Here is a 70,768-nt window from a genome sequence, read left to right as displayed (position 1 = left end):
CTGAGTGATCATCACACACTAAACTAACTTGTAGCGTTAGCATTAGCATTTAGCGCGTTGACTCTTTTTAAACTCTTGTAAAACATTTTACATACAGTTCGTGGCATCCAGGGGAGTTTAATTAATTGCAAATAAAGTGCTGTTTTCCTGCTGAGTGTGTATTATTATCATGAAAATGGTGATATCCTTGTAGACTCTACAGTTACAGTGAGGAGAACAAGTATTTGATACACTGCCCATTTTGCTGGTTTTCCCACTTGCAAGCCATATAGAGGTCTGTAATTTGTATCATAAGTTGTCTTCAACTGTGAGGGACGGAATCTAATACAAAAATCCAGAAAATCACATTGTATAATTTTTAAATAATAAATTTGTATTTAACAGCATGAAATAAGTATTTGATACATTACCAACTGGGAAATATTTCGGCTCTTAGTTCGTTTTTAAAAACCCCTCCTGTTCTCCACTCATTACCGGAAGTAACTGTACCGGTTTCAACTTGTTACCTGTATAAAAGACACCTGTTCACATGCTCAAACAAACAAACTCCAACCTCTCCACAGTGGCCAAGACCAAAGAGCTGTGTAAGGACATCAGGGTAAAATAATAGACCTGCACAAGGCTGAGATGGGCTACAGGAAAATAAGCAAGTAGCTTGGTGAGAAGGCAACAACTGTTGGAGCGATTATTAGAAAATGGAAGAAGTTCAAGCTGACGGTCAATCTGCCTTGTTCTGGGGCTCCATGCAAGAGCTCACCTCGTGGGGCATCACTGATCATGAGGAAAGTGAGGGATCAGCCCAGAACTACACGGCAGGACCTGGTCAATGACCTGAAGAGAGCTGGAACCACAGTCTCGAGAAAACCATAGGAAACACATTACGCCGTCATGGATTAAAATCCCACAGCGCACGCAAGGTCCCGCTGCTGAAGCCAGTGCATGTCCAGACACGTCTGAAGTTTGTCACTGACCATCTGGATGATCCAGAGGAGCAATGGGAGAAGGCCATGTGGTCGGATGAGACCAAAATTGAACTTTTTGGTCTAAACTGGGCTCGTCGTGTTTGGCGGAAAAAGAAGGATGAGTACAAACCCAAGAACACCATCCCAACCGTGAAACATGGAGGAGGAAACATCATTTTTTGGGGCTGCTTCTCTGCTAAGGGTACAGGACGACTGCACCGTATTGAGGGGAGGATGGATGGGGCTATGTATCGCCAGATCTTGGCTGACAACCTCCTTCCTTCAGTGAGAGCCCTGAAGATGGGTCGTGGCTGGGTCTTCCAGCATGACAACGACCCAAAGCACACAGCCAAGGCAACTAAAGAGTGGCTCCGTAAGAAGCATCTTAAGGTCCTGGAGTGGCCTAGCCAGTCACCAGATCTGAACCCTATAGAAAATCTATGGAAGGAGCTGAAAGTCCGTGTTGCCCGGCAGCAGCTCCGAAACCTGAAGGCTCTGGAGAAGATCTGCATGGAGGAGTGGGCCAAAATCCCTGCTGCAGTGTGTGCAAACCTTGTCAAGGACTACAGGAAACGTTTGGTATCTGTAATAGCAAACAAAGGTTTCTGTACCAAATATTAATTTCGATTTGTGTGATGTATCAAATACTTATTTCATGCAATTAAATGCAAATTTATTATTTAAAAATCATCTAATGTGATCTTCTGTTTTTTTTGTATTAGATTCCGTCCCTCACAGTTGAAGAGAACTTTTGATACAAATTACAGACCTCTACGTGCTTTGCAAGTGGAAAAACCAGCAAAATCGGCAGTGTATCAAATACTTGTTCTCCCCACTGTATGTGCTCGTCTGTCATGTTCATTCGAAATTGTTGGAAACCTTTTATTTATTTATTCATGGACTAAAACTTTTGAAGTTTATAGACGAAAACATTTTGAGAATTGCCGACTAAAACTAGACGGAATTTGTCTTGAGTTTTCGTTGACTAAAACTAGAAGAAGACAAACACATTTTAAAATGACTAAAATATCACAAAGTATTTTTGTCCGAAAGACGAACACGGAAAAATTAAAATGGCAGTCAAAAACAACACTGATATGCACAGTGGGGAGAACAAGTATTTGATACACTGCCAATGGGAAAACCCATTGGCAGTGTATCAAATACTTGTTCTCCCCACTGTATATGTGTGTATATATATATATATGTGTGTGTGTTAAAAGAAAATTTATATTGAAAACGATTCCAGTTGACTGATGGCACATGCTGTTCATATCTGCATTTTTGTGATGTGTGAAATAAAGTATTTGCAATAAATAAATAAATAAATGAAACTACAGGCCAAAATTAAAAATGATAAAATGACTAAAAACTCAATTTTCACATCTATCACTGTCAATAGCGGCAATGAGTGAACTGTTGTTATTTATGCACCACCAGTTTGTGTTTTGTGGTGATTTATCAATCCATGGTAAAATTGACGATAGAAGGAATTTATGGCGATGCCTAATTTACATTTTTGGTTATGTCTACCATCATATTGAAATCACCTCAACTTAGCGTCTTGGTTCTTTCAGATCGAAGAGGAAATGCTCTCCCTGCAGAACGAGCGCTCGGAGCGTATCCGGACGTTGTTGGAGAGGCAGGCTCACGAGATCGAGGCCTTCGACTCGGAAAGCATGCGTCTGGGCTTCAGCAACATGGCGCTAAGCGGCATTCCTGCCGAAGCATACAACCAGGGGTACCCCGCCCCCAACCCCTCCTCGGGCTCGGGAGCGTGGCCCTCGCGCCCTGTCCCGCGCTCGGGCAGCCACTGGAGCCACAGCGTGCAGAACTCTGTGTCCACACCGTCATGGCGCGGCCAGAACCATGGCGGCGGAGGCTTCGTCAGAACCGACTCAGTGGTGTCGGCGCATGGCTTCGGCAGGGACGGTGACACAGTGAAGGGCGGTAGGGCGTCCTCTTCATCCTCCGCGTCATCCTCGTCCTCGCACCACCATCAACGCAGCCATCACCAACAACAACCGCCACAGACGCAGTCTCACTACCTCCCCCAGCACTACCAGCACCACCAGAGTACGCCTCACCTCTACCGTGACGAGAGGGAACGCGCCAGGGAGTGGGCAGGTGGCGGCAGCCACTATTCCCATCACTCCCAGGGCGGCGGCCAATACCACCACCTATCTTCCCACGCCTCCGCCCAGTCTCTGGCCCTGCTGCCGCCCCCTCCCGTGCCTCCACCTGCCTCCCGCTCCTCTTCGCCCCCGTCCTCAGCTTCGTCCTCCTCCTCGTCCCAAGGGGGCTACGGCGGCGGCCTCGGAGTGCGGGGCCCCGGCCTGATGGCACTCAGGAACAGCCCCCAGCCTCTGCGCAGGACGGCCTCGGGTGGTCCAGGGGGCGGTGGAGGCAGCGATGGCGGCCTCAGTCGCAGCACGTCTGTCACCTCTCACATTTCCAATGGCTCGCATCTGTCCTACTCATGAAAATTCCACAAAGGCTATGTTGAGACTGCAAGACTTAATGGACAAATCTAGATCTTTTTAATCATATCCCATCTTTTTATGTGGCTATTCAGACCGCCGTCATCCATAGCGGACCTAAAAATCACGTGTGTGTAGAAGTTTGCCATGCACTGAAGCATAAAATTAACCATGCCGTCGGATTGGAAAATATCCATGCGACTTAGCCCTTTCAGACCCTTTCGTGAAAGTATCCCACTTGAGTCCGATTTGGGTCTCTACAAGCTGCAGTCTCAACGTAGCCAAAGATGGTCGAATTGAAACGTCCAGTGGCGGCTCGTTTGCTCTTTTTGTTGCACAAGACCAGGTGTGAGATTTTTTCTTTCGGATGTTGCGTATCGCTTCCTCTCAGCTCGCGGTGCTTTTTAAACCACTCCCACCCTGTAAATAGGCTCCTTCCCCTGTTATTTTTTGTGTGTGTTTGATACTGTTGAGTAGAAATTGCATAGATAATGAAACATAAACCGCTCCACGTGCCAGTCTTCCGTTTGCTGCCACAATGTCGGCAAGCTATGCCATCCCTGTTTTGGGGAACTGGGTTCGCTTGGGGAGGGCTTGGTGCCCCATTTGCTCCAATTTGTAATTAGCTTAATTTAGCTTTCCGTCTCTGCTCCGTCCAATATGAACTCAGATGTGGATTTTTGTTTTCCCGTTTTTTCATTTTAACAAGTTATTTTGATCTGAGACTTTTAACAAAGGGGAGTCAAAAGATGCTTGTTTGTCACGTTTTACGTTGCGTCACGCTACGAATTGTTTTGTGTTACCACACATTACATCACTGCAGGGCCAGAGGTCATGAGATGTTATCCTATGAACTGTTTTCTTCCGCCGCGTTACAATACATCTAGCTTTGGCACTTTACAACAATTCACGCAGTTGCAGGTTTTATCGCGACACGCAGCAGTGTATCAGTGGATGACAGCTACACGTGTTACATTGTGAACTGTAACTGTTAATTGTTAGTGTAACCGGTTTTGCATAGAGTCGCGCGACGCGGTCCGTCCCTCTCGTCCAGGTCAGGACTCGCACCCACGCCGCACGACACATCCAGCACGGCTGGCGAGTGCGCTGACCACTAAGCCAAAAGCCCGGGCTAGTGGCTTTAGCTGCACAGCTCACAACGGACACGCGTGCACCTGTTACATTAGCACGTTACATTACAATGCCTGGCACACGTAGGCTTGCCACCCGTCTTTGAAATAAGGAATTGTTCCTAATTGGGAATTAAAAGTTGCGTTCCGTATTGAACCAATACGGAATATAAATAAATTGATATTTTTCTATGCATTTTAGGAGTTTTTGGGATGTCACTTTTTTTCCCAACACGTTACAACGTAAGTGTTGGGAAATGCTCAAACACATTCCATAAGACGTTACGATCATTAGCCGAGTTAATAAAAACTTGTAGTGAGTTATCGAACATTACGTCATGGAGTGTTATGACGCAGTACTTTACGACATGCTACGTCGCCAAATATTACTCTTATGTCGAGTGACTCGTTACCTCAAAGCTACGAGTTCCGTAACAGCGTGCAACATTATGAAACGTTTAGTTCCAACCTGTTACCTATTACTATTTTGGCGTTTACAATGCTGGCCGTTACAGCACGGCAATCCCCGATGAAAGCTCGCTGCTCAGGGGTTGTGGTTACTTTTGAAACGAGAGTTACTGTTAAACTTTTTTTTTTTTTTTTAAACTAAAGAATCTCAATGTGAACGTCAGGCCCTTGCTGACACGCCATGTACATAGCTGCGCAAACTCAAAAGCGTCTTAGTAACCATAAGGATCATTTTATCATGTGACCTACTTGACCCATAGATGCTACTGCTGTCATATTTATGTCGAATGCCATTTTTTAATGCAAATTTTTATTTGTTTTTAAAATGTGACTGCCAACGTTAACCACTCTGTGGCTAAGAATCAGCGCAGTGCAACGTTACTGTGATACGTACGAGTTCATATTAAGTCAATTTCCCAGCATTCCATGTTTTCGTGTCAGTATTAGCATGTGGAGCGTTCCCACAATCCTTTGGTGCCATGTTCAACTTGATTTGTTTTTCGGTCTGTGTGTGTGCGTGTGTCTGCATGGGTAGAAGTGTTGAAGGATGGGGCCGCTTCCTTCCGCCGTGGCAAAGACCAGCATCGCCGTCTTTGGTTGTCACGTCTACCTCATTTGCACTGATGGTCAAAGAATGTTTGGCTCTTGACAAGCGAGCGACATTTCACTTTTTGACTTGTTTTGTTGATGAAACCTTTTGATTTGACGAGAAGGTATAAAGTGGCACAAAGAGTTTAGGAAACAGGAAGCACACTTTTGTCTTCTTGGATCTCCAGTTGAAGGAGGAAAGTTTTGGCGAGAAAGACGTGAAGATTATTTTTCTAGAAGTCAGGAAGAGCGAGTTCACACCATTACAAACATATTTCTGGAAGCTTATTTTCTTCCCAAACATCAGGCTTTCTTCACACACAAACACAAGTGAAAAAATATGAAACATTGGAGGAGGGGGGGCAGTTGTACAGGAACTTAACAAATACTTTTGGAAAAATAAACATCAGTACGTTGCATTGTTTTTTTGTCTTTCTTGTCTAGCCTTTTATAACGGAAACAAATCTTTAATTTTCAAGCCATTGATTCATATAGGACAGTGGTTCTTAACCTGGGTTCGATCTAACCCCAGGGGTTCGGTGAAGGTTAAGACCCGCAGGGCCATATTTTTGGACGCTTACTAAATCTAGCCAAAGTGGCATTTTAGACCAGGTTCTGGACTGGTTAGTGCCCAATATACAGACTTTATTCCAATTCTTCAACTGCTAGTCCTAGAGAAACTGGTTTGCACAGTGGAAGGTTGACTCGGTATGCGGAAGTGAAACCAGACCTATGGGTATGCACAGAGTTTACATTAAAACATTTGCGTCACATTTTATGCCATGAAAATAGTATGTGAGGCAAGGATGTGAATGAGAATGTCGACATGAAAACAAAAATAGAAAATTTGAAATGAATCAACTTTAGTATCGTTTTCCAATGTGGAAAATTAAAAGACAAAATTATTTGTTGTAAATATATACTGTGTATTGGATTTGTGAGTATTCATGTTTTGTTTTTGTAACATAATGACTGTCTACAAATTTGGCGATCATTTTGTGCAGGGTTATTCATTAAATTTGATGTCCTGTGAGATGTAACTACACAGTCAAGGCACAGTCAAGGTTAAAGCAACCAAGCAGGTTTAATGCTGTACAATATAAGCTATATTGATTATATTCCTCCAAATTTTAATGAAAATTCTCAGATATGCGCATTGGGTCAGTCTTGGTTTAGTGGTCTGATGATGCTGCAGGCATAAAGATAAAAATATACATTTTGGCCTATTTAAGAACATGCTGTCTAAATGAGAAGAAATTTAAATGGAAATTTACTTGGACTTTAGCTTGCTAGCTTAGATATTTCGATTTAGAATTCGAAAAAAAAGAAAGAAAAGATTTTTCTAATTCCAAAGGGTTCAGTTAATGCACGTGTGAAACTCATGGGGTTCTTAACCTAAGAACCACTGATGTAGGATAACTGGTGGTAGATCTTTCTTGTCCGGTTGAAACTGGTGAAAACGAGAAAAGCTAAAAATAGAACGAGTTAATAGGTGAGTTGCTGAGTTGACGTCACATCAAGTTTCCATGGTATTCCGATAGAGTGGGACCGGAAGTGCGGCATTTACCCCAAATTAAAGTGGGTAATATCTCCTTGAAATGAAGCAGCTATCAACTCTACCGTCTCTCCAAGTTATTGTCTCTTACTATTGTCAGGTAGATTCAATATTAGTCGTTAAAAAATTAGTGTGCGTTAAAATCCGTCTTAGTGACTATTATGAAGACCTCCAAATACAGGAAGTAGCTGTCCTGTTTTGAGGTCATGAGCGGGAACTTGATGAGAAGCGTCTACTTGTGGAAACATTCCGCAAGCAAGCTCATTTCGAATATTTAGCCATAAATTTACTACCTTTACTTATATTTATGTAAAGAAAATATTTACTACCTGACAACCTTGAAACGCAAAGATGACTCAAGAAAACATCTTCCTCTTCGTTCCTAATCTGATCGGTGAGTTTTTGGCTCGGCTAGCTGCCATGCTAACTGCTACTAAACGGAATGTCAAAGAAAACTACACAGAGTTAACAATTTCTTGTGGACTGCTTGGGAGTGACCTTGCATACCTGTCAAGTTGTACGGTTTCGGCGTAATTTGTAGAAGTGAGCACTGATTTTTAAATGTGTACGCCGTACGTTCAAAATATGTACGTTTTTCGTGCATTACGTTTTTTTTTCTCCTTTCGGATTTTCATAACTGTCAAGTTCATACCTGTCAACCCGAAGCCGTTGGCAATCTTACAAATAGTGACGAATGCCCCTACAAATTGGTGACTAATCTTACAACGTTTTGTATAGCGTGCAATATGAAACAAAAATGAAACTCAATTATTTTTTTTAATAATATGAATTTATTGGTAATATTGTCACATATAACCTGGTGCAATCCAAGAACAATATCTTCAGCGACATCATGATTACTCATATTTAACAGTGACTTTTGTTATAATTGTATGTAGCACTTTTGGCAATTTCTATCACATCTTTTGATGGCTGCACTTCATGGCAACTCAGCTCGCAATTTAGTTTGACTGGAAGGTAGTTCGTTAGCGTGTCAAATGATAAATTAAAAAGGTAGTTTGAGAAAATTATCTTACCGATGCCATCTTTGAATCAGGGAACATTTGCTAATTCTGAGAAGTGATCAATAGTTGCAGGCAAATTGTGTTCGGCAACAAATTGGAAGAATAAAATCTCCGCTTTCGTCAATTTTCATTCTGCAGACTTCATCATTATGACCAATGTTGCTAATCTTACTTTTAAAAAATGTAATTAATTGGTTACAAATTACTTCTCCCAAAAAGTAATTGAGTTAGTAACTCAGTTACCTGAATGTAAGAGGTAATTAGTTACTTAGCAATGTAACTGGTGTTACCTTTCATTCAAAAACATTTCAAAAACATAGTAACCTTTGCTACGTTTGGATGGCATTTAATGTTTTGAATCAACTGTTAAAGTTGTTAAAATGGCTCCAGTTTTTGCATTAGTTCCCTTCCGTCTACTTTCCATATGTCTAAGTTTTTAAACTGTTTTCACATTTAAAGATAGATTAAAGTCAAGATTTTGCCGATATAGGAGTATTTTAGATAAAAAGTTAGGTTCGCTAAGAAGGTTCACTACAACAGAACCTTTCTGAGATTCTTATTTAGTGTTATATGCATGTGATATCTAGTGTAGCATCAAGTGGGCGTAGATTGTAGGATGTCGGCTACAGTCAGGAAATATTGGAGCCGCCTAGCCTCGCGTTTGCAACAGCGTCAGAAAACTCTTCTCACTCCCGGTCTTCTTTCTCCGTGTCTGTGACTTTTCTCGCGACATTCAACCAACGTAGTAACGCGTAGTTACGCACATTGTCTCGTTGCCGAAACGGTGACAAAATCCGAGCGAAGACAAAATAACGTAATGCACTAAAAATGCACAGATTTTGAACGTACAGCGTACACGTTTAAAAATCAGTGGTCACGTGTACAAATTACGCTGAAACCGTACAACTTGACAAGTATGATAAATACGAACGGAGAAAAAAAACCCCACGAAAAACGTACAGATTTTGAACGTACGACGTACACATTTAAAAATCAGTGCTCATGCTGAAACCGTACAACAGTGGTCTCAAACCGGTCCTCAAAGGGCCGCAGGGGGTACTGGATTTCATTCCAACCAAACGAGACAAATACCTTTTCACCAATCTGGTTTCTTACAAGTGTAATCAGTTGATTGCAATCAGGTGCTGCTTATGTTAGTAGAAACCTCATTGGTTGAACTGTTTGTGCTGGATCTGTTGGAACAAAAACCAGGACCCACTGCGGCCCTTTGTGGAGTCGGTTTGAGACCGCTGCCGTACAACTTGCATACCTGTCAATTTTATCAATTGACCTTTTTAATTTATAATTGGACATGCTAATGAACTACCTTCAAGTCAAACTGAATTGCGAGCTGAAGTGCAGCCATCAAAGACGTGATAGAAATTGCCAAAAGTGCTACATACAATTATAACAAAAGTCCCTGTTAAATTTTATTAATCATGATGTAGCTGAAGATATTGTTCTTTGATTGCATCAGGTTATATGTGACAATATTACCAATAAATTCATATTATTTTATAAATTGAGTTTTATTTTTGTTTCATATTGCACGCTATTCAAAACGTTGTAAGATTAGTCACCAATTTGTAAAGGCATTTGTCACTATTTGTAAGCTTGCCAACGACCTCAGGTTGACAGGTATGCTATATGCACTTAAAAAAACATTAGAAGAACTGCACTATTTATTTAATTTTTAATAATCCAACAGGATTGGTCTGAATTTGCATTTGTTTTGGGTTAAATATAGTTATGCATTTACACCTTGAAACAATGGCAGTCAAGTCATAGTATTCATAAATGAGTATTCTACGACAGTAAATTATTTTTTAAAAATAAATTTAACGTTTAAATAGATTCACCGTGAGTCTATATTTGCATTTTCTTTTTGATAAATCCTGTTTGCAGACTGGAAATTGACAAATAGAAGTCACTGAGGGTCTAGAATAGGCATGTTGGGTGCATCACAAATTGTGCCATAATGTTCAATTTTAAAAGGGGGTTGATAAAATACTGGCAGTATCTTGAATAATAGTTAAAACAATAAGCAATTTTGGTGTTTTAGCAATAAACATAAACTCAATGCATATAGTACTTTCGAAGGCCACACAAAGAGATGTGGTGGGCTGGATATACCTCCAGTTTAACACCTGGGGTCGAATATCATGCAGAAAAACCAAATGCTTTGAAATGAGAAGGAAACGTGACTTTATTAGCGTAGTGAAAGATGTGAACATTAAGTCTTTTAGTGTTTATAGAAACAAGTAGTGTAACGGTACACAAAAATCTCGGTTCGTTACATACCTCGGTTTTGAGATCACGGTTCGGATCATTTACGCTACAGTAAGAAAAAAAAAATTGCAAAATATAAATGTGCTTGTTGTTTATTACACACCTTTGTGCTTTCAACAATAGGAACATTAGACTATACAAAGCTAGAATTCTGCTCAAAAAGTAGAGGGTATTTAAAGATAATCTAACGACAATTTGCCTTTCAGACCCCGCGTATTGGTCAGCTTTCTTTCTGAAAGAAAGAGGAAAAAAGAAGTCCTGTGCTAAAGAGAAAAGCAATCCCAATGACAAAGATTTTAACATGTATTTTACAAATGAAATGCCTCAATGAATCTTTTTTTCCCTTATGAACGGTTTTCAAAAGCTTTATTGGTGGATTTTCTCAAGTTAAAGCCCCAGACAGAAATTCATAAATTTAATTGTGTAAGCAGGACCTGTGTATTATTCTTATTATTTAATACAGGTGTTTTTAGCTCATTTCAATTTATTTTATTTAAGTAGGCTATTATTTTATTATGTGTTTATATTTTACAAATGTGATGTAGTATTCATTTATATTGTATATTTTATGTTATATAACTTTAGTTCCTATGTGAATATTAGTTCCTACTTGTTTTGTTGTGGTAGGAGGGTTTTGTATTGAACACAGGGCCTTGTTGGTTATTATTATAGCAGAGAAGACAGCAGTAAATCAACAAAGACAAGTCAACTGTGCCCCGATCTACCACTCAAGAGATCTGATGGACTCAAAAAGGGGGTTACGATTGCATATTAGTTTGAAAATTGACCGGATCCACCGTATTCTAACACGAGTGACTTCCGGTCTGCCCTAGCTACCGGTAGTAGTATTGATGCAGGAGGGTCGCGTCTCACGTCACATAATAAACTCTGCCGTTCTTTTCGCATGCGTCGTATTGAGCCGCTTCTAGGACGCGTCTAACATGCGGCCGCACTGCAACTGGTGTGCATTGGCTGATTTACTTTAACGCCCGCATTTCACTGCGTTCTTGCGGCGGCCACGTTGTCACACCGTTGACGTTTCTGGGTTATACTGTCCTGCCGTGTTGGTCCTCATTATAGTAGAGAAGACGGAGTAAATATAATCCACACAAAGAAACTGTAACCCGATCGACTCACAGCCTCGAAAAGTAAGGCTTACATTACGTCAGAAACTCGTTCGGTACACCTCAGTTCCGAACCGAGCACCATGTACCGAAACGGTTGAATACAAATACATGTACCGCTACACCCTTAGAAACTACCGGGATAGAAAAAATTTGTAAGTTTTTTGGAGTTTGACAGAATGCAGAAATGACACAATCATGATCATGTTTTTGTGAGCACGGAATATGCAGATTCATATACAACCTTGTACAACTGCCACGTTTAAAACAGAATAGTTCAAATGTTTTTTGTTTTTTTTAAAGGACAGGTTACATTGTCTATGTTATATTCTTTTCCATGTATGAACACAGTGGAAAAACAACACTAATGTGAATTTTTGTTTATTTGCATACAGGTTACGCCCGTATCGTTCTGGCGCTGGTGTCCTTTTTCCTGATGCCATGCTGCCCGTTTCCCGCCTTTTTCTGCTACATGCTTAGCGCTCTCCTGGATGCCTTCGACGGCCATGCCGCACGTGCGCTCAACCAGTGTATGGATTCGAGACCAAATCCTCTTTTTTTTCCTTTTCTAAAAGATCAATGTAGCTTGTCAAAATGCAGTATTCTGATTGACATTACGGTTTTGGAATGCAGCCGTTCCATTTGAACTAGAAGGGCTTGCAGCAACTTCCAGTTCAAATGGATCTGACGTCCATTGCCGTCAATGAGTCTTTTGTCATTTGTAATGATGTAGCGACGCAGTTCGGAGCCATGCTGGACATGCTAACAGACCGCTGCGCAACCATGTGCCTGCTGGTCAACCTGGCGCTTATCTACCCATCGTACTTGTTCCTCTTCCAGCTCAGCATGTGTTTGGACATCGCCAGTCACTGGCTGCACCTGCACAGGTCGGCCCGCCCCTTCCTGTCTGACAGTCCCAGACCTTTCTGGGTTGTTACTTACGAGTCCATGTGTACGTGTGCGCAGCTCCACAGTCAAAGGCTCGGCCAGCCACAAGAGCATCGACCTCTCCGGGAATTGGCTTTTACGACTCTACTACACCAATAAGGTCACATGCACATTCACACACTTTGGCTAACTTTTTTTTTTTTCTTTCCCATTAAACATGAAGCACTGCATGGTTCTAATTGAAATGTCTGTTTGCACAGGTGTTTCTGTTCGTGATGTGTATGGGAAATGAGCTCTTCTTCTGCCTGCTCTACATCCTTCACCACTTAGAAGAACCAAGCGGTAACTTTCATGCACTTGTCTTAATGTGTGCTAAGGTTGCTAAAAATTATTATTCTGATTGTCAATGACTCACCAATTATTTAGGGCTGCTATACATCCTACTTGTGGCGAGCGGAGTGGTGTGTGCACTCAAGTCTTCCATCAGTTTGGTCCACCTGGTAACGGCGTCTCAGAATATGGCTGCTATAGACGTGGCAGCCCGGCGTGCCGCCGCCGGGAAGTCACAGTGAGAACGTGACGTCTCTCCGAAGCTGTGACCTCATTTGACCAAAATTGGTGCTGCTGCCATGGTTGGGCCCTGATATTTCTTTGAATTTTATTTCTAGCGTTAATGTTCTGTAATGGGATCACTTGCGTTGCTTTTAAATGTGAAATGGGACACAATAACTATCATGTAAAAACATGGAAACGTACTCTGGGTGAAGACTGCAAATATTTCCTTTTTATTCAATGGCACTTCGGTTTCTATCGAGTGACTAATGCTGCTAACTTGATGGCAAACAAAACTCATGAGTACGAGCTACAAGCTGTATAAAAAGGTGACGGTTGCAAAACACTAAACTTTGATGTGGACGAGGAGCCGCAAAATATTGCTGTACGGGCCCGAATTGATCCCCGGGCAACAAGAATTAAAGTGAACACAAGTGACAGCTGATCATGTAAAAAATGCCTCTAAAGAATGCTATATTTTAAAAATATTTTTAGTTTATAGCTGTTTCTGTGGCACCAGGCATCATTTGTGTTTTTTTTTTTCCACTTGTGTTGCTTTTTTTTTGGGTGGCAAAATACAAATAATGTGCTGAATGTATTAGTAGAGAAGACACGTGTTTACTGCTGTAAGTGTATTATAAAGGACTTGTATTTCTGCTTCATTTTGCTCCCGGGTGGTTGAATACAGAGCAAAAATAAAAACAGAAGCTTTCATTGTAACTGTGTCGAGTTATGTAAAAACCACAACTTGATGATTTCTAATGGAAGGCCTAAACAGTAAAGTTAAACTGTTAATATAGATGGGACGTCTTCTGCTGTCAATGGGTGTTTTTAATCTAAATTCCAATTTGACTCAGTACAACACACTGAATACAATATCTATTTTAAATGTATTGGACGTATATTGCAGTCAATTTGTTTTTAAATCTAAATTTTCATTTTACTAACTACCAAAGCAAATACTCATTAAATATTTCGTCGACATAATTCAAATAAATTGGACGTCTATTGTCGGCAACTCGGGAGTTATCACTAATGTATCCAAAGTATTTGCCAACATGACAAAGCATTTATTTGTTTGGGGTTAGCTACCCGTAGCTAAATTCGGACCCCACCGATTCGCAATGAGAAATGCGGAAATTTGCGTTTTGCGGACGGACTGTGGCGGGAGCGCAGCTTCGGTGGTCCAGCTGTTGTCGCATAGTCGGAACTCGAAAACATTTGACCCGTTTTACCACCAGAGCGTTGTATAATTTGAAGCGTGCATGCTTAAGAACCACCCGATGCCGTTCGTCTATTTGTTATCGACGCAAACAAAACAGCGGCAAGGGCGGAGTGCGGCAGAGCGGAGTTCTTCGTGGGGTTTCGCGCCCCAAATTTCGGCGTTTTACTCGTCGCTTTAGGAGAAGGCAACCGTGAGAGAATACGTTCCCTTTAAAGCCCCAACGACGCCGCGGGACAAGACGAGATAGAAAAAAAGGCGGGGGGTGAGAGAAGGACGGCGAGGGAGGGAGGGCGAGAGGGACGCACTGTGGGGAGGGGGAAAAAAGATGTCATCCCGGCCATTCAAACACCGATGCGGAAACGGGAACCGTGGCCGACCTGGAGCTTCCTAGGCGGGGAAGGAGCGCTACGCGAGCCCGAGGCTTGTATCCCGCGGGAAGGCCTCTTCCGGAGCTTTCGCTACAAAATGTCTGCTGGCCATCATTAGCACGTTTACATCACACATCATCATCTCCATCAAATTATTGATATTTTGCATGCAGCATTTTTGACAGCAGACATTTTGTTTAAAATTGTTTAAAAGGCACAATTGGAGCAGGAATGCACGTTTTTCTTTTGGGCGCATATACATTCATCTCGTCTGCGGCAAAGTAGTCAAGAAGAAGCAGAACGTGCCGATAGAAGCAAACGTATTATTAGGATTAATCATTTTGTAGTGATTTAGCAGCGAGCGTTCGTTTGTTCCGGGGCCGGCCGAGGAAGCCTCCAGGCGGCCTGCCGGCTGCTCGCTGGCCGCTAGCAGCATGGATACTTCGTGGAGCAATTTCCTCTTTCAGGTGAGGCAAAGTGCTTTGTTTCACTTTCGGTTTGGGGTGGGGGTGAGCGGATGGGAAAGGAAAGGGATGGGGGGGGGGGGGGGGGGTCACACTGGGGTCAGGAAGGTTTGCACCCACCACCCCTCCTGCGTCCAGGTGTATCTTTTTGACAAGGGGCAGAGCCAGGATTTTATACGATACTATCGTCATTCAATTGATACATTCCATGTTTTTTTAATTAATATGCGCTGAAATTATGGTGAAGTTCCTATAAATTATTGTTCTTACAGAATTATTACGGTGCATCTTGGCTATTTCTGCAAGTCATTTTATTCGGATCATCATCCACAGCTGTTACACAAAAAAGCGAATACAGTATTTAGTCCCGTTTTTTTTCCTATTTAGCCCTATGAGGGACTGTGGTCATTAAGATGAACGTTTATTCAAAAGTTAATGGTAGCTTAACTCATTCACTGCCAGCACAGGTCAGAATATGTGGTATGGTAGTTAGTAAAATGGGAAATTGATATTGAAAACCTAATGATGGGACTAGACGTCCAGTCCACTTCAACTGGAAATGGGAGGGTGCTGGAAGCGATCGTCCGATCGTTTCCGGCACCTCCCTTTTAAAATGGATTGGATGTCTATTGCCGTCCATGGCAGTCAAATAGTTAAGTTCTGTGAGGTCAAAAAAACAAAAATGAATAAAAACCCTGAGCAAAGTGTCTTTATTCTTCTTACTTCAGTTGATTACAATTTGTTTTCATTTATTGATAGACATTTTAATTAGTTTTTAATTTATTGTATTTACAATTATCTATATAGTACTTTGTATAACTTGCAGATTTTTTAATTGCATTTTTTAAATTAATATATAACCCCCCCAAAAATCTATCCATCAACTAATTCATCTTGTTTAAAACCTGTATATTTACACAAATACTACATTTGATTGTCCAATGCGGGCTGCAAAATATGGTCCCTCAGGCTTTAGAGGTACAAGTTTGAGACCCCTGCCCTATATGAATACAATAAAAACTTTTGCGAAAATAAATTATAATTTCTGCATCAAAGGGTTAAATAATGAATAACCTCCTAACCAAAATAAAAAAGGAATATTTACTTACTCAATAATAGATACTTAATTAAAATTTAATCGTGATACATTGATCAGACACTGATTGGTTTAGCAGCATTATATGAAAATTGAATAACAAAGTGCCATTTTTAGGTCAATAATGTCTCTAAATGACTAATCTACAATCAAACAATTGTACATTAATTTGATCACCGATTAATTGCCAGTTTGTCGAATAATCAGCCACTCTACATTGTTGGTCTTCATGATTCTGTTCTTTTGTGGCCAGTCACCATCAACTCCAGGCCAGCAGGAGGCGCCCCTGCAAGCGGAGCTTCTGCCCGATCTGAGCGCCGATCACCTGGTCACGCCCCCTTCCACTGTGGATACGGCTGCCCTCAGCGAGGAACCGCTTCCTGGTGAGGCTCTGCCCCTAAACACACATAAAAAAGTAGTGCTACATTGGCTTACGAGTGCCTGAATGAGGTTAAAGCTAGATACAACCAAATATGACAACTGAATTTAAGATGCCCCGCCTCCCCCGCAGTGAAAGTTTCGCCACCCAAACCGTCACGCCCCGCCCACATTTGCGCGACATGCAACAAGGAGTTCAAGAACAGCTACAACCTGCGGCGCCACCAGTCGGTCCACACGGGCGTCAAGATGAAGGATCGAGCCACCCGCGATGAGGGCAAGCCCCCTCCTAAACAGAGCATCCCCCTCTCCCTCCTCCAGCTCACCCTGCCCCCACAGGCCCCGGAGCCGGACGCCCTCCCCAATACCGGACAACAGGTCACCGTTGCCCCGGTGACTGTCACCCCAGTGACGGTTGTACCAGTGAGCGTTGCGCCGGTGACCGTTGCTGTGGCCGCACCGCTCCCACTGCCCACCCCGGCAGCGACGGTGAGCGCCGTGGAGCAGGTGAGTGCCAGGTCTTAGCTTTACACGAATCTAGGGATATAAATTTTGGGTCATTTTCCGTTAATTTTTGGGCAATTTGAGGATTTTTTTTTCTCGTCAAAAAGAATGATTACCAATGGTGAAGCAGGAAGAGTTAACGTTTGATGTTAGCCTTTTCATTTATGAAGTATCGAATATTTTTTGGAGTGTCAATATCGAGTTAAAAATGTTAGTATGGTAACAATACTATAAGAATCACAATGAAGATGCGGGAACAAGTAGTGACAAAATTGAGTATTTCCGTGCAACAACATGATTTCATGCCCACAGGACGCCATCCCCCCCGTCGCCACGCCGCCTGCCAACCAGGTTCGCAAGAACCACGCGTGCGAGGCTTGCGGAAAAGCCTTCCGTGACGTCTACCACCTGAACCGCCACCGGCTGTCGCACTCGGACGAGAAGCCGTACTCGTGCCCTGTGTGCCAGCAGCGCTTCAAGAGGAAAGACCGCATGAGCTACCACGTGCGATCGCACCAGGGCGGCGTCGAGAAGCCCTACGTGTGCCCGCACTGCGCCAAGGCCTTCTCGCGGTAAACATGAATTCAGTCGCATGCAATAGATAATTGGGCAACTGGAGAAAACTCTTTGTTATTTTAAAACATTGCGAGAGACACTTTTTTTCCCCAAGTACAGAGATTAGGGCTACCACAAATGATTATATTGATAGTTGACTAATCACTGATTATGTTCAGTGAATAGGCTTGTTTATGAAACGCATGTTCTTTACTGTTACAATACTCTGGGCATAATATTTTAGCTGGAAATAAGAACTGGAGACATAAACAATGCACAAAAAGTCATTGAGTATGACTAAAAATACAGTGTTATCGGAACTATAAAAACCCAATTTTCTCAAATATCACATTTTGATCATTTACGAATATTAATAAGATTAACATCTTTCATTTTTCATAAGGGTAATAAGACTGTCTAATAGCATTGTTACAGTACATGGATTTGGATCGATACATGAATTGGTTAAGCAATGATCCAATGAAATGGGTTGAAACAAAAAAACATGGTCATCTTTTCGATAAACCGTTGTGTTCAAATGAATGCTTTTCATTGAAATATCTGAAATGTTACATATTGCATTGTATTTTTTTATTGGTTTAGGTGAAATGGAACTAATTGTCTTCAATGTGTACATAATATTCTAATGAGTTGATTCAAGGTTCGTGACCTGAATCCTGGCAGACTTTGTAGTATCGGCAAATATCGTATCATTGTCCTAAGTACCAGTACTGGATGGTGTCGTCCTGAAATTGGCCATTCTGACTTGAGTGTTTGTCTTTGTTCAGGCCGGATCACCTCAACAGTCACGTGCGTCAGGTTCACTCCACAGAGAGACCCTTCAAGTGCACGGTAGGTCCGCCCACACTGTCGGAATTCCGCCTGACGGTGCGCTCACCGCTGGCGATGCTTTTTCTGCAGACGTGCACGTCGGCATTCGCCACGCGTGACCGCCTGCGCGCGCACCTGATTCGCCACGAGGAGAAGGTACCTTGTCACATCTGTGGGAAACTCCTGTCGGCCGCCTACATCACCGACCACATGAGGGTCCACAACCAGTCGCAGCACCACGCCTGCCACCTCTGCAACCGAAGTGAGATGCGTGCTAGTCCTAATCAAAAACTATTTTGATAGTCGATTAATGGTTTGGAGGTATTATTGGCATAAAAATGATCGAAATCCTGTTTTTGAGGCTCTTAAAAAATAACAGTTAGCTTAATTGCATAATTAGTGTTGTTAGCTAGCATAATTGATCATGCAGCAGTGGTACGAGTGTAACATTATGCATAAATCTCAATTTGGCAAAAATATGGCTTCTGCAATTATGCTGTTAGGCTAAAGAAAAAAATCTTCTCTATGAAAGCAGACTGATTACGCTGGTCAACAAAGAAAATGTTTCCTGGATAAAAGTAGTGAAACTTTGCTAAATTTGGGTCACTGAAAAGGAAAATCAGGTCAAATGTGTTAATTGTCTTTAGTTTTTTAGATGCAGTATCTGTCCGAAGTGAAAATCCAAGAAATTTAGGTGAATTGTAATGAATAAAAATGCTGTTTTGGAAGTGAATAAAACACACTAATGTAGACACATTTCATAAGCGGTGGCAAACACAGCAAATAGTAAAACTGATATTATTAAAACTAACCAACATTAAATATCTTCAATCCTTCCGGCAACCAGCAATAAAATGTTTTATTTTCCAATCCATCCAACAGCAAGTACGATTTAGTCTTTTTTATGTCTGAAGCAGATATTTTCCAAGCTTTTGTAGACCAGTGATATTGTAATGAATAAAAAGTTACTAACTTTTCTCAGCATATAATTTTTGGTTCTAATGCGTGTTTCTCGCTAAAATGTTCAGGTATTAGAACAGTATAGAACGTGTGATTTATATGTAACTGACCATATTAGTCCACACTTCATTGCAAAGATAATTGGTGATCACCGTAATTGTTGGACTATAAGCAACTACTTTTTTGCCTCATTTTAAATCATACGTCTTATAGTTCAGTGTGGGCTTATTTGTTGATTTAATTAGGTTAATAGGTTGCACTTTATTTGACAACGGTGTCATAAGACTGCCATAAGACAGTCATAACTATGACACCATAATGGGCATTAATGAATGCTTATAACAGATGTCAGTAAGTATCGTCAGGCAAATTATGTCACTAACTCCATTTATGTCCAGCTCGGATCTTTTACATTCATTCAAAAGTGAGATAATTTTCCTGATAACACAAAATGACATGTGTCATAAGTATTCATTAATGCCCATGGCAGTGTCATGTCGTAATTACGATGGTCTTAGGATAGTCTTATAGCGCCACTGTCAAATAAAGTGTTACCAAATACCATAACTTGCAATTAATGAAAAAACTGGAACAGTAACTGAAGAAGTTAGCACAGAACATGAATTTTGATTGTTATTTACACCTGTAGCACTGCAATGCAAGCTAGGAGGCATGTTGGACAACAAGTGTTGACAGCAGGTGGCAACAAAGGTTTAATGTCTCCTCCAAGGGAGCAGTGATGGTCAAATGAAGCTTCTTGAAGCAATGAAGCTTTGTAGCCAATTGGTTCAAAGCTTCATGGTGGTTCATTTGGTCTCATGAAAGTCTTAAGATGCCACTGTCAAATAAAGTGTTACTAGTTAATCTTCTTTTGGTGTAAATATCCAATAATACAGGACATCTGCAGCTTCTCGTCCAGTACGGCTTATCTATGAACAAATTCCTTTATTGTGTCAAATTTGGTGGGTGGTGGCTTATAGTCAAGTGTGCCTTATAGTCCGAAAATTACGATAGTCAACTCTGAAAATAATCATACGTTGCACGTTTATATCAAATAATAATGTCAAATTTACAACTTTCTATTTACATGATACTGTTTGCAATTGGCAGGCTTCACCACGCTGACGTACTTGCGGGTCCACGCCCAGAAGCACCATGGCCAGGAGTGGAAGGAGAGCGGCGGCGCCCGGGGCAGCTTCGGCGGCGCCGGGCCGGGCGGAGTACTCCTGTGCCAGCTGTGCGGCGTGCAGTGCAAGACCACCACCCAGCTACAGGGTCACATGGGCACGCACGCCAACCAGGCGGAGAGCGACCCAGGCGGGGCCGGCCCCGTGGGCGACGCCCCTTCCAGTGGTGCTGGCGGCGGGATGCTGATGACTGACTGCTCTGGCATTAGCGCACAGACGCACAGCTAGCACGTGTTGGGCAGGCAGGGCAAACCAATGATTACGTCATGATAACGCTTCTTTGTGAAAACTTGGATAGTGAAAAAGACTCAACAGACTTTGTATAAATTCCTGTTTTTAATCTGTCAACATTCCGTGGATTTCAAGGTATGTGTGTTGCGCTGATGATGAGATTTTCAGCCTGTGTGTTTGCGTGTGTGTGCACTTTTTGTACATCAACATTGAATGCGCCCAATGATGAATTTCATCTGTACTTTATAGCTCCCTCAGTGGTCAAATAATATGGAAGTACATCAACGCCATCTTAGTTGCAATTTTGTTAAAATTTATTTACCGGCAATATTTACACATTTGAAATTTTTTGATCGGAAAAAAACGCTCCAAACATTTAGTGCAACATAATTTAACAGCTGAAAAAGTTCATTCAAAATCTACAAAATTTATGAGTAAACTTTTCTCCCAAAACTCTGAGATGAATTCAACTTCTCCCCAAAATAGAGTATAAAATGGTATGCAAAAAAATTATGTTGAATTTAAAAAAAAAAGAAGAAATTCAATGTGAATGTAGATGTTTTTCCACTGACCAGAAAAAAATGATATCAAAAAAAATATTGACAAGTCAACAATTCTGGATAAAAATCTTTCATGCAGTTATGTAAATTCAGATAAAAACATGAACCTCTAATTTATTATGATGTTGATTATTTTTTTATAGTGACCAGAGAAAACATTTTTTTAAAAATTGGTGGAAAAAAACAAATTATAAATGGAATTTTGATGGCCAGATCTCCTTCCATCTAATACTGTAATCTTTATTCCGTGCTCGTGCATATTGATGATCGTTCAGTGTATTAAATGCGGAAAAATTAACTTTCTTTGTTGTCAAAGTTTCTTAGCTAATATTATTGTCTTCAGCAGAACCAACCAGGGCCAAAAAGACTCAAGTGTGAACAGTGTCAGGAGAAGTCGCCATATTGTCACCCATTTTGACATAACATCACAATCTGATGCTACACAATTGACTACAGTAAACACTCGATATAGCCTGCTTCGAGTTTGTTTTTAAAGTTTTTTTTTTTTTTTTTACACTTTGTATGATATTTTTTTTAATTATTAATTGCTCTTGCACTCTCAATATGTGTTTAAGTGTGAATGTGTTGTTTTAAAATATTTAATGACCTTGAAAAAAATGAAGTCCAGTAAATGTTATGAGGATGTATTCGTACTTGGCGGATTTTCACTTGGGGTTGTTAATGTAATGTGACAGAGGGAGTTTTACTGTATTTCCAAATTTGACCATATGTTAACAAAAGTCTCACAACATGTAAATTGTGAGCCGGTTAATCTGCGTATATCCTCCTGACAAGGTAGTGCATTTTAACAGAAATAGGCTCTTATCATAAGGTTTCTACATTTTTTATAACTTCCGCTAGGATCACTTTTCATGAAAATAAATCAATTTGACAGAAAATAAATGGATTATTCATCTTATAAATCACAATGTTAGGTTTTATCGAACTAAAGCAACACTAGGTAACTTTTCAGTTTTGGTTGATTTCAGCGACGCCGGTGGATAAAAGTGGTAGTATTTTGCCGCACAGTATAGTGAAATCATGCTCTCCCGGTTGCCTGCAGATGGATTAAACGACATTTATCTTTCCAGCGGCTTTGTGAAAGTTGTATAGTAATAAGGTAATTAATCCAGTTACAGCTAAACAATAGCATATGAAGGTTAGCAACCATGTGGCTTAGTGTGGCCAACCACCTGCCTCGTCAAAGCTGTTGAGTTCGGCTGATGTTGCGCCAGTGAGTGAAAGCTGGGCAACTGTTTTTGAGTGTCCTTCGATCTTGTTGGCCTTTTTTTTTTCCTCCTCGGACAAAACGTTTGGTTTCTTTTGTTGCTCTGCCATCTTTGCAGAATTCTAGTGAAAGCTTTCGCATCAACTTCCGTCTTTATAATGAATGGGGAAAGGGGGAAGTGACGTATTCTGCAAAGCAGTCAGCACATTTGTAGTTTTTTGTGTGGCAAGGTTCCTGCCACCCTCCTCAAAGTTAATTAGTGCTGGTGAAAACGATACAGACCCCCACAAAATATAAAAAGAGGTGTCATTCAACTAGTTGTTAGACGACGTATTATTACAAATGTTATGAAATTATTTTCTAAAGGTTGAAAATAGAGGTAAGATCTTAAGCCCGAACCCGACCCAGCCCGAAATTCAGGTTGGGTCAACCCCCAAAAAGTTAATTATTTACGTTCGGGTCGGGCCGTACTTCCCTCTGGCTAACTTTTTAAAAAATAAATATATATTTATAAATGTATACCAAAACGATGTATGGATGTTAAACTAAGGGATACTGGTTATTATAATACTTACCCCGCCCACATATAGAAACCTGTGTGGGCTTCGCTGAATGTAAACAAATTTGGCGCTTTGCTCTCATACGATAAATATATTTTACAAACTTCTCCGGCGTTATTTTGTTGTGTAAACCCCCGCAGAGACTCAAAAAAATCCATCTTTATGAGACAGGCAATGATGAGGGAAAAGTTTACCCGGCTGACGCGGCGACAACAGCGTCATCTCGGCGACAACAGCGTCATCTCTGTTAGTCAAGTGTGAATAAATTGTTACTCTGCTATCAAAAGCTCTATTTGTCTTGTTCTTTATGATATTTTGTGAAAGGAAAACATTATTCAGATGTTTGGGATGTAACTAAAGCAAAAAATAGCTGTGTTAAAGTCAAAGTTATGTTTGAAATGTATGCGTTTACAAAAAGCTAATTTTCTCCGTTTTTTTAATCAGAAATTGGAAAATCGCTCAAACTAAACTATTTTCTAATGCTGATTTCTAAAGAATGGAAAAAGATATTAACTTACTTTTTTCTGCTGAAAGAAGAGAGTCTAATCTTTCTTTTGGTGGGTTCCATGTGTATATAGCAATAGAACAAAATTTTCTGTGGGCCTTGCAAAATCAGTCAAAATCCAGTAAAACAGCCAGGAGCGAAGGGCCTTGCTCTGGTGAAAATGGCTGGGAGTGAATGAGTTAATCGGGCTCGGCCCGGGTCGGGCTTTAATACCCGCTGGCTGGGTCGGGCTGGATTTTTTAGGCCCGATCTTACCTCTAGTTGAAAAGTTACCTAGTGTTGCTTTAAAATGAAATCATTATAGTGCATTTTTTGGGGCGGGTGGGGGGTTGGTTCATCCACATTGCATGCTGAGGATAAGTGGAACAGCGACAAATTTAACGATTTTTGCCAAAACTCTCCTTAAGTAATTGGATGTCAATGACAGCGGCAGATGACCAAGTCCAATCCATTTTGACTGGGAGGGCTCAGTGCAGCCCCTAACAGTCAAAATAAATTGGACGTCAATGTCACTGAAACATGGTCACTCAATGCCAGCCATCCCAATTAAAATGGATTTGACGTCTCTCCCTGTCAATAGCAGTGAATGAGTTAAACGGTCCAAAAATGACGGACGCAAACGTAGTGCACAGAAACAACATGGCTTCCGTAAAGCACGTGAAATGAAGTCAACCAATGAGGAACAAGTGCGCTATGTGGATAGCGTGTCGCCACTTCGCTTTGCTGCCTGGAAGTGCAGTGGGATTGATGACAAGGAGGCCTTTGCTCTCCTCGCTCCCCCACTTGCGCTTCTCCATCGTCGGCTCCTCCTCCTCCTGCTGCCCTGGTCGCGAGCCAGCTAGCAACGGACTGGAGCGACGTCTTCGTCGGGCACCGGCCTACCGGGGCTAGCGCAGCCGTTTCCACTTGAGCTTTCTCTCGCCTTCGCAGAGCTTTCCTGCCATTTTTCTCCCGCAAACTGAAGGTGCAACATCGCGGAGGGTTCTTCCGAACCGACAGGCGAGTCGCGAGTTAGCTGTGCGCTTGGTTATCATCGTCGAGAAACTCCGTTTTTTTCTTCTTCTTCATTTTCTTTTTCCCCTCTGTTCCCATAAATTTCTTGACGTCTACTGTCGTGTTTGTGCTGAGCGGCCTGTCGTGTGCGCGTTTTGTTTACAGCAACTTGTGCGGAATTGCGTTGTTTTTAACGAGAATGTAGGTCAGTGTCGCGTAGCAACACGACGTAGTTGAATTTGTATGGTCAAGGGTTTTGTCAGTTCCGAGTAACCTAGAGAACTTGGCTTTTTAGCAATACAGCTCAATGTTAGCTCATTTTCCTTTTTATTTACTATTGTTTTTATTTTTAGCTCTTTAGCAAAACAGCTAATTGCTAATTAACACAGCAAACCCTTGTTTTTTTACATAATTGCTTCTAGTTTAGAGTAACCGAGATAACTGTTGGCTTCTTTGCATCACAGCTCAGTATTGGCTCATAGTTTCTTAAAATAAAAGATTTTTTCCTATCTTTTTTAAATCCTGATCAAGCTAAGTGTTAGCTTCTTAGCAACAGGGCTAACTGTTAGCTACTTACCTACTCATCTAACTGCTTCTTAGCAAAATAATAACTCAATGTTAGCACATAACTTTCCTAAATTATTTATTCTTAGCTATCCTTTATTATTTTTTGTTAGCTAAGCCTGACCCTGCTAAGTTAGTTTCTCAGCAGCAGTACTAATAGCTCTTTACCTACACAGCTAACTGCTACCTCATAGTTACAGCTGTAATTGTTAGCTCAACATATTTTTATAATATTTATAATTTGTAAGTTTTTTTTTTGCTAATAATGACCCAAGAAAATGTTAGTTCCATTGCATCAGTGGTGTTAGCTCCTCGCAGTTTCGTTAAGTTATATGTTTAAGTGTTAGCGCCTAGCATGACATCATATTTATTTTCTTTTAATTAACAGTTTCTTTGAGTTAATAATTATTGAAAAGATTTGCGTGTCCAAATTGTGACGTTTTGTATGATCAGAGTGGTGATTTGATTTGTCGTTAAATGCCCTTGACACTTTTTGGGCGGGATTAAATGCACGCCCTCCCCAGGGTGACACCCGGGCGGGGGTCGCGGGTCACGTGCGGCTCGCGGCCGCAACTCCTCCCCGTCTAGAAAGGGCCTGACAATGGCCTTCCACGGCACGGGCCGGCAGACGCTTTGCGGCGACTTGTTTTCCGGTTCCGATTTGGCCCGCAAATACTTTTATGTCAATTCGTCGTGCGGCGCCCCTTCAACCGCCCTCGGTGCCACCCCGTGCGTCGGCGGGCCCCCCGCTGCCCCGGCCGGGACCCCCAGGCACCCTGGTGGAGGCGGAGGTGGGGCCGCAGTGCCACAGCCCTACGGCGACCCGGCCGGGGAGGTGCCAGGCCCGGCCGAGATGGAGCCTGACAGGCCCATCGGCTACGGCGCCTTTGGTGTTGTCTGGTAAGATTTGCCTTTTTATTTTTTCTATTTTTTGAATTTCCGTCACATCATTATACCCATTGGCGGCATAGACGTACAATCCATGGCACTGAAACGCAATTTCGTTGTGGCAGGTCCGTGACGGACCCGCGAGACGGCCGCAAGGTGGCACTGAAGAAGATGCCTAACGTCTTCCAGAACCTGGTTTCGTGCAAACGCGTCTTCAGGGAGCTGCGCATGCTGTGCTTCTTCAAACACGACAACGTAAGGCCTCTTCGTCACCTGTGCCACCACCGGAATGACATCGCCAATGACCTCATCACCTTGTCTTTCAGGTGTTATCAGCGTTGGACATCTTGCAGCCACCACAAATCGACTGTTTCGAGGAGATGTATCCTTCTCGTAGAAATGCCACTTCAAATAGTTTACCGTACTATCATTCTGTGACAAAGCACAGAAGTTGAAGTTTTGAAAGAAATACTGGAGTGGCATTGGATGACATGTTTGAATATTTATTGAATAATGCCATTTATTTAATATAGGCACTCCTCTGTCTCGAGCCATAATAATTTGTAAAATCAATAACTGTTCTGAACTGTTTGTATTATATATCTTGGACTTTAAAATGGCTCACTTTGACCTGGGTAATGCGTAGTGAGCCAATCAGTAAAACAGGAAAAAAATCATTATATCATTGCAAATATGTAACCATGAAACAACTACTTTGAGCAATTTCTCTTGAGTTTTTGTTTCTTGTGTTTGGCTCACTAAATGTCCAATCGGGCCTGTAAACTGCGGCTCAAGAGCCAAATGTGGCTCTTTTAATCATTCTGCTGGGAAGTTAAATTGGTTTAACACTAGGTAGACGTCCAATCCATTTAGACTGGGAGAGGCTGGCAGCGATTGGATGCTTAGCACCATCAGTGGAGCTAATAAGTTAAAATGAGACAATTTCCTCAGGAGGCTCAGGTAATTATGACGTGTATTGAACTATTAAGCCAGCAATAGTGTCTAAGTGTGCCTTGACAGCAAATGTAGCTACGTGATCACGGAACTGATGCAGAGCGACCTTCACAAGGTCATCGTGTCCCCTCAGCCACTCACCACCGACCACATCAAGGTCTTCCTGTACCAGATCCTGCGAGGTGAGCCGCCACCGCTGGCAACCCCTGTTGGCTTCCTCACACCGAATCTCTTGTGTTTGTGGTGCACGCAGGCCTCAAGTATCTTCACTCGGCCGGGATTCTGCACCGCGACATCAAACCTGGCAACCTCCTGGTCAACAGCAACTGTCTGCTCAAGGTCTGTAATCTGTATGTCAGTTTGTTTGCTTGTTTGTGTTCAAGATAACTCTTGAACGAATAAAGGATTTATTACTAAATTTGCAAGATTGTAATATGTAACCGAAGAGGTGGTTATGTTTTAGTGCAATGAGGTTAAAGGTCTGATTTCCGTCCAACTCAAGAATGAATAAGGGATTATTATCAAATTGGCAGGTTAGGTTTGTGATATGAAACAGAAGAGGTGATTTGCATTTTGGTGTCATGAGGGCAAAGTTCACAGAGGTCAGAAAAGGAATTTTGTGAGAATTTGTTTCATACTTAAAGTGTATGCTCACTTTAAATTTGGCTGCTTAGGCTGTAGTCTGTCTGAATAGCTGTTATTGAAGATGAAACTGAGTTAATTTCATTTTTATTTAGTTTCATTCTGCAAGTGTTGATGTCATGAGCAGCTGAATAAAGTCAGCAAAACATACGGACATCTGACATTGTCATTTCGTAGCTTAGCTCGCTTTCTAGCTAAGATTTAGTGCCAACGTCTTGGGATGGATGATACAATACAATGACGTGTAATACATGTTTTTGGCTAGTTATTTTGAGATTTGGGGGCTATCAAGCGGTAAAGGGTTAATTCTGACTTTTTCTAACTAATTCGGGTTGTGTCGCTAGAGTAGGAACGGAACTCCTTCATAACCCAGAGACTAATTGTATTGTGATAAATGTTGTAATATTAGGCCTAGAAGAATTTTCACCATATGGCTTGAATATCTCTGGGAAGACTTTGTTGACTCTGTATTAGTTTGTATTAGTGTACTGCATTCGGTGTTTTATTAGATTGTTTTTCCTTGAATTTTCCCCCATGTTTTTCTCTATTATCCTTGTATTCTAATTTATTTCCTTTATTTTATATTCTTTAAACAATTCATCATATTCTTCATTATAAAAGTTTTATCGTAGTTTCTGTATTTTTTTATTGTTCCATTATAGATTTGAGGTCCTTCAATTTACCTTAATTGTATGTATTTATTTATTATTCATTCATTTAAGAACTAAAAGTGCCCCAAAATGGGCAGAACTGATTGTATTATATGATTGTATTCCTATAATACCATTTAATCCAGGCTAAGGGTGTTTATCTGTGAATGATGGAGATTGCTGTATATAAAAGTGATACGGGAAGCCATTTGTCTGCACATTTGCTGCTTTTATGAAGCAAACCAAAAGTTTACGTGTTCAAATAATAATAATCGCACATCCTGCGATAGGACTATTGCACATGCGCGATGGAGATATTCAAACGATTTATTGTGCAGGCCTAAATACTATACATATTTCAAATAGATTGGCTGTCTATTGCCGTCAATGGCAGGTAAACACAAAAATAACAAACTGTTTCTGCCTTTGTTCTTTTCCCTGACCAGATTTGCGATTTCGGACTAGCGCGCGTGGAGGAGCCGGACCCGTCGCGTCACATGACGCAGGAAGTGGTAACGCAGTACTACCGAGCGCCCGAAGTGCTGATGGGTTGCCGCCATTACGGATCGGCCATCGACGTGTGGTCGGTGGGCTGCATCTTTGCCGAGCTTCTGGGGCGACGCATTCTTTTCCAGGCGCAGAGTCCCATTCAGCAGGTGACGATTCGCTTGGAAATCACCATTTAGCAAGTTAGAATGCCTAACGTACGCCGGTCTCTTCAGCTGGACTTGATTACGGATCTGTTGGGAACCCCGCCGCTGTCTGCCCTGGCGTCGGCCTGCGAGGGAGCCCGGGCTCACATCCTCCGCGGGCCGCACAAACCCGTATGTCACATTTGACGAGGGCTGGCACCGTGAATTGACTAATTGAAAATGATCGAATGAAAGTATTTTGGTGACCTGAAAATAATGTTAAATTATCACTTTAAAAATTTTTTTTATTTGAAAAAAAATGTTTTCGAGCCGCTCCATTGTAAATTTTCTTATTTTTGATTTAATTTTGAACATTTTTGTGTTTAAATTAAAAATGTATCCTTTTATTATTTTAATAAAAAAAAGAAACCATTATTTTTAATTTTATGAAGAACGTTTCGTATTGAATCACTGGCTCCCAATAACAAGACTAGACGTCAAATCCCGTTTTAACTGGGAGATCACTGCCATAGTCTAGGTCAAATTGGATTGGACATCTAGCGCCGTCAATGGTAGTGAAACAAGGTCACTCGTGCCAGCCATCCCAGTTCAAACTGCTGTCAATGGCAGTGAATCAGTTCATTAAAGTAAAAACTGAATATCTTCCTATATTTATTTAGGTGTTAAAAAAAACAATAGGTGTAAAAAAAAAAAAAATTGAAATTCTTAATTCATTTTCTTATTTATTTGTAAAGGTCAAAACAGCCCCTCTTTAAAAAAAAGAATGGTAACACTTTATCAAAACTATCCGTATTACTAGTTAATAGATCATTAGTAAACTGTTGATGAATGATTTATTGTTGATTTGTGAAGTATTTGTTAACAGTTTGTTAAGCATTTACAGGGTGTTCTTAACCTGAAACACAGTTTGTGTAGGAACGTTTCAAGTTTTTGTGTGTAACGTTTGGCATTTCTATCTTTTCAGGTTAAGAAATGCCATTCACTTCAAAAGAAAAGGCATTTTGATAAGGCATTTTGCAGGCAGCGCTCATGTTGCACATTTATGAAAATCTGCCATAGAGGCAACAAATATTTGTACTTTGTATATTTAACCAATAAAACTTATGACCTTCAACATAAAGTGTATATAGTTTTATTAAGATCCATCAACAAGCATGGGCATATAGAATGGGGTCAACCATATTGGAACACCCTGTAAATGCTTAACAAACTGTTAACACATACTTCACAAATCAACAATAAAACATTTATCAACAGTTTACTCATGATCTATTAACTAGTAAAACGGATAGTTATTATAAAGTGTTACCAAAAGAATTAATTATTTAAAAAAAACAAAAAAAAAAAAAAACGCTAACAAAATCTGTAAATATTCACTGATTGGTGTAGTTTTTGATGAAACCAGATAATGATCCGTGTAATTAAAATTTTTGTTTTTCAAAGCAAAAGATATTTTCAATGGTAATATTTCATCATATTTTAAGTTTTCACAGCACATAGTTTTTGGTACAAGCACATGTGAAATGTAACACTGAAGAAGTGTTTCATGTGTGTGCCAATTGATTGCAATAATCATAACTAATTAATAGAATATGAAAATAATGGTTTGTGGCAGCCCTCCTTTCAACACAATCTCCACTCGCCGCTCTTTCCAACTCGTCATGGTGTGCGTTTTTGTGTTTTCAGCCGTCATTGTCGGTGTTGTACATGTTATCAGACGGCGCCACCCATGAAGCGGTGCACCTGCTGTGCCGCATGCTGGTTTTCGATCCGGTGAGTCGACGGGCATTCAGATAGGCTTGGCATCCGCGGCCCGTGTTGACCGCCTTCTCCCGACAGGCCAAGCGCATCTCGGGCAGCGATGCGCTTTCGCACCCGTACCTGGATGAGGGTCGCCTGCGCTACCACACCTGTATGTGCCAGTGCTGCTACTCGGTGCCTAGCGGGCGCGTCTATACGCGAGACTTTGAGCCTGCCGCTGAGCGCCCCTTCAGCCACAGCTATGAAAATAGCTTGCTGTCAGTGTGGCAGGGCAAAGGTACAATTTTTTTTTTTTTAATCCTTATCTATCTAGGATATTCCTTTAACCCCCTGATGCATGAATTTACACTGATTAAATATACATCAAAAAGCATTGGGGGAGTACAAAATAATAGTTTAAAATGTCTATACATATGTCATATATATATATATATATATATATATATATATACACACACATATATTTAAAATGTGTGTGTGTGCGCGCGTGTGTGTGTATACATATATCTACGTATATATGGCGGAAAACACTCAGGTGACTTGAAGTTCTGCTCTGAGACCCCCATTTTGGCCAAATTTCAAAATTGTCCGATATGCACGTGTGATATATCATTGGAAAGCTTAAAATCTCAATTTTCTGGGGGAAGAAACATTTTGAACAGGAGGGCATTTAAAAAAAAAAAAGAAAATTAAACAGCCAAATCCTAACTGGAAGTGAGAGCATGAGAGTGCATAATTAAAGATACCATGATTTTAACGAGATATTATCGCGTTACCTTGTTTCGATCCAAAAACTCCATGTATTACCGAGTGTCAAGACACAGCTGTGAATGGCCACTGCCGGATTTTTGGGGGATTTCACTGGTAAAAGATGGTAATATAACAAGGGTCACGATGCAGAAATCGCAGACATCAAGGAGTTGTCGAGATTTTCTTTTTCATATATTTACCCTTTTATACGTTTTTTTTTTTTGTTTCCAATTTTGTCTTTGTTTGGATCGATTATCATCTAAAATATCGGGGAAAATGTGACAGTCACAAAGAAACGACAATCAAGCTATAGTTATGAGGTACATATCCGTGACTTATTTACAGACACCATTTTTTTTTATTGTGACGTAATTTGTTTAAAAGTTTAAAACATGCGAGTGAATAATTTTTTTAGTCTTTTTTGTTTTTTCTAACAAAATATTAGACATCGATTAATGATTCTTAGCTAAAAATGACAGACATTTTGAATAATAAATGTAATTACCTTTATATGGCTGGGTTGAAACAAAAGCGGTTGCGCGATGTCTGTAAACGGGGGTTTCCAGGGTAAAATGGACAATTTAAAAATAGTTCGGGTGTTTAATGCACCGTGAATCTGCTACGGCAGCATATAGACATATTGTTCTATCCAGCACAACAGGTCTTTTGGCTTAAAATACATTAGTTTATTTTAAAGAGGGGTGCAAGAGCAGAAGCTGCTTTTTCAGCCTTGTCTGTGTTTTCTGCCATATATATATGTATGTGGAGAATTACATTGAAAAATATAACAAAAAAATTGAAGGCGTTAATATAAATTAATATAAAAATATACTTTATCTAGTATATAAAAAGAAAGTATGAATGCCTCCTTTTTTCATTTTTTTAAATTAAAAAAATAATTTTTCGTTTTTAATTTTCTGGATTTTATCCTTTTTGATATTTTTCTTTTTATTTTAGGTTAGGACTATCAACTTTTTAGCTATTTTCAATGACATTTTCTTTTTCTTTTTTTAAATTTTTTTTATCAATACTATATTGTATGTACTTAAGTATTCCTCCATTACTTTATGTGTCTTCGTTAACACTGTGGCTGTCATTGACGGCGTCTAGCATCGTGAATACCACCAAAAGAGTTAAATGTAAGTCCTTGTTGTTCTCCTCAGAGCTAATCCATCGCTTCATCACGGAGCACCAGCAAGGGAAGCGAGTCCCGCTGTGCATCAACCCTCAGAGCGCCGCCTTCAAGACCTTCATCAGGTCAGCGCCGTGCTCTGTCCCTGTTTGTTGCGTCCTTGCCATGTTTGATGGACGAACCGGTTGACCTCGGTCCTCAGGTCTACAGCGTGGCACTCTTCCAAGGTTTCCCGCAAGGAGGAGAGATGAGCGTCCTTTCCTTCCTGGCCCTCTTCCGCCTCAACCGACCTCGATGTCCACCTCTCCCACACGTCAACAGAAGCGAGTGGCGGCAACAGGCTCGCCCGCCAGCGGCGCTGATGACGGAAAGGAAACAAAACTGCTGCTGCTGCTGCTGAAAAGGCAAAAAAAAAAAAAAAAAAGAGTGTAGTGAGTAGAAGTGTTGATTTTCGTTTGCTTTAGCATTCCACACGCTCCATGTAGCAGGGTGTCGTGTAGCCCCTCCCCCTTGCCCCACCCACACACTCCTCGCACTCCTCCTCAGCAAAGCATGCTGGGAAATTTTTAATTCCTCTCTGGTCTCTTAGTCTTAGGACAGCAAGTGTGAAGTTGTCATGTTCTGCCCCTTTATTGTCAAAGTATTTTTTAACGGAAAACCCACATGTCACCTCCCGTCAATCCTCACAGTCGCTACCCGATTGTTACAGGCTACCGGGTTGCAATGGATTTCTACATTGCACGCCATGTATAGATACAGTGGGGAGAACAAGTATTTGATTCTCCCCACTGTATATACGTGATAGATTCACCGATAGAACATTTTTTCTAAACTGATTAGGGCTGCAGCTATCGATTATTTTAGTAGTCGATTAATCGATGAACTAGTTGTTCGAATTATAGAGTAATCGGATAAGGAACATTAAAAATTAAAATACCTGAGCTGAGCCTCAAACGGTAAAAATAAATAAATAAATAAATAAATGAGGATCGACGTACAACAAAAGTACAATTGGCTAACTTACATAGCAAAAGTCCACTAGCTTAAATGCTTTAAAATGCTAACTTTTTTTTCAATGCTCTTAACAAATGGTTCAGACACATTCCCCAAAAAACGGCTAAAAATATCTATAAACTATTTTACGAATGCATTAAAAAACATTAGCTCAAACAGAAACTTAGCTTACGTTGGTCTTAACAAGGAGCAGTTGGATTCAGCCATGTGAAATGAGGCAGACCAGAAGACAGTGTATCCAAAATAATAATAATATAACCAATAAAATCAAATGCAAACACTTTCAAAATAAACCATTAATTAAACGACTATTCGAAGCAACAAAATTTAATTCGATTATTTTTTTCCTAATTGAATACTCGAGTTAATCGATTAATCGTTGCAGCACTAAAACCAATAGTCCCTGATTAGGTCTGCTCATGCGTGCAATGGATCGCTTCTACTTATCTATCTCTTATTCAACCCACATGCTAGACCATTTGGAGAATAATAAATGTTATGTTTGAATCTCTTGCGTTTATAAGAATAAAGCTACCATAGGAAGTGACATAGCATTAGGAGTGGGAACCTCTTGGTACCTCACGATATGATACGATTTGCGATACAAAGCTCACGATAACGATCTGACGATACAACGATTATCGATACAATGGTCGCGAAATCGTTCTAGAATATTCTACAAACAACAAATAAACAGAAAAACAAGCTTCTGCCGTGATTTGGAATGAGTTTTATGAATAGTAGACGTCCAATCCATTTGAACTGGGGGGATGGCAGCGAATGAACATTCGTTCATTGATTCTCCCCTCTCCCCATGGCTGGCAGCAAATGAACGACTGTTCATTCGCTGCCATCCCTCCCACTTCAAACGGATTGAACGTCTATCGCCGTCAGTTGCAGCCAAAGCCAGGCAATGAGGTAATTTTGGGCTATTTAAGGTCATTTACCTGTTGATTTTCAGTTACTTCCTGTTGATTTTGGGGTATTTTACGGGTCACTTCCTGTTTATTTTGAGTTACAGAACAGGAAGTGACCTGGGAATCACCCAAATGAATAGGCAGTGACTCAAACGCAACAGGAAATGACCTGTAAATGCCTGAAAATTGGACAGAATGACTATGAATGCCCTCGTTTCGAATGAACGAACGAACGTTCCCAGTCTAAATGGATTCGGCGTCGTGCACCGTCAATGCAGCCTTAGAGTTAACTGAGACACTATTATGGTGGAAGATTTTGGTAGCAACTTGTTGGTTCCTTTTTATTTATTTTTTTGTCTAGACATTGACACCTTTTTAAAACGATATCTCGACTGTTGACAGGAGCATGTCGATAACCTTTTGTGATACAAAGTACCCTACTTAGCATAGTCACAGTGAACAGCCGATCACGATCAGATAGCCGTGCTGCGAATGTGTGTTAAAATTGAAAGGAAAAACTTTATTTAAACATGACAAACTTTATTACATAGAATGTTTTGCAAAGGTTTTACAAAGATATATAGATGAACTAGCCTTTTTAGTTGTTTTTAATAATATCTGTAGAAGAAACTGTTATTTTAAAAATGTAGGGTGGCTTCAGAGACCCATATTTGCATATGTGAGTATAGTTTGAGTTAATGTTCTGCATATGAACATTAAATCTGTTTCAGCATATGAAGGCACTGTGCTTTCTTCTATCTACAGCATAATCATTGGATGCATTCTTATGAGTCATTTTTAAAAATATCTCACGCAAAAACAAGAAAAATATATTTTTATTGTTGAATCTATCACGTATACATCTATATCTGCCGTTAAGGCTCGAGAGGAAGTGTCGTCGGTTCCCGCATGCGCAGTAGCAATCCGCTGCGATCAAGTAGCCCGTCTTTATCGGGTAGTGACACACTCACTCCCTGTTTTCTCGAGTCTTGCCTGTTGTAGCAGAAACAAGCACGTTGTTATTCACAAAATCTTTCCTCTTTTTCCGAACCACTGGAATCACCCCCAGGCAAAAAGTCAGTTTATTAGAAAGCGTGTGTATAAAAGGATGTGACATAATGGCTGCCATTCAAATAAAAAAAGTGTGTTTTGAAAAAGACAAAAAATTACAAAAACACAAGATGGTGGACAGTAGCTCCTCTAGTCGTGAGAGAAAGGGGGGGGGAAATATCCAAATGTGGCCAAAATAAATGTACCGTGTGCATGAAATGCCAAATTGTGGCCGCCTAATAGTTACAGTAATAATAATAGTAGTAGTAGTAAGTTTATTAAACATTTGGTGTGAAGAGAGAGAAAATTCATGCAAAGGAACTTGCTCATCAACAAACCAAAGAAAGGAAAATCAATCATGTTTAACTCATTGGCTGGCTAGTGATCATGTTACGGCGATAGACGTCTAATCAAATTGGACATCTAGCGTCGTCAATGGTGGCTAATGAGTTAAATAGTCTTTCTTTGGCCAAAAATGTCAAATGTACATTGAAAATATCACGTGTCGACAAAATCTATTGAACGTGATACTAAATACTCATTTTTGGCACCTGAAAATGTGATTTTACAGTGACGTACTCATTTTTTTTTTCAGTCATGTGCCAAAAAAAATACTAATTTTGTGCCAGCAAAACAATATTTAAAGTTGGTAAATATTTCAATTGACCGCCATTGACAGTTACAGACGTCCAATCCATTTGAACTGTGAGGGTGGCAGCGAATGAACGAATGTTTATGGATTTGACGTCTACTAGCGATAAATTCATTGATAGTTTTAATTTAGTTTTTACGAGCCAAATGGATGTCTGTCATTGTCAATGGCACTGAAAGAGATACAATTTTGCTGAAACAAAAATTCAGGTTTTGTCTACTTTTCAAGCATTTTTGTGCGTACGTTATTACGTTATACGTATTTAGCGGGCAGAGTTAAACCACTTTCCCCCCTGATCACGACCTCATTATTATCACGTGTATTTTTTAGCTGGTTAGCGTTAGCTCGTCGACGGACGAGAATGAGCCGGGTTTTGGTGGTGTTGATTCATGTTTGAAAAGTGTTTTGGCCCACTTGTTTTCTTGTTTTGACAAATACTTGAAGTTGACGTGGAGAGTGATGATCAATAAAAATGACACTGGAGTACAACATTTGGGTGTCTTTCTTTTCTTAGCGCAAAAAATCAATTTTTGAGCATTTTCTCCATTAGTTTGTCCAGGGAAAGCAATGGGATCGGATGTCTTGAGCCGCGTCATGCAAATGTATGAAAAAGTGGCGGACCTATATCCCCTCCCTGCTGCACCCCTCCCCCATCCCGAGGCGATGACAGGTGGCCGTACTAAGCCGGCTGGGCTCACCTGATGCACACGCAGACATGTTGGCCTTGATGCTGGCCGGTGCTCTTTTCTTCTCGGGAATTTTCCTGCTGTCCAGTCACGTTCTGAAGAACAAGATGGGATGGAACCGGGCCGACGCCGACATCGTGTCAGCACGGTCAGAACACGCATCCACGGACACACATAGAATAGAAATAGTAAGCCTCTTCGTAAAGAGTACAACAAGATTTAAAGCTTTGCCATAACGTGCACCACATAAAAAAGTACAGTAAGGGTAATAGAAGAAAACAGGTTACATTGTACACAGATTGGGAGTAAAGTGAATAAGTGAGCAGCAGCAAGCGGTGATATAACTGCGTATATGACAAATTACAGTGCAAGTGATATTTTGTAAATAGATGTTGATGTAACAGTGCGAAAATGCTATAATGTAACTGTACAGTGTAAATGTTGCATATGCAGTACCCAAATTATGCAGTACGTAAATTGAGACATATCTGAGAACATAATACTTGGTGAAATGCATGTAACACACGTTGTGGCATTAGCAGTGCAATAACATGCAGACAAACAAGGGGGGGGGGGGACTCTATGGAGGACCAGGAGTGCCAAAATTAACAGTAATAATTGAATGTGTCCTTACCGCTGTTACTATTTCAGTATTTATTGCGATTTTTTTTTTTTTTTTTAAATTTAAATTATTGGCTTATTGGCATTTTCTCTATTTGTTTACTTAGATTTCACTTATTTATGTCAACATTTGTTCAATTTTTTATTTCGTCTTGTATTTATTTGAACTGATTTTGATTGTATTCCCAATTTTAATTGTTTTTATAGAAACATTTATTTCAATTTTTATTTATTTCCTCATGTATTATTTATTTCAACATTTTGATTTATTCATTTCATTTTTTGCCCGTTCAATATTCAGATTTTGATTTCGCTTTATTTCAACATTTTTAAATATGCAATTCAATTTTTGCTTATTTTAAGTTATTCAAATATATTTTCCAATTTTTATTCAATTTTATTTGATTCAAATTATAGGGCTGTCAAAATTATCGCTTTGACGGGCGGTAGTTTTTTAAACTAATCACGTTAAAATATTTGATGCATTTAACGCACTTGCCCCGCTCAAACAGATTAAAATGACAGCACAATGTCATTTCCACTTGTTACTTGTGTTTTTTGGTGTTTTGTCACACTCTGCTGGTGCTTGGGTGTGACTGATTTTATGGGTTTAAGCACCATGAGCATTGTGCATTTATTGACATCAACAATCTCAAGCAATTAGTTTATTTTTTGATTGAAAAATTTTCAAACTTTATTAAAACGAAAACATTCAAAGGGGTTTAATATAAAATTTGTATAGCTTGTACTAACATTTATCTTTTAAGAACTACAAGTCTTTCTATCCATGGATCGCTTTAACAGAAAGTTATGTTAATGCCATCTTGTTGATTAATAAACAAATACAGTACTTATGTACAGTATGTTGAATGTATATATCCGTCTTGTGTCTTTCCATTCCAACAATAATTTACAGAAAAATATGGCATATTTTATAGATGGTTTGAACTGCGATTAATTACGATTAATTAATTTTTAAGCTGTGATTAACTCGATTAAAAATTTTAATTGTTTGACAGCCCTAGATTCAATATTCGTTCAGGTTTTTTTATTTTTTATTTTAATTTTGGCACCTATGTTCATTCATATTCGTGTCAATAATTTATTCGGTTTTTATTTCCATTGTCATTTATTGAAATTTTTTTAACAAAAAACACAAAAAACGTTGATACAAGCAACATGTGCCATCAGTCAACTGGCCTCTCTTGTTTGCCATTGACGGCGCTTGACGTCCAATCTGCCCATCCCAGTTCAAATGGATTGGATGCTGATCGCTGCAATGGATCTTTTCAATCAAAATGACAATTTTGCTAACTACCACAATGTATACTCCGTGAATATTATACATATTTCAAATGGACTGGACGTCTATCGCCACCAATGAGAAGTACAACTTTTCAACTTGTCACCTGCCTTTCATCATCAGTGCTGTGTCGTCCTTCCAAGCCGTGATGGCGTCGGCAGCGGGATGTGTCATCGCCGCTGCCTGCCGCGGGGACGTCGTTGAAGACAGGTGAGCTTGTATTGGTGTCTGTCTTGTTCAGGTGTTGGAAAGGTGACCGAAAACAAGAATTTCAGGGCCTCCCAAAGACCACGTGCGTATACGTATTGGTTATGTGACTTTGGCGTAATCTCATTACTAGGTTTTTGTAGTAATTTGAAGAGGATGCTAGTAGGAGGAAACTAGCCCATAGTCAAACTGTCAACCTCACTTTTTCGGTATCACAATAGGTTATCGATATGCTTTCGCCAAGAATCAATAAATCGTTCTAAGATTTCCATGTTTCATAAAGGAACCTACAGGTTGCTACCAGCGTTTTCCAATAGAATAGGCAAGGCAAATTTATTTGTATAGCACAATGCAACACAAGGTAATTCAAAGTGCTTTACATCACATAAAAATCCAAAAACACAAATAAAATGATACATAAAAATCAAATCATCAAGAAAGTTAAAACTAAAACAAAACGGAAAATTGCAGACAATTAGACTTGAGTCACAGGGACTCGGACTTGAGTCGACTCACAAATTCGATGACGCGCAACTCGACTTGGACTTGACTCGCTTGAGCTGGGAGGGTCCAAGACTTGACTCAACTTGTGAGGCAATAACTCAAGACTTGACTCGTGAAACAATGACTCAAGACTCAATCAGCTGACTTCAAAAACGTTCATAGATTGGTTACCACTTGCCAGTGATCTGCTTGGTCGCCTTGGCCGCTCTCGCCACGCCCTAACGGAACAACATGTCAATCAAAAATTTATCAAATTTCCTGCAGACCATACTACTGCAGTTTTTTTTTTTTTAAATGACTTACATAGACAGTAAGATTTCCCTCAAAGATAAACCCCAGAGCTTTGTGAATGGGCTGTGGAACAATGCCAAAGGCCTGGACTAACCTTTCACTCGACTCAACCACCTTTTGATTTGACAGGACTCGTGTTTACAATCTTGTGACTCGACTCGACAAAACCTCATGACTCAACTTGACTTGCCCACAAGAGGTAAGACTCGGGACTCATTTGTGACTCGGATCATAGCTACTTGTGCCACTTTTTTGCACACTCTTGGCATTCTCTGGATAAGCTTAAAGAACATGTTACCATATGCGGAGTTTGACTTTTGTGGTGGGGGGGCAAAACATGTTGATGACCCTTAAATGCAGTGTCAGCAATAAAATTAACTTACAAGATATATGCTCGGATAGTAGCTTGGACCATGCTTGTACACACTGGCATCCCAGCTGTGTGTGTGCGTGCGTGTGTGAGCGTGCACGTTTTTCTGTCTTACCTAGTGGAGAAGTAGACGCTGCATCCTTTTTGACCGAATATTCCAGCCAGAATCTGCCCTCAGATGGTTTTGGCTAAGCAAAGCAAATGGCCGTCTCTAAGGTGCTAGTTACATGATGTGTTAAAAAAAATAACTTTGACTCCTTATAAAAATATATATTTTTTGCTCATTTCATTCATTTTTGTTGTTTGTTTTATTGCTTTAGAACTTTTATAGATAACATTTTACCGGCAGTCTTAATTTTAAATATATAGACCCTACCCACGTGACGTCACAACTCCGCTCTCCTGAATGGTACCGCCCACTTGTCCGTCAAAACATAGTGTTAACCTGTTACGGCTACGTACATTTATCCTATTTACGGCGTGTTTTTCTGCTCCTTAACATTAATAATCAAAATGGTGAAGGCGTGTGTGGCTGTTGGTTGCACTAACAGAGAAGATGGAAGGAGAGACTTGAAGTTTTACCGTATTCCGAGGGATCCAAAGAGAGCGAAATGGACGGCTGCAATTCGACGTGAAAACTGGGCACCAAAAAATCACCACAGACTATGTAGTAGTCATTTTATATCCGGTAAGATGCATTTAAGATATACTTAGAGGGTTTTGGGCTGACAAATAACCACAATTAAGATCATTGTGAGGCTAATCGCCGACAACATACGACGTAGTACGACATAGTTTCAAATTCAAGATGTTTGTGACTTCCCTTTCTTCCACCATTGTTATTTTTTTGAATAATATTTAGCTGGTACCAAGTGAAAGAAACTGGCCTCGTCTACGGGGCTGACAAATAACCACAATTAACATCATTGCGAGGCTAATCGCCGACAACATACGACGTAGTACGACATAGTTTCAAATTCAAGATGTTTGTGACTTCCCTTTCTTCCACCATCGTTATTTTTTGAATAATATTTAGCTGGTACCAAGTGAAAGAAACTGGCCTCGTCAACGGGGCTGACGAATAACCACAATTAAGATCATTGCTAGGCTAATCGCCGACAACATATACGTATGTATGTAGTGAGAGTGCTATTGCTAAACCATATAAACATTAAAAGCCTTAACTCCATTGACAAACGACATGAAATACATTAGACTTGACAGTGGATGCTAGCAATAACAAAAGATTTTGAATTGAAAATTTCGTAACTCACCTTTCCAAGCACAGGATAGATTCCTGCCGAATTTTCGTGGACGAGGACCTGTTTCACCCAACCAGCAACGAAGTATTTATAAGCCTCCAAGCTCTTGAAGTTTTTCATATTTTCGTGAGAATAGGCTGATTTAGTGTGGACAAGATAATTGTAAATATCTGCGTAGCAGATGTCAGGTAGACAGGGCGAAGACAGTGGGTCGAAAAACATCGATTTGGGCATCAAATATGGATCTGGCGACTGTATAGAACGAAGCTTTTCCTCATAACGCCTTTTATGCAACAGATCCAGTGAGTTTGCGGCATCAGAAAGCACCGGGTCTTCCATGAAATGCATTTTAAATTCCGCCATCAATTGAAAACAATGCTAATACAGAGTCAAAATGACGGACAAGTGGGCGGAACCATACAGCGAGCACGTGGTTTTGTGACGTAGGTGGGTAGTGTCTATAGGAAAGTGAAGTACCGTACATGCAATGACATTTTCGGCCACCGGGCCGCCCCCCCCCCCCCCTTAATCTCCGCGTATGCTTGTCACCCAAAATACCGTCACAGGTACACTGCTGGCCAAAAGTATTGGCACTCCTGCAATTCTGTCAGATAATGCTCAATTCCTCCCAGAAAATGATTGTCATTACAAATGCTTTGGTAGTAATATCTTAATTTATTTCGCTTGCAATGAAAAAACACAAAAGACATGGGGGGAAAAAAATTAAATCATTACCATTTAATACAAAACTCCAAAAACGGGTCAGACAAAGTATCAGCACCTTTGAAAAATCATGTGATGCTTCTCTAATTTGTGTAATTAACAGCCCCTTTTACTTACCTGTGGCACTTAACAGGTGGTGGCAATAACACCATCACACTTGCAGTCAGTTAAAATGGATTAAAGTTGACTCAACCTCTGTCCTGTGTCCTTGTGTGTACCACATTGAACATGGAGAAAAGAAAGAAGACCAAAGAACTGTCTGAGGACTTGAGAAGCAAAATTGTGAGGAAGCATGGGCAGTCTCAAGGCTACAAGTCCATCTCCAAATACCTGAATGTTCCTGTGTCTACCGTGCGCAGTGTCATCAATAAGTGTAAAGCCCATGGCACTGTGGCTAACCTCCCTAGATGTAGACTAAAAAGAAAAAATGACGAGGGATTTCAATGAATGACTGTGCGTATGGTGGATAAAGAACCTCGACTAACATCCTGACAAACTCAAGCTCTCCTGCAGTCCGAGCGTACAACAGTGTCAACCCGTACTATCTGTCGGCGTCTGAATAAAAGAACTCCATTGTAGTTTACCCAGGAAGATCCCACTTCTGACCCAGAGACGTAAAAAAGCCAGGCTGGAGTTTGCCAAAACTTACTCGAGAAAGCCAAGAACGTTCTGGAAGAATGTTCTCTGATCAGATGAGACAAAAGTAGAGCTTTTTGGGAAAAGGCATCAACATAGAGTTTACAGGGAAAAAAAACGAGGCCTTCAAAGAAAAAAACACGGTCCCCACAGTCAAACATGGCGGAGATTCCCTGATGTTTTGAGGTTGTGCCTCTGGCACTGGACTGCTTGACTGTGTGCATGGCATTATGAAGTCTGAAGACTACCAAGAAATTAGTCAACCACCAATTGTTCAAGTTGTCCTACTTGAAAAGATTAGAGAGGCCTGTAATTGTCAACATGGGTAGACCTCAACCATGAGAGACAGAATGTGGAAAACTGAAAATCACAGTTTGATTTTTAAAGAATTTATTTCCAAATTAGAGTGGAAAATAAGTATTTGGTGACCTACAAACAAGCAAGATTTCTTGCTGTCAAAGAGGTCTAACTTCTATCGAGGTCTATCGAGGCTCCACTCGTTACCTGTATTAAAGGCACCTGTTTTAACTCATTATCAGTATAAAAAACACCTGTCCACAAACTCAGTCAGTCACACTCCAAACTCCACTATGGCCAAGACCAAAGAGCTGTCGAAGGACACCAGAGACAAAATTGTAGACCTGCACCTGGCTGGGAAGACTGAATCTGCAATAGGTAGAACGCTTGGTGTAAAGAAATCAACTGTGGGAGCAATTATTTGAAAATGGAAGACATACAAGACCACTGATAATCTCCCTCGATCTGGGGCTCCATGCAAGATCTCACCCAGTGGCGTCAAAATTATAACAAGAACGGTGAGCATAAATCCCAGAACCACACGGGGGGACCTAGTAAATGACCTACAGAGAGCTGGGACCACAGTAACAAAGGCTACTATCAGTAACACAATGCGTCGCCAGGGACTCAAATCCTGCACTGCCAGACGTGTCCCCCTGCTGAAGAAAGTGCACGTCCAGGCCTGTCTGCGGTTCGCTAGACAGCACTTGGATGATCCAGAAGAGGACTGGGTGAATGTGTTATGGTCAGATGAAACCAAAATAGAACTTTTTGGTAGAAACACAGGTTCTCGTGTTTGGAGGAGAAAGAATACTGAATTGCATCCGAAGAACACCATACCCACTGTGAAGCATGGGGGTGGAAACATCATGCTTTGGGGCTGTTTTTCTGCAAAGGGACCAGGACGACTGATCTGTGTAAAGAAAAGAATGAATGGGGCCATGTATCGAGAGATTTTGAGTGAAAAGCTCCTTCCATCAGCAAGGGCATTGAAGATGAGACATGGCTGGGTCTTTCAGCATGACAATGATCCCAAACACACAGCCAGGGCAACAAAGGAGGGGCTTCGTAAGAAGAATTTCAAGGTCCTGGAGTGGCCTAGCCAGTCTCCAGATCTCAACCCCATATAAAATCTGTGGAGGGAGTTGAAAGTCCGTGTTGCCCAACGACAGCCCCAAAACATTACTGCTCTAGAGGAGATCTGCATGGAGGAATGGGCCAAAATATCAGCAACAGTGTGTGAAAAGCTTGTGAAGAGTTACAGAAAACGTTTGGCCTCCGTTATTGCCAACAAAGGGTACATAACAAAGTGCTGAGATCAACTTTTGGTATTGACCAAATTCCTATTTTTCACCATGATTTGCAAATAAGTTCTTTAAAAATCAAACAATGTGATTTTGTTTTTTTCCCCACATTATTCCTCTCATGGTTGAGGTTTACCCATGTTGACAATTACAGGCCTCTCTAATATTTTCAAGTGGGAGAACTTGCACAATTAGTGGTTGACTAAATACTTATTTGGCCCACTGTACTTGAGACTCAGTTGTGCAATTGTCTAAGAAATAGAAATAAAACCCTATAAAATTAATAAAAAGCAAAAGTCATACTACTTGAAATTTGAAGTATATGGGCAGTTGTGAATAAATAGTAGTGTTTTTAGCCCTGATTTAAAGGAGCTAACGGTTTAAGCACACGTCCGAGCTTCAGGTAACTTGTTCCAGAGGTGAGCAGCATAGTCCCTGAATGCGCCCTCACCCTGCTTAGTTCTTGGTTTTGGAACATAGAGCAGACCAGTTCCAGATGACCTTAGAAGCAGCAGCATTCTGTATTAGCTTCTACTTCCTGATTGATCTTTTGCTAAGACCTGTAAATATACCATTACAACAGACTATTGATTTTAATTTTGACTGGGAATAGACTATTGATTTTAATTTTGACTGGGAGGGGAGAACACCTCCCGGTCGAATTGGACATCTAGCGCTGACAATGGCACCTAAAGAAGTTTACATTTGCGCATGCAGGCTAAAATGAATTAGCCTAGCCTTTGCAATCAGTCTAAAGTCAATTGAGTTTGTGTGTTGGTTAGGCACTGGTTGGCGGAAGCGTATGTTGCGTTCGCCACACCATACTTTTTGTACGACGTGTACGCCATGTTCCTGTGCGACCGGCATAAGCGCGAGGTCAAAGGTCACCGGGACGCCACCTGGGCGGCTGCAATGGGCTTCCTGCGGCGAGAGACTTTGATGGTGTTCCATCACGTCTTTGTCGTCGTCTTCTGCTCGCCAGCGTCACTGGTAACCGTGGGAATACTTCGGACACACCCCTTCATCTGATTTCATCAGATGTGTGTGTGTGCTTGTCGTCAGGTGTGGAGGCGTGGCAAAGGCGACTTTTTCCAGGGCCTTTTGTTTCTTGCCGAGCTCAGCACGCCGTTTGTGTGTCTTGCTAAAGTCCTCATACAGGTCAGTATGTCTTTTTGTGTTGTTGTTAGTACCATGGCCGCCTTGATTAATTAACCAATCGAGAGATCAATTATCAAATTAATATACAGTGTTCCCTTGCTACTTTGTGCTTCGAACTTCACACCCTCTGTCCATCGCGGATTTTTTTTTCAATTAAAAAATAAAAAAAATACAGATGAGCTGTCCTGAGCCCATTGCGTAGTCTCTTTCTACCCGCCTCCCTCCCTCCCTGCTCTTTGTTCGTCAGAGAGTGAACTGGAGTTATTAAAGTAAACGATGATTGACAGACGGTTAAACTTTGATCTTTCCAGAGACTTGACCTTCAAAGCGCCGCATGCGTCAATAATTGTTTAACTTGTTAAACAGTTGCTGTGGCAACTCATTGTGTCTAAGTGAACAGCTGGAGTGGACTCACTCAATGCAGCATTTAATAAAGACAAGCATTTTTAAACTTTTTTAAAATGGATTCGGCGTCTACTTTTTTTCTTGTTTAAAAAATTCTGTGTGACGGTAACATGTTTAAAACATCATAATTATTACATTTAAAGGGCTTATAAACCGTATATTTTTTACAAAATATACTTTTTTATTATACTTATTTTTCGAATGATAAATCTGAATAAATATATTGAACACAAAAAAATTGGGCGCTACATCGCGGTTTTTCACTTATCGCGTCAGGTTCTAGTCCCAATCAACTGCGAAACACTAGGGATCACAGTGCACAGCCACATTTATAGTGGATTATTGTTCAGCGAGTTAATCGTTCAAATCCCTTTTTTAAAAGATTGTTTTTAATTAACAATTCTATTTTTTTTATTTAATTGAAAATGAGAATACGGATGACGATAATTTACTTTCTAATTTTTTTGAAAATTTTAAAAGTGACAAAAGGCTATTAGCTCTGTAATTTTATTCAGATATTTGCAAGCTACAGCTAATTGATCAAAATTTTGTTGGAGCCTGTAACATGGTAAATATTTATTTTTTCTAACTTTTCCAATTTTCAAAAATCAAATAAAGGAAAACGAAAAATGTTATTTTTACTATTCAAAATATTTATATTCATAATGCAAAAACAAAAAAGGGGGAAAAACTGCATTCTTTGTTCGAAATTATTTTTCATTTATTTTTATTATACAGTGACTAAATGATTTTAAAAAATTTGTGAATATTTTGTAACTTTTGCCCTTCTTGATAAAAGCTGTTTTGTAGAAGAAAAAAAAATCCAACTGCAATATTTGCAAATATCTATACTTATGCTAAAAACAAAAAACAGGACCATAGAGTTCTATAATATTCAATTTCCAACTATCTTCAGGGCATCGTTTTTGGTGTCAATGCACATTTCCAGCTAAATTGTTCATCTCGGAGTCAAATAAGCCATGATTTACATATAAACCAATGAATCGACTTGTTGCAAAAATGATTCGTCGAATATCATAATCATTTGTGGCAGCTCTCATCAGTGCATGTCAGTTTTTTTTGTTGCCAATGAAATGATTTTTGCATGAAAAATTCTTGGGTTGTTTTCAGTTGAAGCGCACGGACACGCTGGTGTTCAAAGTCAACGGCGTGGCGGCGCTCGTGGCCTTCTTCGGCTGCCGCGTGGTGCTCTTCCCGTCTATGTACCTCATCTACAGCAGGTGATGTCTTTAAAACTCGCCGGTCATTATGGAGGGATTTGGATAGGAGTCTCTTTATGGGGTGACTTCACTTGTTAACAACTGAATTTACTCATGCTACCTCAAATTATAGTAGCAAAAGACACATTTAGACAAAAGCTGTTTATTTCAAAGTGTCAAGGTAGTTCCATAAAATACAAAATGATTCTTTCTAAAAAAAATTTTATAGGAGGGATTATTAACTTATTTTTTGCTGTTGTATGTGCTGTGGTAGCTATTAAAAGCTGAACTGGGAAGGGCTGGCGGAGAATGATGACTTTTCTGTGCCATTGAGGGCAATAGACGTCCAATTCCATGGAACGATCGCTGCCAGCCACCCTCAGCCCAAATGGATTGGACGTCTATCGCCGTCATTGGTTGTTTTTAGTCAAAAGTTTAATTTTACTAACTACCACAACACATACTCCTAATAATGTACATAATTCGGCAGGTACGCGCAGGTGCCCTTTTACCGGGCGGTCCTTGGGGCCCCGTGGCCATGCAGCGTGGGGGCGTGTGTGCTGTGGCCCCTCCAGATCTTTTGGTTCTCGCTCATGTGTGGCCACGCCCGCCGCAGCCTCACGGGAAGTCGCGCGACACCATCCGGATAATGCACTTCCCGCACGAGAAGAAAACTCTTTTTTTTCATGGTACGATAAAAATCCATTAGAAGAAAAATGATACTTAATCAAATGTCAATGTTCGTTCAATGTTGTTCATCTTTGGTGCTTTTCCTCCAGACTTCCTGACCGGAGATGAAGGTGGCCTTTACATTTAGATCGTCATCCAGCAACACGAAGTCTGTAAAAAAAAACAAAAACCAAAAGGGACAAAGCTAAGTGTAATCCAGATTTCTTGACAGAGCAGCGATCCAAAGTCTAGACACCCGTGAGCTAATGTTAGGTGAACAACAAATGAATCGCTGATTATTTTTGCCTCGAGGTGACGAATCATCTCAAATACAGTGGGGCAAATAAATATTCAGTCAACCACTAATTGTGCAAGTTCTCCCACTTGAAAATATTAGAGAGGCCTGTAATTGTCACCATGGGTAAACCTCACCCATGAGAGACAGAATGTGGGGGAAAAAAACCCAAAGTATTTTGTCAATACCAAAAGTTCATCTCAATACTTTGTTATGTACCCTTTGTTGGCAATAACAGAGGCCAGACATTTCCTGTAATTCTTCACAAGCTTTTCACACACTGTTGCTGGTATTTTGGCCCATTCTTCCATGTAGATCTCCTCTGGAGCAGTGATGTTTTGGGGCTGTCGTTGGGCAACACGGACTTTGCTCCTGGTGCTGCGTCACCAGTAGGTAGATGACGATGTAGTGTAAAGCGCTTTGAGTGCCTTAAGGTGGAAAAGCGCTATACAAGTATAACACCATTTACCATTTCAACTCCCTCCACAGATTTTCTATGGTGTTTAGATCTGGAGACTGGCCAGGACACTCCAGGACCTTGAAATGCTTCTTACGAAGCCACTCCTTTGTTGCCCTGGCTGTGTGTTTGGGATCATTATCATGCTGAAAGACCCAGCCACGTCTCATCTTCAGTGCCCTTGCTGATGAAAGGAGATTTTCACTCAAAATCTCTCGATAAATGGCCCCATTCATTCTTTCCTTTAAACAGATCAGTCGTCCTGGTCCCTTTGCAGAAAAACAGCCCCAAAGCATGATGTTTCCACCCCCATGCTTCACAGTGGGTATGGTGTTCTTTGGATGCAATTCAGTAGTCTTTCTCCTTCAAACACGAGAACCTGTGTTTCTACCAAAAAGTTCTATTTTGGTTTCATCCTACCATAACACATTCTCCCAGTCCTCTTCTGGATCATCCAAATGCTCTCTAGCGAACCGCAGACAGGCCTGGATGTGTACTGGCTTCAGAAGGGGGACACGTATGGCAGTGCAGAATTTGAGTCCCTGGCGGCGCATTGTGTTACTGATAGTAGCCTATGATACTGTGGTACCAGCACTCTGTAGGTCATTCACAAGGTCCCCGCGTGTGGTTCTGGGATTTTTGCTCACCGTCCTTGTTATCATTTTGACGCCACGGGGTAAGGTCTTGCATGGAGCTCCAGATCGAGTGAGATTATCAGTGGTCTTGTATGTCTTCCATTTTCTAATTATTGCTCCCACAGTTGATTTCTTTACACCAAGCGTTTTACCTATTGCAGATTCAGTCTTCCAAGCCTGGTGCAGGTCTACAATTTTGTCTCTGGTGTCCTTCGACAGCTCTTTGGTCTTGGCCATAGTGGAGTTTGGAGTGTGACTGACTGAGATTGTGGACAGGTGTCTTTTATACCGATAATGAGTTAAAATAGGTGCCACTAATACAGGTAACGAGTGGAGCCTCGTTAGACCTCGTTAGAAGAAGTTAGACCTCTTTGACAGCCAGATATCTTGCTTATTTGCAGGTGACCAGATACTTATATTCCACTGTAATTTGGAAATAAATTCTTTAAAAATCAAACAATGTGATTTTGTTTTTTTCCCACATTCTGTCTCTCATGGTTGAGGTTGACCCATGTTGACAATTACAGGCCTCTCTTATCTTTTCAAGTAGGAGAACTTGCACAATTGGTGGTTGACTAAATACTTATTTGCTCCGCTGTAGTTTATTGGATTGCAATCACAATTCAAAAGTGAATTCTTTCTACAAACAGTAGGTTTTAAAATTGGTCACGGTAACGCCCACTAATATGGGGAGCGCCGAAGAGGCAGGCAAGCTCGTTTTGAATTGGCAACTTCCTGGTTCTAAACTAAGCCGCATCAAACATACAATATATGTATAATGCAATACGTAGATCTATACATGTGCATTTGCTGTGGCTTGAGTACAGTACTTTTGAACAGTAGGAAAGTTGATGTTTTACCTTTGTGTGTGCGAAGTAAGTGGAAATATGTTGACGTGACATTAGGGTCAATGTGAAAACAGTGCATTTAAGCAGATTTGGTTCATCTACCAGTCACTGTTTTAAAACTTGTAAGTAGAGTGGAGATGATATCGGATAATATCGACATCGGCAATATGAATGTTGCTTTCAATGTGAATGTAGAAGCCATTTGCCTCTGTACAACGGCTGGTCACAGCTTAGCACAGCAGTTATGCTTATTGACAATTCAGATGTCTGCTAAACTAAGATGCTTGTGATTTGTTATGTGAGCAGATAATTTGCATTCGTGGTGCAAAAATTAAATGATAGAAAAATAATGAATTAGAAAACTCATGAATCAACCATAATATGTTAAAGGCTAAGTTCAGAATTTTTGACATTAGGCTAAATTTTCGAGTTAGCGGGGATTTAATTAGTCAGGAGAGTTGGTTTCAACAAATTCCGTGCAGTTTGTTAGTTAGTTGCAGGGCTCCGGAGTGGCTAAGCTAGCGCGAGTCAATGGTGCTTGCTAGCAAGCCAATAAAAAACAACATATGCACAATTGAGAATCACTGATGACCCATGCAATCAATAGTGTTGGCTTTGTTTTCAGGATGAAGTTATTGGAACTTAACCTTGCATGTCAATAATTGTAGTTTGAACAGCAACATTTGTAATCCAGCAGCTCTGCAGGGAACAGGCTGTCTAGGCAAGTAGGGCGGAGTGACGTCACATTGTTTTAAAAAAAATTTTTTTAGTGGTCACGAAAGGGACTTCCCATCCACCATAAATAAATCACCCTGATGGACTATATTGTTTACTCTTAGACCCCGACATGGTTTTGTTTGGACAGTTAGATCTGGTAATATCATTTTTTTATTGGCATGCTAGGAAGCACTTTTGACTCGCTTTAGCTTAGCTACTCAGAAGCCCTGCATCTAGCAAACAACTAACAAACAGCATGGAATTTGTTGAGACCGACTTGAACTAATTAAACCCACCGCTAACTCGAAAATTAAGCCTATTGTCAAAAATTCTGAACTTCTTCAAGTCCACAACTGCATATATGAGAATTGTTTTGATATCGGTAACGGAGTTTGGAGTTAGACAGTATCAGGATATCGGTTAAAAAGTCAGTATCAGACAACTCTACTTGTAAGCCCTATTGGCAAAGCAAAGGATTCCAAATGGACCTGCGTCCGCTCCAAAGTCAAGCGTTCCTTTGCGCTGGCTGATTCCCAGTAGTTGCGCGGGGTGCAGCGACGCCGCTTCCAGAGCTGCTTCTATGCTGCAGGCTACACAAAAGGAAAATTCATCACCTTCTATCCTCACCGCATCCCCGGTAGGTGCCAACTCACCCGTGGCGTGTCTGAAGTGCCGGACGCACATGTCCATGCTGGCGATGCTGCCGCTTAGCGTCTGTGTGCCTTCCGTGGAGAGTGAAGATGATCATAGCCACACATCAGGCGAGATGTGTTCATCCAAGATTGAAAAATGTGAGTTCTTACCTGCTACAAAAACTTGCAGGCCGCAGATCTCAACTTCTTGTTGGCCAAGTGTGTGTCGTCCCGGGGGAAGGCCCATGGCCGCAATGGCGTCTGTCACCAGTACTAAACCTAAAGACCGCCGGCGACACATCAATCATTTTCTTCCCTCCCAATTCAAATGGACTGGATGTTTATCAGTGTCTATGGCAGCCAATGAGTTAAAGTGCATGTGACACGAAAAAGCATGTTTATTTCATAATACACGCGGTATTTTATGCTCTGGATGTGTGTGGAAGCGATCGCTATATTTATTTAGTTTTTTGAATCCCGCGCCATGAAAATGAGTGACTTCCGGCTTCGGTCTTGCATTGAGGAGGAGGGCGCTGTGACGTGTACGGAAGAAGGACTCCTCTTCACTATACAGCCTACTGTTGTGTATGGGACTAAGGATTCAGTTGATTTTTCGGAATAATACGCTTATTTTTCGCATCACGCCATTCAAACGGCTGCAGAAAAATCTTGCTGTATGAGGGAGAGGCATGAGCGCCTTTTTGGAGTTTCAAAAGATTCACATTCACCATGGATATTGGCCAAAACAAGCCCTACTACTGTGGGACCATTGGACTTACGAGGAAGTGAGTAAACATCTTGTTTTGTATTATGTCAAATACGAATACAGCGATTACAAAGTAAACACTACAAACTTTCTTTAAATAAAGGACTACTTACGTTTGATCATTGATAGACATGTAAAAAGCTCTCCTCATGCACATTAGCTGCACAACAACTGCAGCCGCCCTTCTCCGGGGAACGAGCTGTAAATTGCTGTCCGCCGGGCGGTTTGCAGAACCGCGAAGACAATCGACAACCCAGTCGTCATGTCAAATAATCCGGGTTAGTTATGTGTGATTTTCCGCTTCGAAGACTTTGAAAGATCACTCGGTTCGGGCTAGCATGTCGGCTAGCTGTCATGCCTCTTGGTTTGTTTACATTCTCCGAAGCCGGGGAAGGGAAATGACTTATGTCCGATTCAGGTGTCATAAAATATCGTTCGGGAGGTGCGACAATAAAGGTGAAGTTGACAGTTTTGACCATTATGGAGTAATGTTGCCATGTCGTCCTGAATAAGTGCATTTTTATTATTTCATATTCCATTTAGCATAAGACTATTATTTGTCATGACCATGCCATTTATTTTGCAGTTGGGGAAAATACTTGGATAAAAAGAATATCCTGTAAAAATATTGAAGTAAAGAGACAGAAACAATGACATTTTGCAGATCTCTTCGTCGCGTTTTCCTCATTGTGAATAGTTCCCCCTCGACGGGCTGACTGGTCCTTTTCAAGCCATTTATTTAGCTATTGGGGAAAAATACTTGGATAAAAATAATATCCTGTAAAAGTATTGGAGTAGAGAGACTGAAACAATGACATTTTGCGGCTCTCTTCGTCGCGTTTTCCTCGTTCTGAATAATTCCCCCTCAATGGGCTGTATAGTAAAACCGATGAGCCCAGTCTCCCGCTGACGTCATCCACCTGTTGGGGACGCTTGAGCCCTATAATGGTAGGCGTGGCTAACCGGCAGATTAAAAGACTAATTTCTCGTCATCTGCGCGTTGCTAATTTGTTGTATATAGTCGAATCGTCTCAAAATATGATTGTAATTCACATAATAATGCTATTTAAGACTTTTTTTCTCCTGTCGTATGCTCTTTAAGCCTTTACAGGGCAAGTGACTGATAATTTAAAAAACTTAATTTTAATATTTTTATGGTAATCTTTGTAAAATTATTATTCTATGTACACATTTATAAAAAAATTTATTTTGATGGGAATTTTTCATTTTTTAAAGGGTATGAAAACGCAAAGGGGATGTGAGACATCAATAGAACCGTTATGTGCCAAGATAACAAATATTGATAAAGTTAACAAAAAAATCAATCACATTAATGAGCAATTATCGAAAATAGATCGAAAATGACGAACATTTCCGAAAGTGTTCCGGAAACAGCTGAATGGGGCGGAGACGTCATAACAAGGAAACAAAAGGTCGAGGCAGGTGCCATCGTTGTTTATCGACGAGAGAGTTGCGTTCGTGTTTTATCAAAAAAATCGCTAAAATGGTTCAAACCTGTCATGCTATGTGGTGTACAAATAGCCATTTGTCGCAATGTAGTACCCAAGAGTTCCCGAACGCGAGAAAAAGAGCTGGACTACGCAGACAATGAGTAAAGTTCGTCAGTGCTAAGAGGGCTGATTTTGCAGACCCAGCCTCCGGCACGGTTTTGTATGGTGCGCATTTTATACCTGAAAGCTATACGAACTATGGGCAAATGAAATCAGGGTTTGATAAGAAATTGCTGCTGAAAGCAGATGCAGTGCCCGGTGAGAGAGGACGATGACTGGCTCTGATGAGACCACCTCACCACCCCAGGCAAAGCAAAGGAGGGAAATGGCCAGAGTGAGTACTCTTTTATAATAAAAAACATATCACGCATTGGATATAGGACTGGACACATGTATAAATTATCACTCGTAAAATATATAGAACAAATCCTCTAATCCCATTCATATTTGTGTCGGTTGGCAGAGCGAAACCGATGATAGCATATTAAATGATAATTATTCTATACGTTACTTTATTTTGCGATCACGGTATATCAGCTTCACAAAAAGAAATGCAAAACAAACCATTCGGTGATTTTGTTGCCGCCGGTGTTTCATCAGTGTGATTGCTCCCCTCAATGATCCTTTCATTAAACTGCATTGGCTTTCGTTTGGGCTCAAACTGATAACCCAAAACACCAAAGAAAGGTTCATAACTCTCCTCGTCACCATTAGAAGAATGTTCGTTACGTCGGATTCGTCGCTGCAAATAGAAACAAAATTGTCCGCCATCATCGCTACCATTCAGTACTAAGCACTGAGCTGGTTGTTTCCCTATAGTGACGTCACGCACACAATATGCTAGATTTCCGGCATCTCGGAGGCGGGTCCTTTTAGCTTGACAATCGACCTAATTTCTATCATTTTCTTGGTGTTGCGATGTGTGTAATTACACGAAGTGGCATGATATGAATTCAAAAGGCATGCGTTGATGGATAAATGATGGAATATTAGCATTTCCCCAGGTGTTGTCATACCCTTTAACCTTTTCATGCACGAATTCTGATTTCTTAAAAATGTTTATTACATTCATAAAGGACAATAGTCTTAAACTTGCAGCCCAGAGGTCAATTGTGGCCCACGGGGCAATGTTTCATGGCCCCCATTTGACATCCAATGGCAGTATTAGTGTTGCCCGCACATATTTTGAAATGGACAATAAAAAACTATAATATAATTTGAGATAAAATAATTTAATTAATTGAAGGATCCATTTTTGAGAAAAAAAAAAATAGTAAAACATAAAATCGAATAAAAAAACTCAAAAAAAAAAAAAAAAAAAAAAAAAAAAAAAAAGTCATGAGTAAAAAAAAAAAAAATCGAAGATTAAATTTAAAAATAAAAATATATTTTTATCGGAAAAAAAATAAAGACATTAAAAAGGGAGGCATGTGTGTATTTTGTCTAGGAATTTCATTTATTTTTTGTTTTGCTTTAAAAATCTCTTGAAACTTGGAACTTTTTGGCTGCCATTGACGGCAATATATGCCAATCCCTTTAACTGGGAAGGGCTACCGCAAGACAGTCTGTTACCTGGGCGTGAAGTTAAATATCATGTTTATAGCAAAGGGAGGCTGACCTGCGGGGTGAGCGCGGTGGGCAATGCGCAGGGCGGCCGGGTTGGTGTGGATGCCGTCGGCGATCATGCCGTAGTACACGGTCCTTCCCGGCGGGATGTGCTCGCTTGTCAACAGGCCCACGATGCCCGGGTCTCGGTGGTGGAACTGCCATGACAGGGAACACAATGAGTCAAAAACAGCTGTTGGAATTAAAAATGGTAGTTTTTACAATACAATACATACATCAATACATCACAGTTTAGAAGTATAGTAAGTCAACCCCATGGAAATGTATTAGTCTGTGTGATTTAGTACCGGCAGCATAGCATTGAAGAGGTGCGTGATGAAGGACGCGCCGTGGCATACGGCATCCTCGGCTTGTGACAGGTTGGCCACTGAATGCCCGAGCGAGACGGTGACGCCCCTGCGGCACAGCTCGGCTACGGCTGCCTGGCTGCCCTCCAGCTCGGGTGCCAGCGTCACCACGGCGACGCCACCCAGGCCGCCGTAGACCTCCATCAGGTCGGACGCTGCGCCCTCGGCTGAAAATCTGCGCAGGAAGCGCTCGGGGTGGGCGCCCTTCTTCTCGGCACTGATGAAGGGGCCTTCTAGGTGGACGCCTGACGGACAAATAAAGCGCGGTGGAACATGTGGCATTTCCTGTTCCCGCCTAAATAAAATGGAAGCTCACCCAGGATGCCTGCACCGTGGGGACCGCCGTGCTGGACTTTGATCTGAGGAAGAACCTGAGCGACAGAAGAGGGTGAACTGTTATATTATTGTGGACTATGAATATTGTGGAACTGTTTCTTTATTCAAAGCAAAAGCAGAGGCTTGCAGATAAAACAATTTGATTCATTGCTAAGATTATAAACTACAAAAAAGTGAAAAAAAAAAAAAAAAAGTAAATATCTTATTATCAGTTGTTTACTTTTTTAAAACTTCTTATTTTGATCTTATTTTTGCTTAGATAATCAGCCCGATTTTATCAAGGACTACAAAAAAAAAAAAGTTAAAAAAAAAAAAAAAAAAGTAAATATTCTCTTATGGAGCTTTACATTTTTACACTCTTGCTCAAGGATACTTAGACAAGTTCATCAGGGCGAAGAATCGAATCCACAACCTCTGAGTTTGGGGACAACTACCAGTACTCTACCGCTGAGCCACGCCACACCCGAATGATTAATATAAACTTTTTTTTCTTTGCTTTAAGAGACAATAACAAAATTGTATATTTCTTGGGATTCATTATTTATTTATTTTTTTTAAAATGGAAAAATTCATGTCTTATGATTTTAATTTGAAAAATTCTTAAATGTGATTTATTTCTTTATGTATTTTAATTAAAATTAGCAAAAATAAAGATAATGAAAATGAAAATGAATGAAAAATATAAAACAAAAAAATAAAACTAATTTTCCTGTTTCTTTAACAAAAATATTTTGAATAAAAAGAGTAAAAATTTATTCAAATAGAAATTAAAAATTATATAAATAAAAACGAATGCCCCCCCCCCTTTAATTAAAATGTTAGTATTTTAAATTTAAGGCCAACGCAAATTCATTTGTATAGCACTATTCAACACAAGGAACTCAAAAGTGCTTTAAATCACATGAAAACATCAGCAAGACACACTTAAGAAATAGAAATAAAAACACAAATAAAACATTATAGTAGCAAGACACTTAAAAATAACTTAAAAATTTAAAAAAGGACATGTTTACTATCAATAGGCTCAAAAAAAAAAAAAACTAAATAAAAATAATTGTCCATTATTGTTGTTTTTGGACTATAACGCTCAGCTGACAATCAATCGCACACACCCAATTTTACAAGAAAAATGTACTTGTTCTCATGTATGAGCCACAGCTTCATTATGGGATATTTACACCAAAAGACATGCAGCTCGCGAGCCCGTAATAATGGATAAATAAACTGCGCTGGACTATTGATCGCTGTGTTCAAAGTGGGGAAAAAAGTAGCGAATTATAGTCCGTAAATTACAACAACAACCCAATGCCATAGTAATGGCAATGCCATTTCGACGGGTGTCACCATGTGCCCAGTGCTTCTGACCTTATGGTAGACGTGCGGTGGTGACGTGACCAGCGTGGGGCAGAAGGACGTGACGCCGTGCTCCAGAAGCTTCCGCGCCACCAACAAAACACCGGCGCCGACGTCCTCGGATGGTTGAGAGAAGTCGACTCCAAAACCTCCTGCGGGGACAGGACAGCGAGGCGGCGTCAGTATCGCCCTAGCGGATAAACGGCAACGACCGGCGGACGTCACCGTTGATCTGCACGTCAATAAAGCCGGGTGCCAAAATGGCGCCGCTGCAGTCCACCCGCTCGTCGGCGTACGCTCGCTCATCAAAGAAGAGCTTCTCGGGGTCTAGGATTTTTCCTTCGCGAACCCACAGGTCCTCCCTGCGCAGATGCAAGCACGCGACCATTGACGGTGATAGACGTCCAATCCATTTTACCCTTATTTGAATCAAGTTATTTACTTTTGTATTAATAAATGTAACATTTAAATATTTTTTTCATTTTAAATAAAAACACAACTAAATACATAAATAAGTACATGAAAAAAAGAACATATACTGTTCTATAATTGTATTATTAATAATTATACAGTTTAATATTGAATATATTTTAATATGTAATAAAACAGATGAATAATAGAATTAGTGCTGCAATGACTAATCGATTCACTCGAGTAATTTGATTAGACAAAAAGATTCAATTCAAATTTTGCTGCTTTGACGATTCGTTTAATTATTGACGTTGTAATGAAATGTTTTGAAAGTGTTGCATTTAGTTTTATTGATTTGGGTGGACACTGCCATCTAGTGGCAACAGTGAATATGCCATAACTCGTCTAACATGGTTGAATCCAGCTGCTCCCTGTTAAGCCCAACATAAAAAGTATATTTAGCAGTTTTTTTGTGGGAATATGTGTTTGAACAATTTGTTAAGAGCATTGTAAAAAAAAAAAAAAAATTTTTATAGCATTTTATAGCATTCAAGCAAGCGGAGTATTGCTTTGCAAGTCAGCCAATTGTTCTTTTGTTGTACTTCGAAATTTTTTAAAAAAATACTGTTTGAGGTCTCAGGTATTTTAATTTATTTTCCAATGCATTCATTGTTCTTGTGAAATGAAAGTGCAATTCTGCATAGTTTGAAGAAACAGTCAGGAATTGTATTTTATATTCACATTAACTGCTCTTTTGAAAGTGCAATCTTAGCAAGCCAATATAAATATAATTGGATAAACACTTGTCTAATTATTTTACATCTCCTAAAATTTATTCTGCAACGCACTAAATGCTCTTAATCAGATTGCTCAATTATTCAAACTAACTAATTGATAGATCAATTGATTACCCAAATAATCGATAGCTGCAGCCCCAAACAGAATCTTTACTTTTGTGACCTTCAAAGAGGACTTTTAAAAGTTTATGGTCAAGAATGTCTCAAAATGATGAACAGACTATGAAAAATAGCTATTGATGAATCTAATAATCGATTAGTAATTGATTAATCGTGACCTCTGTATTCGGTGGTCTCTGAGGATTCTGCAGTTGATCAGCTGAATGATGGGCGCCTCGGACACAGTTTTGTTGGACGGCATCTCGGATGCCTGAGGAGAAAAGTCAAAGAAGAATTAACTCATTAGCTGCCATTGACGGCGATGGACGTCCAATCCATTTTGATTGGGACGGGCTGGCAGCGACTGAAACGTCATTCTGTTTAGGGGTGAGAACCTCTTGGTACCTCATGATATTGAAGGGAATTGTATCTTTTCTCGTATTTACTGTTTGAAGTACACTAACCCACCCAATATAAAATAAATAGCATTTATATCATAGTTTAAGAAAAACGAGCAGAATACAGTGGTACCTCGACATACGATCGCTTCGACACACGATTTTTTTGACATCCGAAATTTGACTCGCCATTTGTTTCTACATTTGACGAAATGCTCGAAATACGACCATTTATGACAGCGTCGCAATTTCATTGTTTTCCCGCAAGACGCACACGCGGCGGATTTTCTTGTGAGATTAATCAACGTGGGTCCCAAGAATGTTAAAGCAGGTGGTGAAAAAAGAACAAAGGTGAGGCTTACCAATGGAAAAATATAAACATGGGGTGCGCGTCCGAGAACTGTTTGACAATACTCCTCCGACCTCCGTTTGTCAGTTTTTATAAGTAAAGGTGACAACCATCGCCGAAGAGATCGCCAGCTTCGTCAGGTTTTTAATCTATTTCAGACCTTGTGTAAAAAAACACGCCAACAGCCCGCTACAATAGGACGGTAAAAGTCCGATCACATCATTTTCAAAGTATCGGAATCGGTAAAAAAATATCGGCCATGCCTTTTTTTAATATACAGTACTGTGCAAAAGTTTTAGGCAGGACACTTGCCTAAAACTTTTGCACAGTACTCTATATATATATTTTTAATTATTAAATTTATTAGGATCATGGAAGCTTCCACTTGGGGAAAATATATACGTACAGTATATCCTGTATATACGTAATATTATAAAAATATACAGTACTGTGCAAAAGTTTTAGGCAGGTGTCCTGCCTAAAACTTTTGCACAGTACTGAATATATATTTTTTAATTAAATCGTTTTCTAATTGTATTTAACGCTACAGACATAATATGTTACACTCATCCAGAGTCTTTAGTTTAGGCTTAAGGTAGGGTTATCAAATTTATCCCGATAACGGCGGTAATTAATTAAAAAAAAAAAGTATCACGTTAAAATATTTAACGCAATTAATGCATGCACTGAACGACCCACTCACACATTGTCGCGCTCAATCTGTAATGCCGCCGTTTTACCTATATAGAGAGCTAAGAGGCAGCGTAAAATGAGCAGAGCGAATTTCGGCAGCCTTTGGAGCCTTATTTGGGCAATATTTAGTCACAATATACAAAGTCACAAGTCTTTCTATCCGTGGATCCCTCTCACAGAAAGAATGTTAATAATGTTAATGCCATCTTGAGGATTTATTGTCATAATAAACAAATACAGTACTTATGTAGTGTATGTTGAATGTATATATTCGTCCGAGTTTTATTCATTTTTTTCTTAATGCATTGCCAAAATGTATATGATCGGGAAAAATTATCCGGAATGATTGGAATTGAATCGGGAGAAAAAAAAAAAGCAATCGGATCGGGATATATTGGGATCGTCAGATACTCAAACTAAAACGATCGGATCAGGAGCAAAAAAACATGATCGGAACAACCCTAATTATTACTATTATCACTATCATTATATATTATTCCAATTTGTATTCATAATGTTTTCGTTTTCTCTTTGTAATTGCTATTTGCAATAGTAACAGCAGTATTTATTAAGGATTTAGTGTAGGTTTTCGGGCTGTGGAACGAATTAACTGAATTATAATGTATTCTTATGGGAAAATCCTGCTCGACATATGACCATTTCGACTTACAAACAAGGCCCTGGAACGAATTAACTTTGTATGTAGAGGTACCACTGTATATTTGATAATATGAAAAGTTTGACTTGGAATAATTAGAACTGGCAGCGCCAAGACAATGGTCAGATAAGGACAGAAAAGATACAGGACACCTTCTGACCCCGGAAGCCCAACACGTGCGTCATAAAGCTGAATGAGCAAGGTTGACGCTGACAACCAGGTGATAGGCAAGACATCTACAAGCCCACGTCCGCACCACCAAATCCCGCAATCAATTCTTCCGGACAATCTGGAACAAATGGCGGGGCATCTTGTCTTGCCACAAGGAACATCTGATACGGAGGAACCCGCGACCGGGAAGTGAAAACTCAACACTCGTGGTGCTGAGGATCGCAAAATCCTTAACTTTCGTTGCCCTGACAACAGTACCGTCCGAATTCTCCTGTCCAGTCCAGAAACAAACAATAATCCTAAACATCGCCCAAACACACCATTCTTCCGGACCACAGCCGCCTCACCAGAGCCTTTAGAAAACTGAATGTTTGACTATTCGTTGTCATTTTTTGGGGGAAGCTTTTGTTGATTTATGATATGGTGACCCCGAATCCTCACCTGGGTCCCTCTGTGCTGTAGGACTGCTGTTGACTAAATAATAATAATATTAATAAATTGTCAACTTGTGTTTCGAAGCCTTTTTCCAGCTTTTAAAATGGAGTCAGTACAAGTGTTTAAGACTAAGGTGATCACGTGGAATTTGGCCTTTTGGCCGGGTTGTTGGCTTACAGCTGCCCCGGGTTGTTGGAATTGGGCTAGTGCGGTTCGGCTGGCGTGATTCTGGCAGTCTGGCTAAAAGGTTAGATTCCTTCAATAAGATACGATTTGCAATACAGAGCTCACAATTACCATGATCTCACGATATGCCGATACAACGATTATCGATCCATTGATCAGGGAATCATTCTATAAAACAACTAATATACAGAAAAACAGCTGTAAATTTCAATAATCACTAGTAGACCTCCAATCTATTTGAACTGGGAGGGTAACAGTGAATGAACCCCTCCCGATTCAAACAGTCCCCTCCCACTTATATGGCCATCAGTGGCACCAATGCCAGGCAACAAGGTAATTTTGGGCCATTGATTGACTTGTTGATCAGTCACTTCCTGCTGATTTTTGGGGCATTTGAGGGTAAAATCCTGTTGATTTGGGGGCATTTTATAGGTCACTTCCTGTTCTGTAACCCAAAATAAAGAGGGAATGAATAGACAGTGACTCAAACTCAAAAGGGAGTGACCTGAAAATGCCCTAAAATGAACAGTAAATCACCTGTAAATGCCCCGAAAATCAGAAAGAGTGACTGTAATTGCTCTGGTTTCCAATGAATGAATGTTAATTCGCGCTTCCCAGTCTGAATAGATTGGGTGTCGTGTGCAGTCAATGGCAGCCATAGAGTTAACTGAGACACCAATGTGGTGGAAGATTGTGGTAGCAACTTGTTGGTTCCTTTTTTAATTTTATTTTAAACATTGACACCTTTTTAAAACGATATCTCAATTCTTGGCATGAGCATATCGAAATGTTTTGGGATTGCAAAGTATCACAATCCATCACCATTTCAATATTTTGTCATACCTCTATTTATGTTCTATTCATATTGATTGTGTACTTTTCAACTTTTTGCAACCTGAATGCAGAAGTGGGTAGTAACGCGTTACATGTACTCAGTTACATTTACTTGAGTAACTTTTTGAGAAAAATGCACTTCTAGGAGTAGTTTTTCTAAGCCTTACTTTTTACTTGAGTAGATTTGTGAAGAAAAACCGCTACTCTTACTCCGCTACTTTGGCTACACAAGAGTCGTTACATTTTTCCTCATTATTCTACATATTAGATTTATTATTATTATTTTTTTGCTAGCGGTGCTATTGCCAAGAGTAGCGCTACTAATTTAACCAATGAGACGTCGCAATAATAATTACATGACTCAATTACATCAATCAGACGCAAGCTTGCCGTTCTATGATCACGCAAGCCTGTTCAATCACGTGTCTGTAATGCACCATAACAAATGAAGTATTTGACATAGAGCGCTGCCCTCAACATGAATCGAAAGCGCAGATTTAAAACTCTTTCCCAGTTTTTATTTGGCACCGATTGACCACGGAAAACCGGATTTATGATCCTTTTAATTTCATAATAGTAACTATGAAGGAACTACAGTATTCATTCACTATTCAAACTAGCAATTATTTTCTCCACTGGAAGGCAGGGCACTCATGCTCTTTGGACAAATAATGCTCCATTACTGTTTTTTTCCCCTCTTAATGTATTTTTTTGTTCATTTCTTTGAATCAATGAGGTTATGTAATGGGTTATTGTACAGTAACATTATAACAACAACAGTTCATATAGATAAGTTTGTGCTGAGAGAAAAAAACACCATTGCTTAAAAAAAAAAAAAAAAAAAAAAAAAGAAAGCAGTTACTCAATGTTACTCATTACTTGAGTATTCTTTTCACTGGATACTTTTTTTTTTTACTTGTACCTGAGTACATTTTTTGGATGAATACTTTTACTCTTACTTGAGTAATATTATTTTGAAGTAACGCTACTCTACCCACCTCTGCCTAAATGACACATCTTCTCTTGTTAGTACTTTTACTGTTTTGATTTTGGATATGATAATAAGTGTTGTTGGAAGGAAAAATGAAAGTGATGACACCTAAAAATAAATAATTAAAATAAGACTTTGCTCTCTGCTGTGAGTTCGGTCGGCGTTTTAGTGCTCTTAAGTCAACTCTAGTCCAAATTGTGTGACAAATGCGAGGAAAATGGCTCAACTTTTTTTTTGAATTTTACGCCTTACCCGAGTGACTTCCGCACTTTGTCCTCGGCGTCTCCAAACCAGCTAAAATGAGCAAATCAATCCAAATGTAAAAGAAATAAATTCTGTCCGAGTGCTGCATTCGATAGTGCTTAGAAAGTCACGTGAGGCGGAAACACATGCAGTCACGTGACTTATACATTAACTGACAAAACCAGAATGATTTCATTTTTATTTTACAGGATTGGGCATTAGGTATTGACAGGCAATTCTATGCCAAAGCAGTGAATTTACGTCAAAAATAAAACAAATAATCAGTTTCCGTGTTTTTTCGGCATACTGCATGACCAAATTTGACCACCAGAGGGCGGTAGAAAGCGAAAGACGTTTGAACTTGTAGCCGGGACGAGAACGTTCGACGAGCTTTGGTAAATTTCTATGGAGGACCAGGAGTGCAAAAATTCAATAAATAAATACACAACTAAATAAATAATTAAAAGTGTCATTAAAATGCTTTTATTTCAATATTTATTTATTTATTTCAATATTTATTTCAATTTTTATTTATTTATTTCAATTTATATTTATTTATTTCAATTTGTATTTATTTATTTCAATTTATATTTATTTATTTCGATTTATATTTATTTATTTCAATTTTTATTTATTTATTTCAATTTATATTTATTTATTTCGATTTTTATTTATTTATTTCAATTTATATTTATTTATTTCAATTTACATTTATTTATTTCAAAATGTATTTCGATTTTTATGTATTTATTTCAATTTTTATTCATTTATTTCAACTTTTACTTATTTATTTCAATTTGTATTCATTTATTTCAACTTTTATTTATTTATTTCAATTTGTATTCATTTATTTCAGTTTTTATTTATTTATTTCAATTTTTATTTATTTATTTCATCATTTATTTATTTATTTCAACTTTTATTTATTTCACTTTTTATTTATTTCATTCTTGCACTCTTGTTCCTCTGGAGGTGCAACCATGAAATAATTTTATCTGTCACGTTTTCTCGTCAAAGTTTCTAACGTCTGATTGGTTGCTCAGCAAAGCAAGTCTTAACTAGCCGATCTCAGATAATAGATTGACGCCTGAGGCATTGGCTAATTTTTATGTACACCCGATACATAAGGTGGCAGTGTAGATCCGTATAATCTGAAAAATAATTGCTCCCTCAAAATCACAAAGACGACGAAGATTAGTAGCGTCACTAGCGTGGTCAGTGTAGCGGTAGTAGGCTTTGACGCATTTCGCGTGTTGTCCAAGCAAAACATACATATGTCCAAAATGTGCCCAGAGCTGCTCAGAGAAGCAGCAAATTTAATCGAGGACACTCTGAGGAGAACTCCACCAGCAGCCCATGGTGGAGTCCAGTCTGTGGCTTCTACATCGCGCGGGCCAGCGCCTTTAAACGGGCTGATGTTTGCATACGGGAAACTCTAGTGTAACTCAGAAGTGGAACGGTCCTTGGATATTTACCAGATTTGATTTATTTATTTATTTTTTTTTTTTATCAAGTTTTGAAATAAGGCTAAATGACAGAAATAAGTAGCAGTTTTCTAAGTAGTTTTACTCTGAACTCTGACATCATTTTTACATGATAATGATTTAGTTTGGGTCTAGGGGTGCTCCAGTGTCTCTCTAAAGTGGACCCATTATCGAATAGGTCACTGTTTTTTTCCCCTTATATTTAATAAAGGGACTTGCGCTCTGAAGCCACGTCATTGCATTCTGAAGCCAGCGCATTGCATTACCGTAATGCACATAATGCAAACAATAATCCAAATGAGGGGCGGCTGGTTTGACTTCGTTTTTACGAGTGGAGGCTGGCTTGACCGCAGTTCTAAACTATCGAAAACTCTTCGATCAACATCTTGATCTGACAGAGCCGAGATGATGCCAATAACGTTAATTAATTGCTCTGTTTTGTAGAACACGTACTCAGGGTCCAAATGTCCTGCTTCAATTTGTTCTGAGAAATCTAACATGTCCCAAGAGAGCTCATGCAAAATCTCAGATAATACCGCCATGTTGGGAAGAAATAGGACGAAGCAATCGCTTATTACTCAATCAACTCAAACCCCGCCTAGTTCACGCCCGCCCACCGAGTTTGATGAGCCAATGACAGATAAAATTGTTTAATGCGGCCACACGGGGAACAAGAGTGCAAGAATGAAATAAATACAAAGTGAAATAAATAAATGATGAAATAAATAAATAAAAATTGAAATAAATGAATACAAATTGAAATAAATAAATAAAAATTGAAATACATTTTGAAATAAATAATTACAAATTGAAATAAATAAATAAATGTTGAAATAGAAGAATAAAAATTGAAATAAATAAATAAAAATCGAAATAAATTTTGAAATAAATATAAATTGAAATAAATAAATAAAAATTGAAATAAATAAATATGAATCGAAATAAATAAATATAAATTGAAATAAATAATTAAAAATTGAAATAAATAAATATAAATCGAAATAAATAAATATAAATTGAAATAAATAAATATAAATTGAAATAAATAAATAAAAATTGAAATAAATAAATATAAATTGAAAAAAAAAAAAATTGAAATAAATATTGAAATAAATAAATATTGAAATAAAAGCATTTTAATGACACTTTTAATTATTTATTTAATTGTGTATTTATTAGGGCTGTCAAACGATTAAAATTTTTAATCGAGTTAATTACAGCTTAAAAATTAATCGTAATTAATCGCAATTCAAACCATCTATAAAATATGCCATATTTTTCTGTAAATTATATATATATATTCTGTAAAATAAGTTGTTGGAATGGAAAGATAAGACACAAGATGGATATATACATTCAACATACGGTACATAAGGACTGTAGTGGGCATTTCACTCTACTGTCATTTAAATCTGTCTATGCTGTCCTCACTCCGAAGCGTCTACTTTTTCCAAAGCTAGACAGCTAGTGAACGACGCCTTAATAATTAGACTTCTTCCTTTTTCATCTGATTTATTAATAAAATGGCCTCAAACCATTGTCCTCTTTAGACCGTCGTAAAACTACAAAATAAAAGTACACAAGCATTGCATTAGCAACAACGTTAGCTTAGCACGCTATACAGGTTCACTAAACATAAACAAAAAGCGTCTCATACAAAAAATATAACATTTCGCTTACTAACATAATATGTACATTCTTTACAACAACCATACTTACGGACAAATCTTGTCCAAGGATCATATAAGCACAACATTATCAGCCCAAGACATCGTGCAGCCATCATGAAGAAAGAAAAGAAGAAAATAATAAACCATGTCGTAAAGTGACCACAAGAGTTCGCTGTTGGACAGCGCAAAAAGCCTTGCTGTAAAACTTACCAAAAGGCAGAATACTTTCTGAGCAGGACATGTGTGTTAATTGCGTCAAATATGTTAACGTGATTAATAAAAAAAATCAATTACCGCGCGTGAACGCTATAATTTTGACAGCCCTAGTATTTATTTATTGAATTTTTGCACTCCTGGTCCTCCATAAATTTCCACCTTTTACCCTACATTATATCGATGATTCCTGGAGAAAAAAATAACGGATTTTGTTACAGTTTGACATGAAGTTAACATTTTTATTCACCAACTTCCTCTTGCATTCAGCTAACATAGTAATGCTTGTAAGTTAGTATTTTCACTGAGTTGAGTGTTATCAAGACAAAATTCAAGATGCCAAACATTTTTTCCGGGATTCAAACCCGCCACCCGTGAGGCAACTTTACTGCTTGTTCAATTCAGATTATGTTTTATGCTGGTATTAACGTTGCTAAGTGTGCACTAGTAGATTAATTTATTGGCTGTCATTGACGACGACAGACCAGGGCCGTTCCTGACCAATTTGGTGCCCTAGGCAACATACTTGTTGCCCCCCCCTCCAATTTTCACCCCATATATTTAAGCACTCACACTGAAAAAGCACGTTATCTCTTTGTAATTTATTATATAAAAGAAGAAGAAGAAGCAGAAATTAAAAGAAAAATGCTCAAATAACTATTCAAAAGCACCAATAAAAAGCACTTCAAAAACCAATGCATTAAATAAATTACAATTGTTATTACAATATGATTAACACCCACCAACACACATCTATATAAAGACACACAGAACACTTTAAAATGCAACTTTTTTTCCACCTTGACCTATAACCTTACTCACCTTGTCTTCACTGATGCAAAAGCATATTGCACTTTCATATGACAATTGTTTTGGAAGGTGCATTTCTTTCCTGGACTTGGTGCTGATGTGGATAAGTTCGCTGTAAAAGATGGCCCAGTACGCACAGAGGTAGAAGGAAAATATTTCAGAAGAGCATCTGCAAAGAGAAGAAAGTGGAATGTTACATTATTATATTAGTCAAATAGCTGCTGATTGTGAAACCAGCATGACATAACCATAATAGCGCCTAAATTCTTGCAGCCTACTGTACCTGTCTATTGGATCCGGTCACTAACTTTGATGGGTGTAGTTGAAAGAAAATAAATTCTTGAAGCACTGCAACTACACAGGACTATCCAATAATAATGAATTAAATAATATATGATAGCAAAAAAAAAAAAAAAAATTGAATATTTTTTTTTACATGAACGTGATCGCCATTTTAATGAAATAATGACACATTTAAAAACAAATGTTTGCATTTTAATCCATGGCACTTTTAGTCCCTCCATACCACAGAACATTGAAGTTATTAATTGCATATTTAATGGTGTATTTATTTAATTAACCTTGGCACTTTTAGGCAAGGCAAATTTATTTGAAAAGCACAATTTAACACAAGGTAAAAGTGGTTCACCTCACATGAAAGTAAGCAAGACAATTTTAGTCCCCCATAAACTGTCCAAATTTTTCAAAAATTGGAGGGGGAGTAAATTTAACTGAAACTAATCATCAGCTGGCTGAATACTGAAAATATTTCTAAAACAACAGCCTGGCTAATGATACAGTATAATTTTGCTTTAGCACTAAGTCATATAAACTCTTATGTAAATAACCGCTAGCTTGCAATTGCGCTAAGTCTACGTGCTTATGCTGTTGAAAAAAATCATCACAACAAACCTCTATGTTTCTTCACGTCTTTGCTCTCTTCTTTCTTTTTCTTCTGACTCGGAGGGCTTATTTTCATGAAGTTGACTTGTCACCGTCACGTCGCTCAGTTGCGGAGGCTAAAAATAGCACCTTCAGGTAGCTCGCTTGTCTGCTGGGTGGTGAGTGAGACTAGGGTCCGTGGTGAAATTATTGCATCACAGGGAAAAGTGAAATGGGCAGAAGGCACACTAGAAAAATGATTTCATTATTATTTAAAGACTTATTATGAACGGTTTTGTTGTTCTTTTGTTTGATTGTTTTGTTTAATTTTTTGAATACTGCTATCATCAAATATTATTTGAATATTTTTCTTGACGCCCTTAGGACGCTGCTGCGCCCTTAGGCAGTTGTTTAAATCGCCTTATGGGCGGCACGGGTCTGCAACAGACATCCAATTGTCAGTCATTCATTCATCTTCTGAACCACTTATCCTCACGAGGGTCGCGGGGGTGCTGGAGTTTATCCTAGTTAACAACGGGCAAGAGGCAGGGTTAAAATCAGTCAATGAGTTCAATTGGATCCCAAGAATATGGCTGTATGTTGACTCATCATTTAGAGACATTAAAGCATCACTTGTAACCTTTTATTTTTGGTCTAGGCCACGCCCCCCAAACGTTCCCAAATGACCTGATGACTAGGCCACCCCCCCAAATGTTCCCAAATGACCTGATATGACTAGGCCACGCCCCCCAAATGTTCCCAAATGACCTGCTATGACAAGGCCACGCCCCCCAAATGTTCCCAAATGACCTGATAAAATGTCCACAAACCAACCTGGGCGGGGCTAAGATCTGTATCCCCACACAGGAAAGACCCAGGTGTAATTTCTCCAGAGATTGTAGTTTCTAGTTTTTTATCGATTTTAGCGACGCCGGTGGACAAAAGTGGTAGTGTTTTGCCTTAAGGAAGACTGATTTTCTCATGAGGGCCAGCGCATACCCGCAGTGTCGTAAAATCATCAGTCAATCAAACATCAATCTCCCAGTCACCTGCAGATGAATTAAACAACATTTGTGCTTACGGTGACTGTGTGAAGGATGAGTAGTGATAAGGTAATTAATCCAGTTTTGGCTAAACAATAGCATATGATGGTTAGCAACCGTGTGGCTTAGTGTGGCTAAACCCCCCACCCCATCCGGAGTCATCAGCGCTGACGAGTTCGGTTGAGGGGAGAGGCGTCATGCCAGCGAGTGAGAGCCGGGCCAATGTATATTCTTTATCTTCTGGTAGCCTCGTTTTTTTCCTCCTCAGACGAAACTTTTAGTCTCTTGTTGCACTGCCATCTTAGCAGGATTGACGTTCGCATTGACTTCCATCTTTATATTGAATGAGGAAAGGGGGAAGTGACGTATGCCGTAAAGCAGTCAGCACATTTGTAGGTTTTTTTTGTGTGACAGGGTTCCTGCTAACCTCCTCTAAGTTAATTAGTGCTATTGAAAGTGATACAGACCCCCTCAGTTGTCAGTCGACATATTATCACAAATGTTATGAAAATTTTTTATAAAGGTTGAAAAGTTACCTAGTGTTGCTTTAATAGGAAACATTTATTTATTTATTCTTTATTAGTAAATGTTTAATGGTTTCATTCTTTTATTATGTTTGAGAGATACACTGCTGGCCAAAAGTATTGGCACCCCTGCAATTCTGTCAGGTAATGCTCAATTTCTCTCAGAAAATGATTGCAATTACAAATGCTTTGGTAGTAATATCGTCATTTATTTTGCTAGAAATGAAAAAAAAAAAAAAAAAACAGAATGAAATAAAAAATCATAATCATTTTACACAAAACTCCAGAAATGGGCCCGACAAAAGTATTGGCACCCTCAGCCTAATACTTGGTAGCACAACCTTTAGACAAAATAACTGCGAACA

General features: G+C 39.7%; 6 protein-coding genes across 7 annotated transcripts in view; 5 read left to right on the top strand and 1 right to left on the bottom strand.

The window, feature by feature from the left end:
* The window catches only part of taok2a (TAO kinase 2a), a 25,569-nt gene extending 18,491 nt beyond the window's left edge, over window positions 1-7,078 (top strand). For both annotated transcript variants that reach the window (XM_057861310.1, XM_057861311.1), the window contains exon 20: window positions 2,540-7,078. In XM_057861310.1, coding sequence (XP_057717293.1) covers window positions 2,540-3,445 — 906 coding nt within the window. In that variant the 3' untranslated portion in view covers window positions 3,446-7,078. The remainder of the gene's footprint in view (window positions 1-2,539) is intronic.
* Window positions 7,079-7,372: 294 nt separating this feature from the next.
* On the top strand, window positions 7,373-13,773 carry cdipt (CDP-diacylglycerol--inositol 3-phosphatidyltransferase (phosphatidylinositol synthase)). The gene is made up of 6 exons (XM_057861329.1): window positions 7,373-7,577; window positions 12,017-12,151; window positions 12,355-12,508; window positions 12,588-12,669; window positions 12,770-12,851; window positions 12,936-13,773. Exons 1-6 carry the CDS (start codon window positions 7,535-7,537, stop codon window positions 13,079-13,081), a joined length of 642 nt encoding a protein of 213 aa, XP_057717312.1. The 5' UTR covers window positions 7,373-7,534; the 3' UTR covers window positions 13,082-13,773.
* An 804-nt stretch (window positions 13,774-14,577) lies between these two features.
* Window positions 14,578-21,718, top strand: LOC130931991 (myc-associated zinc finger protein). Its single transcript, XM_057861316.1, has 7 exons — window positions 14,578-15,121; window positions 16,468-16,597; window positions 16,726-17,099; window positions 17,409-17,668; window positions 18,440-18,503; window positions 18,573-18,744; window positions 20,553-21,718. The coding sequence occupies exons 1-7, from the start codon at window positions 15,089-15,091 to the stop codon at window positions 20,855-20,857; spliced, it is 1,338 nt and encodes a 445-aa protein (XP_057717299.1). The 5' UTR covers window positions 14,578-15,088; the 3' UTR covers window positions 20,858-21,718.
* A 2,726-nt stretch (window positions 21,719-24,444) lies between these two features.
* nlk1 (nemo-like kinase, type 1) lies at window positions 24,445-36,824 on the top strand. The gene is made up of 11 exons (XM_057861315.1): window positions 24,445-26,170; window positions 26,284-26,413; window positions 26,485-26,540; window positions 27,188-27,294; window positions 27,366-27,451; window positions 28,851-29,060; window positions 29,127-29,228; window positions 30,744-30,830; window positions 30,897-31,095; window positions 32,732-32,825; window positions 32,903-36,824. Exons 1-11 carry the CDS (start codon window positions 25,872-25,874, stop codon window positions 32,949-32,951), a joined length of 1,419 nt encoding a protein of 472 aa, XP_057717298.1. The 5' UTR covers window positions 24,445-25,871; the 3' UTR covers window positions 32,952-36,824.
* A 211-nt stretch (window positions 36,825-37,035) lies between these two features.
* LOC130931996 (ceramide synthase-like) lies at window positions 37,036-55,144 on the top strand. The gene is made up of 7 exons (XM_057861327.1): window positions 37,036-37,167; window positions 39,067-39,153; window positions 45,320-45,527; window positions 45,600-45,695; window positions 47,232-47,341; window positions 47,811-48,009; window positions 48,100-55,144. Exons 1-6 carry the CDS (start codon window positions 37,049-37,051, stop codon window positions 47,968-47,970), a joined length of 780 nt encoding a protein of 259 aa, XP_057717310.1. The 5' UTR covers window positions 37,036-37,048; the 3' UTR covers window positions 47,971-48,009; window positions 48,100-55,144.
* On the bottom strand, window positions 47,474-63,914 carry amdhd2 (amidohydrolase domain containing 2). Its single transcript, XM_057861319.1, has 11 exons — window positions 63,787-63,914; window positions 58,999-59,090; window positions 57,738-57,874; window positions 57,525-57,664; window positions 56,140-56,194; window positions 55,764-56,068; window positions 55,469-55,613; window positions 51,745-51,852; window positions 51,595-51,663; window positions 51,430-51,531; window positions 47,474-48,160 (listed from the first exon to the last, which is right to left on the bottom strand). The coding sequence occupies exons 2-11, from the start codon at window positions 59,079-59,081 to the stop codon at window positions 48,066-48,068; spliced, it is 1,239 nt and encodes a 412-aa protein (XP_057717302.1). The 5' UTR covers window positions 59,082-59,090; window positions 63,787-63,914; the 3' UTR covers window positions 47,474-48,065.
* Between the last annotated feature and the right edge of the window lie 6,854 nt (window positions 63,915-70,768).

This window comes from Corythoichthys intestinalis, chromosome 16, assembly GCF_030265065.1.
Source record: "Corythoichthys intestinalis isolate RoL2023-P3 chromosome 16, ASM3026506v1, whole genome shotgun sequence".
In the NCBI taxonomy this organism is placed as follows: Eukaryota; Metazoa; Chordata; class Actinopteri; order Syngnathiformes; family Syngnathidae; genus Corythoichthys; species Corythoichthys intestinalis.
This window is presented reverse-complemented; position numbering and strand designations above follow the sequence as displayed.

What these genes read in the sequence shown, in the direction of transcription:
- LOC130931996 (XM_057861327.1), top strand. Translation starts at nt 37,049, where the DNA reads ATGTTGGCCTTGATGCTGGCCGGTGCTCTTTTCTTCTCGGGAATTTTC. An exon ending in GGGGACGTCGTTGAAGACAG is followed by an intron (nt 39,154 to 45,319) that starts GTGAGCTTGTAT and finishes TGTGTTGGTTAG; the next exon opens with GCACTGGTTGGCGGAAGCGT. An exon ending in ATGTACCTCATCTACAGCAG is followed by an intron (nt 47,342 to 47,810) that starts GTGATGTCTTTA and finishes ATAATTCGGCAG; the next exon opens with GTACGCGCAGGTGCCCTTTT.
- nlk1 (XM_057861315.1), top strand. Translation starts at nt 25,872, where the DNA reads ATGGCCTTCCACGGCACGGGCCGGCAGACGCTTTGCGGCGACTTGTTT. An exon ending in CGCAGAGTCCCATTCAGCAG is followed by an intron (nt 29,061 to 29,126) that starts GTGACGATTCGC and finishes CGGTCTCTTCAG; the next exon opens with CTGGACTTGATTACGGATCT. An exon ending in TCCGCGGGCCGCACAAACCC is followed by an intron (nt 29,229 to 30,743) that starts GTATGTCACATT and finishes TTGTGTTTTCAG; the next exon opens with CCGTCATTGTCGGTGTTGTA.
- LOC130931991 (XM_057861316.1), top strand. Translation starts at nt 15,089, where the DNA reads ATGGATACTTCGTGGAGCAATTTCCTCTTTCAG. An exon ending in GGAGCAATTTCCTCTTTCAG is followed by an intron (nt 15,122 to 16,467) that starts GTGAGGCAAAGT and finishes TTTTGTGGCCAG; the next exon opens with TCACCATCAACTCCAGGCCA. An exon ending in AGAGACCCTTCAAGTGCACG is followed by an intron (nt 18,504 to 18,572) that starts GTAGGTCCGCCC and finishes CTTTTTCTGCAG; the next exon opens with ACGTGCACGTCGGCATTCGC.
- cdipt (XM_057861329.1), top strand. Translation starts at nt 7,535, where the DNA reads ATGACTCAAGAAAACATCTTCCTCTTCGTTCCTAATCTGATCG. An exon ending in CGCACGTGCGCTCAACCAGT is followed by an intron (nt 12,152 to 12,354) that starts GTATGGATTCGA and finishes GTAATGATGTAG; the next exon opens with CGACGCAGTTCGGAGCCATG. An exon ending in GACTCTACTACACCAATAAG is followed by an intron (nt 12,670 to 12,769) that starts GTCACATGCACA and finishes CTGTTTGCACAG; the next exon opens with GTGTTTCTGTTCGTGATGTG.
- amdhd2 (XM_057861319.1), bottom strand. Translation starts at nt 59,081, where the DNA reads ATGCCGTCCAACAAAACTGTGTCCGAGGCGCCCATCATTCAGCTGATC. An exon ending in AGAGACCACCGAATACAGAG is followed by an intron (nt 57,875 to 58,998) that starts GTCACGATTAAT and finishes GCATCTGCGCAG; the next exon opens with GGAGGACCTGTGGGTTCGCG. An exon ending in TGACTTTGGAGCGGACGCAG is followed by an intron (nt 48,161 to 51,429) that starts GTCCATTTGGAA and finishes TTTTTTTTACAG; the next exon opens with ACTTCGTGTTGCTGGATGAC.